Here is a 64,104-nt window from a genome sequence, read left to right on the forward strand (position 1 = left end):
AAAACCACATGGACACAGAGAGAGAAACAAATAGAGCCATAGACAATGAGGCCAAACATCATGCTGCTTCTCACCTTTCTTAAAACTACCCTACCCTGGGTATTTAGGCATCACAAACACAGAATAGTGCAGTGGGCAAACAGGGAGGCTGCCCTGGTCTGACCTCACTAGTAATGGGATGACTTTGATATTCCCTGGGCACACGACACAAGGTACTCAGATTAAAAGCCTTTTATTCACCGTGACCTTTCGCTCAACATCTTTCCTCAGAGAAATCGTCCCTCCTTCTACGGCCATCACAGTGACAGGCCATCCCCACCAAAACAAAAGGCCAAGTGGTAGGGTGACACAAAGTCAATATGGGAGACTTGTTGATGTTTGAACACGTCACAGAATATCCTCTGGGTTTTCTTGTTTCTTTATAAAACTAACAGGGTGAAGAATGCAAACTTAGATGATTGATGTTGATTAATCACCACTGTTCAGAGCCTTGTGCGTTTCCACCAAAAAATATAGATTAATTACATTAATTAATGTCTGCATTGTAAATGTTTTATTTATCACTTTCTTCTACTAAAAATTTAAATTAGTCATTTAATTCTTGGTTGGATGGATATCATGCAACATTATTGTTTTATAATCCAGTGTGCTATTATTGAAACATATACCGAATTAGTTTCCTGCTTTGCTCCAATCATCATTATCACCATCCTTATTATCACCTTCTTCATGTGGGTGTGACAGCTCACCTTCAATATGTCATGACTGTGCATAAACATGGATTTGATGGTTTCTTCAATCACACATTTTGATGTATTTTTGTGTAACTACAACTCTCATGAAATCTCACAGCTTACCTATGACAAACATGTTAGAGAGGTATAGTAGCTTAATGCTGCCACAGAATAACAGTGGATACTTATTAGTGTGCGGAGCTGTGACTAAATAAAGTGCGCCGTCTAGCTTTTTAGAATGAAGAAAGATGTCACTTCGGCGGTGTGGCTCAATAATGCCTTTTTAATAGTTTATTTTAGCCCTGTGGCACAGAGAAGTAAGCTGAATCAGAACACAGAGTACTTCCAGGATTAATTCAGTGTTCAAAAACATATGCCCGCTTTGTTTTAAAATTAATACGAAATGCTTCCATTCAGTTGGTTTAAATCTTAGTGGAGCTTCACAGATTTGGAGCTGTGCTGATTATATCTTGTAGTCTTATGCAAAAAAGAAAGAAAAAGAAAAAGAAAAACGTGCTTGACTGAGTTCATTACACAACCATATAGCGGACAGAGAGTGGGATGTAGCATATTCATGCATATGATGGCTTTTAGGTTTGCCCTTGTGCATAAATAATTGTCAGGAGATACAGAGGGATGGTAAAAAAAAAAAGTATAATACAAAGTATATTATATAAAATATAGACACATTTACTAAGAATTATCACTTGATATCAAGTGACATCAACAGGAGTCAATAGCATACGCTGAATGCTGTATTTCTGTATTGCATTCATGATTACATTACAGCAAAAAAAAAAAACAACATTTGTACCATAACAAGGTCAGCCAGTATCTTTCAATTAAAAAACAAAGAAAAGAAAAGAAAAAATGTATCAATGAAATCACTGCAAGATTACTTGAAAATGTTGACTTTAGTAAGCACATGGCCATTTCACAGATTTTTATCCTCCTGGCTTTTGTTCATTGCATGGAGCCTTCACTGTGAGAGGTCATTTTCATTTTATAAAGTAATCTCCATAACACTGGCATTACAATTTGTTCCAAGCAACATATGGTGAAGGGCCTCTGCAGGACTTAAATGCTAAATATCAGTCTGTAAAAAGAAGGACGGAAATGCACTCGAGCAGTTACACATAAAACTATGTTCTCTTTCACTTCTGTGTAGCACACACATAAACACACACACTTCATCTCTCCTTGGTGTGCAGATATAATCATAATAATTCGATTTGAAACCACATTAACATGTATGTTGTTCCCCAAAATTCATTACGGCTGTGATTTTGGCTCAGGGCACTGTTAGTCATTGTCCAATTGGTCCGTGCCACCCGCTACTAACTTTATCTCTCAGTCCAGCTTTCCATCCACTGTAGCCAAGTCCTCTCTCCCCCCCCCACCCACAAAAACTGTCTTTTTTTTTTTTTTTTTTTTGCACAAGGCCCCCTCATTCATTCTAATTAAGCCAACTGAAACTAAATAGCAGAAGCTTTGTTTACAAGGGGATAGCTGCACTCAGCATTCTGTGCACGGAGGCACTTGTCTTTACAGCCAGCCAGAGGTTTATCTAGAGCTACACTTACTGCTTACACTAATTTACATTTGTGTTTTCCTTTCCACTTATTTCCATATCTGCCACGGTGGGGCTAGGTTGCCTTCACAGAGGAAATTTATCAGTCACATTTAAGCTATAACTAACACAGGCTGCTTCAGCACTACAAAAACATGAGCTTACACTCAGTTTCTTTTAAGAAATTGAATGGTGATGCAATAACATCATCACCATCAAGGAAAACAGCAATGCTGGATGAGGTCAAATAATAATTTTGGTCTTAAAAAAATAAGCAAAACAACATTGTGGGTGAAAGAAAAAGAAAAGCATTTGACAACTTCAAAGAAAACATCCTGAAAATATCCTTGAGGACCTTAAATAGCTGATGAAGGGTAAAATACCCAACACCATGGAAATGCACACCACTTTGATCAAGTAGAAGGATGCTTATGGATTGTGAAAACATAGAATATTTCAGTGTTCAAAATCTTATTTTATCTAATTGTATCTCCGAATTTAATGTGAGAAACCTTAAGAGTTCAATTTTGCCAAAGCTCAATTGCACCTGTCAGTCAAATCTATCTATATACATATATGTCTATCTTTCTATCTATGTATCTATTGATCTATCTATCTTTAGGGCTACATAACCAATTAGGCAAGTGCCTGGTACAGAAACACCAGCATATGAGCTACAAGGATATTAACACACATGCTTTATGATCACAAATTTGCAGACATGTAAGAAACATCAGGGAGCTTCATGTAAGAAGCATGGAAGATGTTTTGCCATACATCCCACTGAACATCTTTAATTAGCATTAATAAGCAACGTTTTGTAAAGCAGAGTCTAACCAATCGTCTCGTTACTGACAGCTACCTATCCAGTTTCACACCTGCATTATAGATCATTTATAATCACCCACTAACTAACATTAATCTCTAACATTGATCTGTTTGGACTGAACATCCAAATTCCACACAGAAAGATCTTTACCACTGCATGCTCGATCAGAACCACTCGTGTCAAGCCATCTGCAAGACTCACTAGACTACACTATGTAATCTGTTCTTGTACCGCTATATATTTAGATGCTTAATTTTTTATATTTTGCCTTTGTGACTTTACCGTTTTATGTGCAAACACTCGTCCATCATTCCCGAGTCAAAACAACTCAGGCGTGTTTGGTTATATCGAGATCCACTAGATATATAAAACAAACCTGTAACTGTGAACTCTGTAACGCTTACCTAGTTCAGCCCATTTGAAAGTGGTAAACAAAATGTTCTGTGATAGACCAGCATTAGCAGAAGCGAGCAACCTGATGAAAATTTTAATCTGTTGTGGCAGTCAGCAGAGAGACAAACTAAAAGAGAAACAAAACCCAATACCTGTAGAGGATTTAGGCAAAACCAATTACACATCAGCTGGATCACCAGGCAAGAGCAGAAAATGTTCAGCACCTAAAATGTTACTGCAAGAGCCTTTTTTGTGAATCATGGAAAACAAAGGTAGAGTCGATAGAAAAGACACCATTCTGTTCTTTATTCCTTTTCAAAGAGCTGTTGCAAAAGGAAAGATTGGTTTCTAGTAAAAGTAACATTACATTAGGCTACAGGTTAACTGTGGCTGAATATACGTAATAATGAAGAAAATACACATATGTTTCAAGACTCAGTGTTCAATCAATAAGTAAACGCAACAGTCCTGGCTTTGCTCTGTCACATGAGGACGTCTGTCAGAGCTACTTTTGCAGCAGTTTAAAATCCATTGCTCCAGGCATTACTTCTGGGTATGTAATTTCAAGAAGAATTCAGCTGGCGACAACCAGGCAATTTTAGATGAGGAGACCACTAAGGGTTTGTCGGGGTAAAAGTTTTCTCCAGCAGAGGGAACTGTTGTGGACCATCCTGTTAAAACTGTTGAACCTTGATGATCTCCAGGGGCAGCACTTTGCAGCTGTTCTTAGCACATCTGAGGATACAACTGTGGAACTTTGAGGACACACTGGTATGGAGAGGCTGTGGGTTACTTCTCCTAGCAGGTCTGAAAAATAACAAGTTGGATGAATGGCTGGATTGACATGACCTACCATCTGCAGACTAGGTTTCCCTTCACCTATCAGGAAAATACATTCACACACTAGCGGCACCTGGACTGAGATGTGCTGTATGTTAGGAAGTAGAACAGTATGTCTTTTAAAATTTAGAGAAATGTATGAGCTTACAGGGTCTGCATCTATATTGGCTTTTATTTTGCACTATTTCAATCCGAGCACTGTTAGAAGAAAATAATAATGCTCACAACATTCACTTTTCTTATATGTCGACCTGTTTGTGTGTAAATGCAACAAATTACAAATGTATGTTACGCTGCTTATTGTTAGAAGCACCTCACCTGTTAAATACTATGTTTTAAGAGAATGTATGCCTTGAAAAAAATCATTTTCTTTTTAATTACAGGAGTAATATGATACTAGCCGGGATATTTGTATTAAATGTCACATTTCCAATAACTGTTTGCATGTAGGTGAGCAAGATGAGCAAAGACTGAAGGAAGGGAATGTGTTGCTGTACACCTCTGAGGTGTTTTATCCAAACATCAGCTCAGAGGTGTCTGCATTTTGAAGGAATACAATTTGCTTCTAGCAGACTGTACTGCCTTTAAGTTAGAGGATTACCCCGGACCAGGCAGTAGATACTCAGTGAGGTGTGGGCAAGTACACGGGCGCCTGCGAGAGAGTGATGTGTGGGTGAGAGATGAGGTGAGAGGCTGAGCCTGTACACAGGCTTGAAAAGTGTAAACAACCTTGTGTGCAGCACAGCGCCTCAGGGTGTGAAAGTTTGACGGAGAGCCGCCTTACTCTGGGCAGCTCCAGTTGCCTCTGTTGTAGCTTCCTGAATTCAACATGGCTATAAGGCTTCATGTCAGCCTTTTACACTGAATTTCTCTTTTGCTTTGTTATTGATTTCATTTAAGTGTTTCTCTGAAAATTTGTTTGGTACTTTGATTCCAGTGAAGGCTCATTGTCTTCTTCTGTTGACAGGCCATGCAATCTGTGCATTCAGAGAAAAATACAAATTGTTGCACCATCTGGTGGTGGCCAGCAGTAGTCCATTCATCAGGGTAATTAAATGGAATGGTATGTTTCCCCGCAGCCACTCATTATGTGGTGTTAAAGGAATATTTAACAGTATAATGACATCTATACTGGGATAGTTTATCTTTTTAATTTCATCATAGTCGATGGTCACCTCTACACAATTGGGTTTATTGAGTACTAAGGTGGTGCTCGGGGACATATGACTGAACAAGACCACGAAATTAGAGTCACCGGTAAACTCCTACTGCACCAGTTTCTCCCATTCTTACTTACTTTTTTGAGTAGTTTGTGAATGTTACATTTTTCAGCTTATTAAATGCTTTATATATTAATAATGTAAATGTAAATGAAGCCCAAAAACATAATGGAGATCCAAACATACATTTACATTACATTACATTACAATATGGATTATTATTCATAATGCCGTATTATATATATTGCATATTTATTATTAATGTTGTTTCCTTCTTTCTTCTGTGTATGAGGTTGATTTTGTTTTCTAATTTAATGATATCATTCCTTTGCGTCCGTTTTCCTCGCAGCAAATACACACTGGCACAGCTCCTATGATTACCTTTCTATTTCCAGTCTTTTCCTTTCTCTCCCTGTGCTTTTACCATCTATTAAATGCACTCTAAGCAGTTCTTACAAAACAGATGGCAGCGGATCAGAGGTAATGTTTTCTGTTTGTCTACTGCTTAGCACATTTGTGTCATTAATATATTTTACTTTTTCTTTTAAATATAAATGTAAAGGTTCTATTAATATACAGAGAATGTGGTCTAAACACGATATACTAGTTAATAATCCTAAAAGTAATGTGCTCCCATACTGTGTGCTAATTTTCTATATTTCAGCTTGCACGGTGATCTTAATTAACTTTTATTTAACAATAGGAAAGGCTAAAAGTTAAGGCTAAAACCAATATATTTAACAACTCCTGTCTGCAGTACATTACTTGTTATACTCATCTGAGCTGACTGAACAAGAAATTGTTTTTCTAATGGTCTATTGCTGAACACTAATGTGTTACCGACTCTGCTGCCCTTGAGAGCCTAGCAACACGCTATGATGTATATCGTTGGGAAGCAACTCCTTGGCAACAATGGCTTTTCTTTCCTTCTACTTCTTGAAATATATCCTCAGAGCCTACAGCTCCATACAAGACTGACATCTGTCTCTTTATTTACATATAAACACACGGAGTGCATGATGTTGTCAAGAGAAAAGAAAAATCTTTCTCTCTTACACATTCACACCTTAATTCTATAGAAAAGAGCTGACAACTGTTTTTACCCCGAGGCTATTGTTGCGAGCTTTATGCATGGATAACACATTTCACCAGGCACTGTTTTGCAGAAAGAACAGGCACGCACACAGACGGATACATCACGAAATGTATCCTGTGCAAGGCCAAATGGTTTCATGGTCACATTTGGAGATGAATGCTGTCCATAAACATGGATTGTGTGCCTTGGCTGCAGTCCTGAAAATACTGATTGAACTTGTGTATTAAAAGGAAGAGTTAGAGCATAAAGAATGACTACAGCAGAAAAACATTTTTTTCATTTATATTCCCCAACAAAAAGGGTTATATATGACTCACAAGGTCATTAGAGTGTGTTTTGAATTCAGTCATTCATGAGTCAAACTTTTTTCTGAGACAGAATAATAAAATCTGTAAAACTGACTACTCGATACTGGTGGTGAAAATGCATTAACCCAGGCATGTCTTACACAACTTTATGAATGTATCTCATTGCACTTTAGAGCTAAACATTGAACTTTTATTTACAGTATGTTACAGCTGCAAATACTTTGTAAGTGACAAACTTAGCTGTACTACTACACTTTTTTTGTTTAGCCATAAAGCTAAATTCTAACAGGGATACTGTTGAACACATACGAAACAAGAAGAGAGTGCAAACCTTAATCTCTGGCCAGTATCTACTTTTAATGGAATACTATTGTATTTTGCATAAATTCATTTTATTTTCTTTGTTTTTAAACGTACTTTATGAAGTTTGGAGTGCAGTAAAAACAAGTGCAAAGTCCAGGTTTTTAATATTTGCCCAGTTGAAATTTTGATATACTTGACAAACTTTTGACTACAATTTTGTTTTTAAATATGGATTCATTTGCTGTCCCTTGACAGTACAGGTGAATAAATTTGGCAATACACATTTTGGGGTCAACTTACAAGAAATGCAGATGTAAAATGTAAAAGTGAGATCAGAGGTCAAATATGACATGACATTTGGGTGCAAATTACAATGTAATATTTAATATTCCCATGTACCAGTATCATTTCCTACGTGTTGCCAGTACAAACAGAGGCAGTAGAATTTCAATCATAGTTTTAAAGATAAAACACATGAAAGTTTGACCTTATTTGACCTTGAACAGCTGACATGTTGAAGAAGATGTCAGCGGTTTAAAGTGGCGTGATATTTAGAATCCCTATATAGCTTTCCCTATATGGCCTAAATATCTTTCATGTCAATACATGCAATGGCAGTAAACATAGTTTTAATAAATAGCTTCATTATTATCACTTCAGATCAATCTATTGACCTTGAACGAAAGATTACATTTCAAATGTACGATGATATCTTACACAGTACTTTCTATATGTTGACAATACACACTAAACTTGTAGCAATCACAGTTATATGGCTTTTTTTTTTATTTCAACCAATAAATCATTAAGTTCACCTTTAAGGCCTTGGTGGATGCATCGTGTTTACAGACACTCACACAAACGCTACCAAAAAGACAACCTCCTTGGTGGATGTATTCATTTCAAGTAATGGAGACGTTTGTAAGTTAAGTGAAAAACTAATATCATACAAGGTTTAACGTTTCTGTAATATGCCAAAACCAAATAGAGTATGTCCATATGGGTTGATAAGTAACCGCAAGTGTGTATCTAATTTATCTATTAGTATAAACTCTCTGCACCATACTCATATGGATTTGCTGTCTAATCAAAAACACAGCAGTCAAGAGAAGCTCTCACTTGACCGCAAGCAAGAGAATGCCAAAGTAGTTGTCACAGAAAAAAAAATCTGTCAAATAAATCTTCATTTTTATGGTGGGCAAATATGGCTAAAAAACACTGTACTCTTTGTTGTTCCTTTGCATTTTTCATTTGTGCTATGAATACATTTGAGACGGTGCGGTAAATCTGGTTCTTTATTCCACATCAACGCTCTACAAAGTGTGCTATATTACTGCTCTCTGATATTGCTTATCCTGGGAGATCTGTCGTGTCCTGGGAGTTTGCTGTTTCCAAGGTCTACCAGCTAGCGTAACATAAAGGCCTAAGAAACACAGCAGAAAACACAGGGAAATTTTTTCAAATGGAGTTTATTAAGGTAATTTTGACAAAACATATTTCTCTGAGACAACACAGAAGTACACGGCATCAGTTGAATACTGTCTCAACAAATGGACTCATTTTAAACAGTAAAAGGCTGCCAACTCCAGAACAAAAATAACACTGCATCTTATACTTGATAAAATAAAAGCAGACGTTTTGACACATTGTTACAATTTCCGACTGTTTGGTAGGAATACAGGTAAGAATCCAATCGCATAAATGTAGCTGTAGTTCCTATTGTAACGACACACCCGCGCACACACACAGAGCACGCATACTGTGTATATGCGCACATATTTCATTAACTGTGTAGAGCATCTGTGGAAGTGAGAGCTTTTGTGAGAGGTAACGAAGGGATCTGCAGGGTTAACACTGAATTAACTGACAACCTGTCTGATTCTACTGTCAGTGCTTAGACAGTTACTGGGGCTGGTTTAACGCAGGTGCAGGATAGTTATTATAGAAAAAAAGTCTCATGCTGCAAACGCTTCCACAAATCTAATGAAAAAAAGTTTGTAATAATAGCTGCGTTTTGACTATTTTTGGTGCGAATGTATCCTGGTAACTGTCAGTGCTGAATATTTAACTGTGATGCTACTGTTTAGTGAGACATCCTGTCTTCAGAATCCAGAATGCACTTCCCCCTCACACCCAGTGAAGATAGTACAATGAATACAACACAATGTCAGGATGTCAAGTTTGCAGAGATATCTTGTGGTTTTGGACAGCACGGGACCCTTAGGGTGAGGGCAAAAGTGTAACAGGGCTAAAACCAATAAACCATATGTACTGTGACGTGCTGTGACACGCACTGTCTGTGATTACAGAATAAAAACCTATATGAGATTCAAAAACAATTGCTATACAGAATCAATGTGCATTTTATACGTGCCATGATTATGAATTGTCCCAGTAAATTAAATACATAAAAGAACAAGTCAGGTTAAAAAATCATTCAATGTAAGATTATCATACAAAACTTACAAAAAAAGGATAAAAATGACATATAGACATTACATACAGGTTTACCTCATTATATTGCACAAATACTCAAGTGACAGCTTGTACTGGCCCTCTTTGTCTACAAAAAATATACAAAGAAAATCAGGCATGCACTGGAAAATGTACATGCAGACACACTGAGTAAGAGAGAAAATGTGGTTCTGCTACATTGCTCACATACAAAGAAAAGACATTTTACAATGTTGGTGGTTTGGAACATTTTTAAGATCATAATTAAAGGTGAACAAATTCTCATAGCAAACCAGAAGGAGAAGGAGGATAAGCATTTCTCATTTGAATTTAAATAATTCCTAGGTCTACACACACACACAGATATATATATATATATATATATATATATATATATATATATATATATATATATATATATATATATATATATATATATATATATATATATATATGGTATATATATATATATATATATGGTATATATATATAAGTATATATATATATATATATATATATATATATATGGTATATATATATATGGTATATATATGGTATATATATATAAGTATATATATATATATATATATATATATATGGTATATATATATATGGTATATATATGGTATATATATATAAGTATATATATATATATATATATATATATATATATATATATATATATATATATATATATATATATATATATATATATATATACTGTGTATCCTCTGAAAAACTAGGCACACTTCATGTTTCAAAGCTTGAAGAACAACCCTTAGCACTATAACATGTAGTAATCTTCTCTTTTCAGCTGCACTGCTGTAGATTTGCTAATGAGCTTGTACTGCTGCATAACATAACCCAACTTCTAAACTAAATAAAATGCTTTGGTAAAAAGAGGAGATCATGCTTGATCTAATGACTGCAAGGTGCACAGGTCCTGTGATTAAAAAACAAGCCCAAATCATAACCCCTCCACCACCATGCTTGACAGTTGTTAGGAGGTATTTCTGCTGATATAATCAGTTTAGTTTTTCCAAAGTCTTGTGGTTTGCTCAGATGTAAGAAAAGCAAACGTTATACCTCCCGCCCAGTTCTTTTTAGTAAAGAGGCTTTCTCGTGACATGCTATTTTAGTTCAGTCTTTTTCTAGTTGTATCGTCATGAATTGTAACATGCTAAGTGAGGCCTGAAGAGTTACAGATGTTTAGTTTTTGTGCGATCTCTCTCACTTTGCTGTGAATTTACTGGAAAACAGTGGCATTTTAAAACAAAGCTGATTGCTGACCAAATCGCCAGAACTACTGCTTTTACAGAGGTGGTCACACTTACTGATGGTCAGTTAATCAAGTGCATTTGACTAGCAGCAATCTGGCTGCTACTTCCGCTCTTAATTCCTGAGTAAACAGTAAGGGTGTACTTTTTATATATACATCATATATATGTGTGTGTGAGAGAGTGTTTGTCATCATAAAGTTTGACATATCACAGTTTTACTACTTGTGTTGATGCAATGTACTGTAAATGCTAAATTACCGGTATTTATTTGCTTACCTACCCCAGAGTTGATGTGCGATGGCAATATTTTAGAGGTAAAAGAGTGGCAATAAAATACTAAACTCATTTACATTTGTACATTCAAATAAAAAAGTGGGTTCACGGATCAACCGTCACTTTACAGTTGTAGACACCCCCCCCCCCCCCCCCCCCCCTTAACATCCTCATCATGCAAATATGCAGCATAAGTCTAACATTAGCCAGGCAGTGGCTGATGCAGCCTATTAAATGTGGAAAGCAGAAGTTAATATTGATAACCACAAACTAATTTCTTGCAAATGACAGCTTCCATATCTTCACACAGGTCATGTGACAAATGAAAAAAAAAATAAAGATTTGAATTTTTATAATAGTATGCATGGAGCTGAATTCAAATTTTGATACATAAACATACATTCAGAATATGGTCGTACAGTACAGTTGCAATTGCAACTGCAGAGTCACAATGGGCTGTGTTCAGAGCTGATTTAAGTAGGCCGTTAAAGTTAAAAAGTTAAAGGTCAAAGGATAAGTGGGGGGAGCTGTTTTCAGGGGCAAATTTACATACACGTAGGCACATTCGAGCACAGCCATCTCATTTAAAGCAAACATTTGCCTTAGACTGGATTCTTTTTTTTTTTTCACATTAAAAAAACAAAACATTTAATGTATTACATTAGCACTTATATTTATTATTTTAAAAAATGATCACCTTTTCATTGAGCCTGTACTTCCCACCTAAAGCAAGGTCATGGCATGGGTAACAATAGCTGTTTTTTTTCTTTAATGCAAAATCTCTGATGCATTCGTGATCCACAGCATCAGTTTAATGACAAAAGCCCTTTCACACCCTGTGCACTCATCTCCAATCAAAAAATAGTGCAGAAAATTACTGCCTACATTTTGAATCAAATGACACTGAATATAAGAAGGTCAGCTGGTCTTCATGTCAAGTATTCAAATGTAAGTACAATATACTGTTAACACTATAAACAGTGCGCTTAATTCTACTGGGTGATGATTACACCACCCTGAAAACACCAAAATGTAATTTAAAAATGTTGTTGTGAAAAAAGTACAGCAAATTGTCAGGCCGTGGTGATAGACGTGGTGATTGATGACTCTCATTAGAACGGATATTGTAGTGTTTTAGAACTAACGCCTAATTACAGCCATACTATTCAGTTCTGAATACAGCCATACGTCTCTACATGTGACACTTTGGACAACTAAAGGTACTGACGTCTTAATGATTCAGTATTAATTGCAACCTGTGAGCCATAAATGATAACTTTGATTGTACTTCTTGAGCAATTAGTAAATATATCTTCCAAAACACATTAGTACAGCAGCTTTGATTCATCTATTAATAGCAGGAAAATGGCACCATAACTTTGTTTCATAGGCTACATATGACCGAAACAGTCATTTTAAGATTCACCTAAAGTGACACAGAATTTATAAAAAAAAGAAAGAAAGAAAGAAAATGAAATTCACTACAGATATCTAAGTTTAAACTTAGGTCTAGACTAAATAATAAGAGGTAGCTGTTAATCATTAACCTTAAACTTTATTTAAGAAAAATAGCCACTGAAATAAGCATTTTGTTGACTTGTCTGAGATCCAAACACGTTGATCTTTTCAGTCCGCAAAATGCTGCTGACTAGACTGACCTAGCAAACAGCCCCTCATATTTTTGTAGCTTGATGTGAGCGCACAACAGCTTTTCATCTGTTTAAAGTATGTCTTTTGACTGGTTTTGTCTCCTGTCTGACTATTATTGTGCTGCCATCACACAAGCACATATTCATTGGAAGGAATGCAGTGAATTTCCTGTTAGCTCTTGTGGGGATATGGTTTGTTTTTCCTGTTGCTGCAAGCCAATTTATTTTTTTTCTTTTGCCCTCTTTAACTTCCTGTCTTAGAGCTTGACTTTACAGAGAAGTAGCAGAGGTGAACGTCAGAAGCCATTGATTAAACTTTGGTTACCATCGCTTAGCCCTCCCCACCGCCAATTACAAGCTCCCAGATCACATCCGTTTCAGAGGTGTTATGCCAAAGATATGTGTTGTGCTTTTTAAAGGAGAATCTAAAGAAGTAGGAATGTAACAAATGCTTTTGAGGCACCGATTTAAAAAAAAAAGAAGAAGAAGAAGAAGCACAAAACCCGTATAGGTAAATTTGAAGGAGGATGGTGGCCCTGCTGGGTGAAAATACCACATTCTCAAGCCATGCTGCTGGTAGGTGTGCTCTGGGTGCTTCCAATGCTAGCATTGGCACTGCTGTTCTCAGAGGGGGATGGGTTGGTAGAAACAGGTTGTCGCTTTGCTCCTGAGCAAGGACATCCTGTGGAAAGGAAAAACAAGCCAATAAGAACCTGCTAAAAATAAAAAAGAATTATTAAAAAATAAGAGTCCTTACCAGGAATATTGACTACAGTTGAATTCATCTCCAGTCCAGTTGGGTACCCTGAATTAAGGAGAATTGGACAATTTCAAATTCAGACATACGTCAATTCAGATCTATTCTGGAGTCCAAACATTCTGTCCTCACTCATCAATTTACCTGTTTTGATTTTGATAAACCACAGCGCTCCAACAAGTAATACCCCAATCAGGAACCCTCCAAAGGCAATACCCAGAACTCCAGACAGGCCGTTAATGCATGGTCGGGCTGAAAAGCAGACATGCAAAAACAATGTATGCAAGCTTAAATTTAAAAAAAAAAAAGAAAGAAAAAGATTTACTACAACTGCTACAACTACAATTACGTTCAATCGAACACGATTTAAAAAAATTTTGGAAACCCAAAATCCTCCTTTTATATTGTAATGCAGCTTGAATATAATATATAATATAATAATAAAATATAATAATTTCTCCAAAGAACCACTGAAAAGTCCTATTTGTTGTGCTCCAGCAGGATTACACTGGACAATCAATCAAAAGCATGTGATATACAACAATTTATATGGTGGCATAAAATACATGTTCTTCTTACAAGCTATGGTGTGTCCTTTTAATAACATTGCATCTTCACATTGTAAAGGTTTGGTAGTACACAGACAGAATTGTTTCCTCTATACCAAATAAAATCAGTCATGCAATAGGTTCATTATATAATGCACACAAGTAGAATATGTAGATTAGATTATCTCTATTACAACACAAACACAGATTCTATCTATTCACTCTAACCAAAACCAAAATCACATAGCCACATAGCAAGTGTTTTCTTTTCAGGAAGACCAATGTACTTGGTATTTTTTATGTAACTGAACTTAACTCTGCACACAGAGATTTTTTGACCACTTTAACTGATTTTCCATCTGAAAATATGTTCTTAATTTGGGTTTGTCCTAAATCTGCACTGTGAATCACGATGACTACAATGTAATCTTCTTAGTTCAATAAAGAATTCACCCCAACTAACCCATGTGTGTCCTTAGAGAGCATCTCTATTATATGTTCTAGTGAGCTGCTGTTCGTACATTTATGTGTGATGCTTAAAAGTTACTATTCCATATCCTCTGTAATAGAAAAAAACTAGTTAAAGTTTATGAACTCCCTGAAATGAGAGGCTAGTTCTGTAAAGTACACAGTTATAATTTACATCTCTATGAAACCATCAAATTTCAAACCCATAATCTGACAGACATTCAATACACTGGACATTTTTCCATGACTTGCCAATAGTTCATGCCTCAACATAAAGTACTATATTAACAATAATAATCGTGCCATCTATATCCAAAACAGCCTCTGTGTTTCAAAATTAAGTGCTACTTAACCTTAATGCACGCCAGAGTCGCTCCACATTGGACTTAATGATAATTGCCATAATTCTTTCCATCCACTCCTGAAGCTGGCAGACTATCTATGCATCTACTAAAACACCTTCTGGAAATCAATAGAGCTTACATACAGTGCTGTTTATCACCTCCCAAAACTACAGCCAATGTTTTGGGTGAGTCAGAATTTTTTTTAAAGAAAATTGAATTTGTCCTGTTCCAATGTAGCCATACGAACTTTGATTAATAACCAACTTTGCAATTTCTAAAGTTTTCTGAGCATGCCATGAGCTGGCTTCCACTGCACAAGAGACTTTTTGGCTAACAAAATATATTAGATAACCTATAACCTTGAACCAGTAGTTATAAAAATAAAATACTTTCCCTCAAAGCAGCTCTGAATGAATATATACCGGGGCACATCAGACGTCCAGCATACTTGGAAAATGAAAATCTTTCTGTACACTACCACAATGGATTTTTAAACTTAAAAAAAAAAATCAATTAAATTTAAATGTGATTGAAGAGAAGATTTTCTGCTTTAATTCAAAGGGGTTTAACAAAAGTATTGCATTGACTGTGTGAATCCATCCATTCTCTTATGCTTATCAGGATTGCACAAGCCTATCCCTGCAACCAGAAGGCGAAAGGCACACAGAAAGACCCCAGCCAGATGGTGAAGTCCAGCTCGGGACATTCTTGTGGTGAGGCAAAAAGTGCTAACCTCGTATTAAAGCCATTCTGTACATTTTTGCTCACTCTCTGGTCTCACCTGGCCTGCTTGTCAGTTAATTGTCCAATGAATTAAAAATGAATGAATTACAATACAGACAGTTTACAATAAGGTGCAAAGTACTGGTTGCACTCAAGGTTAGACTTTGCCAGAAAACATCAAAAAGACCCTGCAGAGTTCTGGGGGGGGAGGGGGGGGGGGATTCGTTGGACAGATGAAGCTAAGATTAACTTGTACAAAACTGATGGGAAGAGAAATTTATGGAGAAGGCGAGAGAGAGAGCTCATGATCTGAACCGCATCTTCTGTCAAAAACTGTGGAGGCCGTGCTATTGCATCTACAGCCGTCAGTGAAACTGGGTCTGCTGATAGCAGTTCTAAATTCTGAATTGTGTCGTGCTGTACTCAGATTCACTCAAGCCCCGCAAAACTGATCAGATGGCACTTCACAGTGCAAATGGATGATGACCTAAAACACAAAGTGAAAGCAAGAGTTTCTCCGAGCAAAGAAACGGAATATTCTTCAACCCAGCAGAGCGTGGTCTTTAGTTATTAAATACCAAACTGAAGGCAGACCGACAAACACGGAGCAACTGAAGGTGGCTGCAGTAAAGCCTAATGGATCATCTCAAGGGTGGAAATATCTTGAGTGTTTGATTTAAAATCCACTGTGGTAGTTTATAGAGGCAAAATGACAAAAAATATCATTACCCACAAATCAACCAGACTGTACATATTGTAACAGCCTAGCAATTTTTTTCTCTAGTTTTAGTGGGCTGGCAAAGCTAGAAATTAACAGCCTTGAGAAAGACATCTTTTCAAAAAGGCTGCACAGCAGATCACTGACAGTTCTTCCCTTCTCTCAAACATCACAGTAAACTCTAACTCTCATTTGAAGATGGGAAAATAAACAGATGTTCTTAAATGTATTAAAATTTCCAATGACAAACAATGTTAAAAACTTATTGCTTAGATCTAAACTTTGATTTGTTCAGTATCCATCTGACTGGCCTGAATTAACTGTCAAATTGTTTACAGAATTTGCACCAAAATCAATATCTGGGAATGTAGTGAAGCTTTTCAAGGCTGCAAATAAACAACCTTGTCCCAAACCATGTGAGCTGTTAGAAGTCCCCACAAGAGCAGAGGCAGTATGTTATGTGTTATCTATCAAGAAAACCACTGCGTAAATACCGGCTTTCCCTCCTTCCCCTCTACTGCTGCCTGTGGAGATTTTCCCACAAGTATCCAGAGCAGTAGGAGGAAACTAATCATCACCTTTCCATGAGTTTCTCACCTGCCTTCTGCTGCCTTCTGCCTCTGGGTTGAACATGCTAAGCACTAATGCACAAAACATAAAACCTCATCAGAACATAACCAGAAAGCAGGAGCTTGCTTTGCAAAAACGTAATCCTACTTAACACAGTATGGTCATTTGACTAATATCTGTGTGAAGCTGAATCGTGTCTGCATAAAGTCGTCATAAGGCCAAGACACATTTAACTCTAAATTAATGCAGAAATTCTCAGTGGGTGTGTGTGTGTTTATGTGTGTCATTTCACATATAATGTGAACCAGAGCACTGACACAGTGACATCTTGTGGGCATTTGGGCTGACTGCATTCCAGGCAGTCAACCCAGTTTGTTGATTTCACAGCGAAGGACATTCCTAAATGAGTGAAAAACATCACAGCAACCTAAGTAGGTTTTCCCTGGAGACGTTTTTTTCTATTATCAATTGGTGTGCTAGTTTGTATAAGTGAGACTTTGACAGCAAAGCTGAATAAACAAGAGGAGGAAGCAGAAGCTTCAGCGCAGGTGGAGAGGAGGAGAGAGACAGCATGCCTGCGCTCAGACTCCCAGTAGCCCTCTGTATGAAAACTACCAAACAGGAAAGATTGCTGAATGGAGTTCATAGTCCTGCCCAGTGAAGGCTTGCAGCAGACTGCAGTCTGCTAGTGCAGCTAGTATACAATAACCCTTGTATGTCTGACACTGGCTAATGAAGTGAACAGACGTACCAAACAAGTGTGTTACTTTCAAGTTAGATCTCTCAATTTACCCTGGTCTCCAAAAAAAATAGACATTTCTTTAAACCATATAAGTCAAAGAAATGCAGAGAGAATCAAGGAAGAGGACAACCAGGACACAGGGAAGCATGGATGAGTAGTTTAGGCAGCTTCCCCTGCAATACTGACATAAAAACCTTTATCTTTCTTCTCTAAAAGGACAGGAAGCATAAAGGCAGCTTAAGGCATGAACAAACAAATTACAAGTTTTACAAAGACACTTCATGTGTCCTTCCATTTAATCAGCTTCTGCTTCCTTGTGTCTTCTTGTTTAGAAATTGATTCATCTGAAATTTCCTAGAAATTAATCATAACGTGTGGTGACGGTACTTTCTTTCAAGAAAGACATCTTTTCTTGTTTGAGTCAACTGTGTTGATTGATCTGACAATAGCACAAAGCTTAGTGCCTATGTTAGGACAGCAGCACAGTCAAACCCCTTGGAAACACAAAGGACTTCACCCCCCTCCCCCGAGGGTCATTATTTTTGATTGTGGCCACAAGGTCAGTCTGCAGACCTTCCTAAAGGACGAGGGCCTGCCCCACAACCCCTTACGTGCCTCACTGCATATCCACTGTTATGACAACAGCCTGTGCAGCATTTGTTTTGCACTGAAAGCAATAATAGGAATGAAAATTATTGCAGCAAGCAACAACACTCTGACCAAGCACCAGACTAGCAATTAAGTCCTGAAGGCATAAAAGGTAATTTAAAAGTTTTGGTATTTCTGCTTAGAGTTTGGAGAGTTTATTCTTAGAGAGTTAAATATAAAACATTCATCTGTCAAAAATTAATTTTAAACTCAAGGGGACATTGGGACTTTTTTTTGCAACTTTATTTTTTATTAATTTAATGAAATAAAAAAAAATAATTCATCCACATGTTGGAGTTTAAACTGAACTCACTTGGGGTTTCTGGGCATGGTTGGGTAAATTCCAAATTCCTGCTGGCTTTTCCTCCATATGCACATTGCTAGGGAAGAAGCAGAAACACAGCTCACCCAAAAGTGTCCATAGGTTTGTCATACAGGCAGATTTTCTGAATTCAGAGCGACTGAGTTAAACACATTAAAACTGTAAAGTGTTGTGTTGATGTGAAACATTAAAAGTGGTTGATAAATCCTTACCTCAGTATAACAAAAGCTGACATCACATTCCATGTCCCATGTGGTGGATGAAAGCTCCTGAAGCTGCTCTATGGAGAAGGCGAATCGAGCTCTGTTAGGACAAGAATTTGAGGGGCAGTCCACTGGAAAGAAGGGCAAGTTTTTCTCTGCAAGGCACGAGCCTTTGGATCGCAAAATACATTTGGTCACCTTCCAAGTCAAGACTAGACTCCCTAAAGTGTTTCCAGAAATCTGCAGAGAACAGAAAAGAATTCAAAACAAAGATGATAAGTTCAATGTGCATTAGAGGATGAAGGACAATCTGATATGTTAAACAGTAAGCCTTTTTGTTGCATCGTAAAATATTTATATTTAGATAGAAAAAAATCCTATTTAATTCAGTTTGCGGACTGCAGTTAACTAAAAGCAGTAACTGTGTGATGGGTGTCATCCCTGTAATAATTAAAAAAAGACCACAAAGACAAAAACATTGCCTATCACTTATTTAAGCAGTGAATAAATGCAGTTAAAAAGGTAAAGAGAGTTTTACCTCTGCAAAAATTCTCTTGTCGGTCTGGATTTTGGTGTTAAAGTCTATGGGCGTCTGATAGTCTGCAGAGGTGTATAGCATTATCACCATGGGGATTTGAGTGGGGGAATTTGTCGCAACAGGATTGCCTGGTGCCGGAACGCTTGGTGCAACTGAGCGAGAAATTAAATTAAAATAGGTCAACAAATTTTTTTTGCATGAAACAACTGTATCACTGTTGATGTTCTTGGATTCTTTCTGAAAAACAAGAGTAGCTCTGTTACTGAGAACTTAAATGACCATTCAAATTACAGCATAGTAAAAAAAAAAAAAATATATATATATATATATATATATATATATATATATATATACACACCAAATGCAAGAATGTTAATATTTAATTTGTTATTGCTGTCATTATCCTACTGATACAGTACAGTCTCTGGGTTTGGTAACATGTATTTTTTGGGGAGGTTATTGTATTTTGCAATACTCAGTCTATTCTATTTTTGCTAAAGCTTCCAACATAAAACAAGAAGAATGCTTTCATTTTATTGTCTTACCTGTTGGGCTCTCGTTTTTCTTTAGAACCAGTGAAATCCTCGATTCTTTTAATTTCAATTCAGTATAGCTGGCAAAAGTAGGGACTTTAAAATGGTACAAAGCCATCCTTTGCACATCTGATGCAGTATCACTAGTCAGTGTCAACGCAGGGGGTATTTTGTGCGAGGCTGAGGCATGATTCAGCGTTATTTCATTGTTAGACTGAAGAAAATGAGGACAGGTTAAGATAAATCAGTAACAATGTAGAGGTAGACATGATAACTTAAATACCTGAAGTCTTTTTGATCTTAATAAATAATATCTCACACATGGTGCATGCCATAAATACTTCTTGAAGTTTGAGACTTTAATATGTATGCTTACAGCAAACGAAGTGTGTTGTGGATTGATGAAGGTCCACATGGTGCCCTGAGGACCCCTCATGAACACGCGGGTCTGCTTCTTTGCACGCACGTGCAGGGATACATTGCTGCAATAAAAAATGAAATGTCACAAGAAAGATTTTGCCAGTAAATATAGCTAAAAAAAAGCATTTTATATTAAGGTTTACCGAATGCTGGAATTCTCTGCGATGTTTATAATATGAAGCTCAGTTTCAGGACTTGAGGCCTGCTGCTGTGGGAAGCAAAATGTGATTGGATTTGATTGAATCTTCATGAAATGCTTCTCCAGGAGATCTTCAATTTCAAGTGTACAGATTGGAGAGCCTGGCTTGGTTCCTGTAAAACCATAAAACAATTACTTTCTATCATCGGTCGTCCAATGGTTCAAGAAAGACACTGATGAGCTAATCTCTAACCAAGGACTAACCTGCTTTGGGAGGAACATTAACACCTATCATTTACTGCTGTTAAACATACTCCAGCAGCAGTTTTGAAGATACACACAGGTGGTTCAAAGGTGTAACTTGCTACAGTGCTCCAAAAGTTTTAGAACACTATGGCTGAATTGTGGGTTGAAATACGTTTCACGTTTCCCACAGCTCCTGACACCGCATCATCACACTAATGGGCAAGCGGTGTGTGCCAAGAATACTTAATGTGTGTTTGGAACCAAAACACATGGGGAAAAATGGCTCATTCTATAGGACAGGGTTGCTTTTCCCCACACTTTTATTAAATGCTACAAATTATTGCAATCTGTGACCAAGTCAAATTCAAGCTGGCTGCCATTGCTCCATTTGCACAGAGGATTGGAGCAGTCTTCTTCTAATTACTTAAAATCTTGTCTGTAGCTCTTCTAACTATAATTCAAAAGTAGCTTCATTATCATTGCTTAACACTTGTCTTCTGCAAAAGCAATAGCATGACATGAATTTGAAATCACATTTCAAATTTGACATTGACGAATCCCGAAGGACATGCACACATTTTCTACTCTTGCTACTCGGCGAGCCCGCGTCTCAGCAACATATTGTTGTGTGTCATTGCACAGACTTTTCAAACACCTACAACAAGGCCTACGCAAATGCACCTAACACCCCAATGCAGGCAAGGCCAAATGATACAACAAAATAGAAATGTAAAATGTTCCACTGCTTGAGTAATTATCATGCCCTTGTGAAGCATGACTCAGTTACAACATTAGCTAAAACTAAGCAGGCTGAAAACATCCTTTTGCTTACAATTTAAATACGGCATTTTCAATGAGAGAAAGCACTGCTTGAAAGGGAAGCTGAGCTCCCTCGTACTGTAACACATTACATGTTGGAAATCACAGAGAAGGACATTGAATCATGAAGACAGATTCAAACATAAATCCTTAAAAATACTCAAAATTATAATAGGAATGGAGCACAAGCAGCTGTCGCTATTTCAGCCCCACCACTGTTCACTTCTTTTTAAATCCATCTAAGAGCTCTGTGTTGGCTCAGACTGCCTTAAGGAGGCTTTGCTAGGAAATAATTGTGCTTGCACTGAGCATCCTGCTGCTACTGCTGATGGCAGTAACATCCCATAATATTCCTAATGTCCAGCTTTTAGTCATCCGTGAATGTTCACTTTGAATCTGTGTTGTTTTGTGCTTCCATCTTCAGCATCAATGGTCACTTCTCAATTGCTTCTCTTTCCAAATGTTCTGCCATATGTAATGACATCTTGTCAGCACTAAAAAAATATGTTGATTAGTCCTCAACACTTTAGCCAAGCTCAAGATTTTCTCAGACTACTTAAGATTTTAACATGTTGTGCTTGTTGCATACAGCTTTATAGAAAAAAAAACAAAATAAAATGTTTTTAAAAAATCTGTCGCAGCTGTTTGTTTTGCTTTTAATTCCTCTGGCTTGTCCACCTACAAATGTGTATGAAAAGCATTGGAAATCAGTGCACAGATGACATTCAGTAATAGAAAACTTGCCTATGAAAATGTTCGACTCAAAACAGCTTTTTGGTGCACACATTGCTTTTTGCAGTTATTTCATCAGAAAGTGTTTTTATGCATACTTCAGATAAAAGAAGGTTAGTGATGAATGCTCTCTATAGAGCACCAGAAACAGCACCGCATCCAGCCTTGATTACTATAATGCAGACTCTCTCCTGAGTTATGTAAGCTGGAGCTGCATGATGTGCTGACTGTAATTACTTTGTTCTCTTCAGCATCCAAACATGCTGTTTTACACCAAACACAGATGCAGATAGCATATCCTAAATACAAAAAACCCACACAGTTTCAAAGTTCATTCAAAACACAATTTTAGAGACAGATAAGAAACCTTTTTGCTGTTCTTCTGTGATCTGATGTATATATATATATATATATATATATATATATGGGAGAGAGAGAGAGATCTTTATTTCATAATGTGTGTATGGCACATTTCCATGCCTTACAAGTAAATGGATGGTTTAGAAGATGATTGTAATAAAAATTAACCCAAAATCACCTTTACACAAATGTCTCTCACCTTGTGTTCCTGTTGATGTGATATGATCCACATTACTAAGAGTAGTGAATGAAGTCACACCCCCAAACGTCTCTGTTGCCCATTTGATCAGCTCCTCCTCTTCGGAGGGTAAACCTTGTATCAAATGGAAATTTCTCTGAAAACTTGGTTCCTTGGCATTGTGTAGTGTAATTGTGGAGTTTTGGTTTGTCTGGAGAGAAAAGGCAAAAAACAAATTCATTACCTTCATTTAATGCAATTTTCAGAAAGCACAGAGCAAAATCAGGTCCTAAAAGGCATGTCCACTACCCGTTGCTATGATTACACAGAACTGTATGAGTCAGCTTTGCCTGTATTTTTATTTACCTCTTGTCTGCTTAGAATTAGTTAGATCAAACATATTTGGCCATCAATCTCATTATACTTTTTCTTACCCTCCACACCCAACTTTCCCCCTATTCTCCTAGCAGGGCCCTGTTAAAAAGAAATGTTTATTATGGTTAAGTGTCCACGAGGCCAGTTGCACAACCCTGTTGGAGCCAAGGTCTTTCCTTTGCTTCCTGTGTGGGGCCAGGAAATGGGACCTTTTTTAGCTTTGTGCGTCACCACGGTCGGCTGGAATCTGGCTCCATACAAGGTATAAATATATACATCCATCCCAACGACTAGACACTGCTGTTTCCTCGTCTGGGCCAATGGGAAATAATGGAGTTTATATTATGTTTTGCATGAATAAGAAAGTAGGGGAAGGCTTTAGGAATAGGGATTGCTAAGATTGTTAAGAGTAGGCTTTCATAACCTTGATATGTAAAAATGTGCTCAATAAATAACAATTAAAAAAAGAAACCATGGGCTCCAGGTTTATTTTGGGCTCAATCTTTAATGAATTTCTATCTAGGCTGAATTGTTCTTCTCTACTTGAGAGCTCCAAGAGCTGAAGAAGAAAAAAAGCACTGCACCTCTTCAGTGCATTCAGTGCCACACAATGAATGGAGAACAGCTAATTTTGAAGAAATAGGTTATAATCAGATTTTTTTGCATCCAAGTCTGTGATTGGCTGGCTTTGTGGCACAAATATAACGGTGCACAGAAAGAGTTGAACGCGCACGGGCAGAAATTTCGAGAGCGCAAGCAGCACATTGCAAGCAAGCGCTAATGCAAAAACTGAGCGACAGGGGCTGCTATTGTGTGTGTGTGTGGATAATAGCAAACACTGAAATACATTTTTGCACGCAGCAATGAATTTTGTTCACTCAAATTTAGCTTTTCTTTGCTCGAAATAAATTTCTCCTCAAAATGCAACACTTGCACCTGCAAACTTTTTTTTACGTGCGCTCAAATTGTTTTTACTTGCGCTCAGAATAGTGGCACAAAAATAACGCCATACACATGATTCACATTATACCGTGATATGGATTTTAGGCCATATCGCCCAGCCCTAATTGAAATAACATTTTCTTTTATTTGGCCAGTGATGTCATTGGATTGGTATAACCTATTTCTTCAAAATTAGCTGTTCTCCATTCATTGTGTGGCACTGAATGCACTGAAGAGGTGCAGTGCTTTTTTTCTTCTTTAGCTCTTGGAGCACTCAAGTAGAGAAGAACAACTCAGCCTAGATAGAAATTCATTAAAGATTGAGCCCAAAATAAACCTGGAGCCCATGGTTTCTTTTTTTAATTGTTATTTATTGAGCACATTTTTACATATCAAGGTTATAAAACTTTTTTTTACATGCGCTCAGAATAGTGGCACAAAAATAACGCCATACATGTGCAGTAACGATATATACCACGATATATTATTTTCTTCTGTATAACGTATTTTACACAATATAAGGCACACTTAAAATCCTTTAATTTTCTCAAAAATCGACAGTCCCTTATCTATGAATTCTGGTTGTGCTTATTGACCTCGAACCAATTTTACGTAGCACACAGCGCGCAGTAATCTGTCAAAAAATGTTTTAGTACGACTTTGGTAAGCTATGAAGGCGCACTGCTTGATGGATTGTTGGAGCATTACGGCTAATGTAGTCAGGAGCCTCGCGGAGTAATCTGGGTCTAAAACGTCAGCTTCAGGTCCCAAAGTCAAACGAACACTATGGCATCACTGAGAGTTAAAAACTGTCTAAATTCTTTCATCTTTAATAAAATGATCAGCGTTGCTGCTTTACCAGGTGTAACAATTAAGTTTAACATCCAGGGATCCATGAAAACAGAATTTATTAAATTCAACAGAGTTAAAAGTTAGCAGGAAGTTAGCTCACTAGTTTCTACCTAAACATGGTATAGCATGTTCTGACTGAGAGATTTCTGACAAAATTTTAATGTACAGCTCTGCTATCGCTTCCAACATAAATGAAGACAGCAGTGACTTTTGTAGGGTTACTGAAGTTGGACTAGGTGGTATATAATGATGTCCTACGTGATCGCTAGTGACACAGCTATATTAGCATAACATTAGCACAGTGAAGCTGAACGACGAACTTTTTTCCACTCGATAAAAGTTAAGGTGAGGGTTTCTGGTGGTTAGGGACAAATGCAATTGCATGGAAGGGTGTTGTAAACGGACCAAACTTCAGTCAGGAGAACAACTGAGATAATCCATCCACAATACGAGGTTAGTCATTAATATACTGCAACAACATGGTAATAGAGCATCTGTGAGAGAATTCGGCATTAATGAATTAATGGTACAGATGTGGAGGAAGCGCAGTTTTTGGCTTTCCCCATATTCCAAAAGTGCTTAATCTCTTTGCTATTACTGTGGCACGGCATAATTTGCAGATGATGTTGTTTGCAGCCGCTGCAATGTTTTCGACCAAAACAGGCACAGCTTGATGACACCATCAATATGCGCTATCGCGGTAGAGCGGTGTAGTCAAAATCTCTACCTTTGGCCAAATTTATATCATTTCTACCGTATACCGTTTATACCGCCCACCCCTAATTTCAATTTCAGATTAACTTTTTGCCTTGCTCTGAATATTTCAGCTAGCTGTATCTGAAGTTTTACATTGAAGTTTTAAATGAACACTCTAAAATTAACAGCTCTTATGCGTTTTGGGCGGTCATCAGTGTTTCTTTAACTGTTCAGCTCATTACTACAACTACCATGCCAATTGGTCCTTCAACTAGAGGTGAACACATTCAACAGATGTTTGGCATAACATAGCATCTGACCAAAATAAGCTTTTGCGTCACAAGGAAAGGGGGGGGGGTGGTTGGTGAAAGCCGAGGAAGCCTGAGGGAGTCATCAGTCTTTCTACATAAATATTTGATTGACGTGCGATCAAAAATAGCGTGAAGGGAAACGACAGAAATAAAAGGAGGCAAGTTAGTCACGACAGACAGGGAAGGCCTCAAAGGCAGGATGGAAAGAAAAAAGGAAATAACAATGGCAATCATTTTAATGACCACAGCGGAATTTAACTCACATTAGTATCAGTAATATCAGTTTGTTATTGCGAATTCTTCCAGTAATGATCAAGGAACCTTCCTTTTGAAATAAATGAGCCTTTCTGTTTGCTGAGGATTACAGGAATTTCTTCTTCTACTACCCATCAGTTACTCCATGCAATAATTGTATAGTGTCATGTCAGAAGCTGGGCATTCCTCCATAAAATGTTATCAGTTTGTATAAGTATTTTAATTATGTTAAGTTTGTTACAAATTGTTTGAAATCTGGTGGAGAGAGAAAAAAAGAAGCTTTTTCAACTAACAAGCTGTCACGTAAGATCGTTAAAAAATGCTGCAAGACGTTACAGATAAAACGCTGCTGTCGCCACATGTTTTCGGGTCAGCTATGGGAGGTCAACAAGAGCTGTGACACTGAGCCAAGCTGTCAAGCTGGTGACGTACTTTCTCAGATGCTGACCAGATGCTGATTCTCTTACAATGCAATCTGCAGTAAAGCGCTATTATCCCCCAGTGATATGGCTCATCCCACAAAAACATCCTGCAGTCACAGGCAATGTTGTCTAGGCTCTCGACAGGACATGATACAGGATGTGCTATCACACTGCTGTCAGCATATCAGTAATTGGTGACATTCCTCCAAACATTTCATTGTTTTTCAAGCGTATCATGGCTTCTTAAATCCGACAAATACAAAACACTAACTTCACGAAAAGGACAGTGCGATTTAGCTTTTTTCTTTCTTCCTTTTTTTTGTTTGTTTTTAAAATCCAATGTTAATTGTTCTCAAGACAAAAACAGTGACACAATCCAGGCGAAAAAATGTTTTAAACTAGATTGGCAAAGTTTGTGGAAAGAAATAAAGACGATTAAATGTTCAGTGTAATTCTATCTCCCGAGGATGTTTCAAATCTAAATTCAGTTTACTCTAAGGTAGGAAAAACACCTCCATCCTTCCTTTGGGAGCACAAAGTGTTACAATCATTGTGTAGTTGTACAGTGCTGCACTGTGACTTTAAAAACCAAATACTTTCTATAGCCCTCAACAGCATCAGATGCCTAATGGTTTTAATATTGATTTAATCACAGTTATTACAATTTCTCATGAGGATAAGGGTCCTTATGTACAGATACTGCAACATTTTTCATTTAGCAATGAGGAGCTTCATCAATAACATATTTAGAAATAATAGCCTAGTTAGAGGCAATCTCATTTATTTGCCCATCTCAGTGCTATTTAAATCCTGGTTTATGTTTTTAATTACCACTGTAGCATTTTGCCCTGACATTATCACTTAAGCACACAATGGAATAAAAGTTTCAAGTTCTTCCTGGGTTCAGTCCACAAACATAATCTAAGAACAGTGTATAAAAGTCAGAATCTCCGGTTTCATTGGAACATTAATTTTATGGCCAGTGCCATCAGCATCAGCCTTCCTCGATACTCTCTAAAACTTCTCTTACGATTTTATAGTGTGGAGGGTAAAAGACACAAAATACAAAACTGCTTGCTCTTTTGTAACATTTCACTACAGAGGGGCCACTGGGGAATCAACACTGCAAAATCAACATAGTTTACTGTCTCTCCAAACAGACTCACAGAGCTGCACAGCTGTGTCAGCTTGACTGTGTGTGAAAACAGCTGGCGATAGACAAGCACATCTGGAGACATGTGAAAATCATGCATTACGGATAAAACTAACTACTTGTAGTGGCATCCCCACAACCTGATCTTTTTTTATGATTAGTTAGTGACTCTTTAACAACCTTATGTTACAGCTGAGGCAGTATGTGTAATCAGGGTTAAATAAAAGTGGGCCAAAGGTGGCATTTTATTTCCAGGTTCAGTCCCAAATGTGCATTCAAAAGAAAAGCAAAAAACTGCATGTGCGCACGGTAGTACAGAAAAACAAAGATGCATTACTTACATACAAGTGAACCTCGCTGTTGAGATAGCATAAACCATAAGCTGTTTCTGCAGATGTGAGGATAAGGTGCATTGGCTTTGCATCAGTCAAGTTAATTTGAAATATGACATTTTCCTGAAAGGAAAAAAAACACAAATTATTACAAGAATAAAAATAGAAAATCACACAATGCAGCTGTTATATCTACTCATATAAGTTCAGACTGAAGTTTTAAACGCAGCGTCTATTTTTACAGTGGAAAGTCTGCTTTACATATGAAAGCTAACAACTTTCTAGTTTGCAGGTTCAGAAAGTGTTGCAGGCAAATGATGTCTGAAGGTGGTATACATCTCCAGGTGGAAGATTGGGACTGATACGAAAGACAAAGCAATCAAGTGTTATAAATATTCAGTCCCAATGTTTAGTCATATGGGAACTACTGCACTGTCTATTAGAAGTTTTCTGGAAAGCCTTCCACGTTGTGTATGTGCCACGTAATACAGAAATAAAATCAAAACATTAAAATGTTTGAGAAGCACTTCAAGCAATGCTTCTGGCTCGCATTGTATAATTTTTGATTGTGTTATCATAAAGCAGAATGAAAAAAGAAAGGAAAACAGAATACATAGCAGCTATGCTACATCATTTTTGGGGGGATGAATTAATGTAGACAATGAAAAATATCCTGTAATGAAATGACAAGAATTAACCTTTAGCACAGGCAAAATTGAAACGTAGCATTTTCCTGAAATTCAAACATTATTACACTGGCTTAAGATGAAAAACATCACAAATGCGATTTAAGCATTTTCTAACCTGTGACATGAAGAATGAAAAGTTCTGAAACTTCAGAGAGCAAATAAAAAGACCAACATTATTATGGTCATTTTGCACTGAATCACAATTCAACACTGCTCAAACTTTGAAGGTCTTGGGTAGAGCTGCTCACCAATTTGCAACCTTCCCTATCTGTCATTAAATTAATAGGCCTCAAGTTGACAGAGGAGGGAGATATTTTACTTGCAGCACACAAAAATAGTTCCAACCCCAATTTAATACCGCACAACTTTGATTTAATTTCCATGCTGGAGGAAATCTCAGCAGGGGGGACGTGACTATTCCTTATTTTCGCAACCATGAGATGTCAACACGTGGATCGCTCCAGACACACGTGCAACCACTCATTTGAAGAGAGTCAAAAACAGGCAAGAAGAAAACAGTCTTCAAATGCCTGCTTTTGAGCTGACGCTGATATTTATGAGGTAATGTAGCTTGGTTCTATTATTACATTTCTATGCAATGCAAGGGAGGAGACATAAAAAACATGTAAAGCTATAAAATTAATTATTTACCAGATGTGCAATTAGATGCATTTGTGTAATGTATACTCTGTGTCTTGGTTGCATTAAAACTATCCCTAAAGGTGTAGTCAGAATTACTTATGTACAGTCTTATTATTAATTTATCTACTTCGTTTCATTCACAACCTGCTGCCTTAACAATGGCTAACCTTGGTGGTTGTTATGAGGCATATTACATATAAAACACCATTAACATAATTCAACACATAATGTAATATCCAATTAACTATATTTTAACCACAGTAACATAATGGTGATGTGATTTGCTAATCACCACCCCAGTCACACTATGAATCAGCCTTAATTACTATGCTTCGCATATGCGTTTGGCAAAGCTGGTGCTGCAGAGATTTATGAATGTAAGTGGTGGTGAGTAAACCTTTGGAATGTGGAATAATAAGTCTGGGTTTAAAGACTTTTTATTTTTTCGACAGACTTAATTCCAATGAATCCCAGGTCTTTTTACTTCCGCAAGAGACCCAAGATAATTAGGTTTAGAAAAGTGAAAGAGTCATGGATTTGTAATCAGCTCAATTTTATGACTCAGTGCATTAGAAATGAACAACAGCTTTAAAAAAGAAGAAGAAGAAGGGGGGAAAAACTTGGAAGTATTGCTCCAATGTGAGGCTTTTATGGGAGGTTAACATTCACAACTTTTTCTTGACACCAAATGCTTTATTCTGTTATATTGTGTGTATTTGAAGGCAGATTGTTTTCAGACAGAACCTGTTAGTGAGACAATGAGCTTGCTGGGGAAACAGTAAGACGCCCTCATATCAAATTCATTTACTTGATACCTGATGTTGCCAGAGTGTGATCCAAGAGAATTGTGATGAGCTCAGGTTGAAGCTATGGAAATTTTCAGGCGCATACAGAGCAGAGCAAATTAAGTCTAAGGAGACCATGGACAAATTGCCTATAAACCAAACACAGATGAATTTCAAAGACAGCCTTGCACGCTGAGTGCTATGGACAGAAGGATCACTGATATACACACACAGTGAGACACAAGCTTTAACCGGTGTCTAGCAGAGGTGGGACCAAGTCATTGTTTTGCAAGTCTCAAGTAAGTCTCAAGTCTTTATCCTCAAGTCTCAAGTCAAGTCTCAAGTAATGTCAGGCAAGTCAGAGTCGAGTCTCAAGTCACTGGTGTAAAAGTCCGAGTCAAGTCACAAGTCTGAAACTTTGAATTTCAAGTCCTTTCGAGTCTTTAAAAAAAAAAACAACGAAAAAATAATGTTGCAGTTATGCTAAATGTAAATATTAGACCATGTAATTTTAAATCTGTGTTTTTCTCAACACATACAAAATAGTGAACTTAGAAAATATACACAAATTGTGAAATTGCACCTCTTTAAAATGCAGCTCAATTAAACTTAGCTCCAAGAATAATTTTCACCGACAGTTCTGAGATAAGCTGCATGTTATTCTTGGATGCGGTTGTAGGACCAGCTTTAAAATCGCATGACAAAAATATCATACACATTAAAAAAAACTGCATCACCAACGTAGCCTGGACAACATTTGCTAGTTAGATGAAGTCAGCTATCTCATTGTAGCATATTTATATGCATATTTATAATCATACGGTTCTTGGAGTGAGTGCATACACTCATGAAGTTTAGTAACTTCAGGTCACTGCAACAAGCCCAGGTACAGTTTACCGACGGATGGGTGCAGGACCTTGAAATGCACCGTGTAGAACGAAAGACCATCGTACGTATCATAAGTTTACCAGTCTCACAAATTGTCGTCATAAATACACATTCATTAACCGTTTATTAATAGGACCTTTGAGCTCAACGGTAATTAATTAGCAGTGGAAATAATTTCTGGTACCCATCACAGAAATGTAGCAGTGACAATAATATTGTATGCTGTAATCGTACTGGGCAATTAGTGATACAAAAAACCTGTTTTATCCTGTGAATAAAAGTATATGTTTTTGTCAATGTACCATAATAACAGAAGCGAAACGCAATATTGTGTCAGGACAATTCACTATTTATGCACAATAAATAAAGGAGCATAGCGCGACAATTTCTGTTCAGCGCCAGACTTGCTTGTAACCTATATCACCAATTATGTTATGAAAATGACGTATTAACTACTAAAAAACACTGACCTTCGTGTAAATGCTTGGAGCAGACTAACCTGTGAGCTGGAGTGTTCTAGGACGTTATATTTGGTCTTAGAATGGCTGCAATCCAGTCGCGTCTTTGTTACTTCGGAAACATGGCTCGAACAATTTCTCTTCAACGACATAATCCGATAACAACCGATCTCTTTACCCGTCGGCTTCCCGTGGCTGTCATGCGACCGGCTATTGCAGTTAATAATACAACAGCTTCTTGCCATTTTTGTGTTTCTTTTTATCGCTGTGTAACTGATTTTAATTGAAAGCCTGCGTGCGCTAGTACCGCTTGCCACGAGTTCCCAGAATCCTTTGCGGTTCTACCCGTGAATGACGTCACATTTTCAATCTCTATATAATATGCATGTTAAATTTTATATTTGGGATAAAATATCAAGTCTTTTCAAGTAAACCGGTTCAAGTCCAATTCAAGTCCCAAGTCATTGGTGTAAAAGTCCAAGTCAAGTCACAAGTCTTAGAACATTTTTTCAAGTCAAGTCTAAAGTCATAAAATTAATGACTCGAGTCTGACTCGAGTCCAAGTCATGTGACTCGAGTCCACACCTCTGGTGTCTAGTACATGCAGGCTTGTGCTTAATGACTTCTGCATCTTATAAATGGTTTCAGTCCCCAGTTTGAAAGGAAAAATGTCTAAAAGGGGTGACTGCAGTCCCAGGTGAAGATACAGTGGAATTTATCTGAATAGATCAGTGGTTAGTAGAGATGGACCGATCCGATATTACGTATCGGTATCGGTCCGATACTGACCTAAATTACTGGATCGGATATCGGAGAAAAATAAAAAATGTAATCCGATCCATTAAATATCACGAAAGCACCTCACAAAACTTGCAACATGCCGTAACTCACCTCAGAACGTTAGCACGTCGGAGCAGTATGCATCACGTGATAGAGCGGCTGTGGCATGCGGGACCTGTCAGTGGTCTGGATAGCATTTGGAGCTTCGCTAGCAACCCGGCATTTCATCTCCGACAAAGTTATCCCGAGAGAAGTAAAGCAAGTGTGTAAGTCCATCTCTGAATGTTTGTAAAGCATTCCTGCGTTAAGCTTAACAAGCGACTGCCTCTCCTGCTGCTACTTCAATGGTGAAACTGCTTAACGATCAGCTGATCGGCTTTTCTGTCGCGAGTCCGTGTCTCTAGTTTGCTTTTGGCCCACTTTGCACCAGAAAGAGGAAACCAGCGGCTGAACAACAGCAGCACGTTTAAGCTTGATCAGCTGTTGTTAGAATGTATTTAATATTAGTTTCTACTAGAGGATCTTTTTCTACGTAGCTGACGCTGGTAACTGTGCAGGGGCGGATCTAGCAAAGTTTAGCCAGGGGGGCCGATAGGGCATTAACAGGGAAAAGGGGGCACAAAGACATACTTTTCTTTCTTATTCTCATTTAAAATGTCTAGCTTTTAATAAATAATTATCTGACACCCAAACTTTTAATTTGATGTAAAATGAATAGAAGTCAATTACTGTATATAGTAACTATTAAGTCTAATATATATACCCTAGTAAGCTATAGTACTTTTTCCTTTGGGAAGGTACCATCTGTGCAGTCTGCAATTTTGTTGAAGAAAGATGTTGAATCTATTTAATATTTCTTGAAAAATAATTGATTTCTGTGCATTTTTTTTCACACTGCATCAAATTAAGGTTGATTACGTCGATTAAGCATCATGAGGTGGAGCGTGAGGGGTGGTTCCCTATTTTTTATTTATTTATTTTTGTTGTTGCTGGGAGTTGGAACCCTATTAGTTAGGTTGCTTAATATTTATGCTAAGTACTCTTTAAAATACCAGAATAGGGAGGATGGTGTAGGTTTAAGTTTATTAGATTGATCAGTATTGCTGAACTATGAAATATTTTTTTTTGCATACAGGTATAACAGAATAGCTTTAGTGTAGTTGTTGTTTTAAACTTGAGTATGAACTTATACAAAATGCAGCAAGATATTTAAAAAACAGTTTTGTTGATTAAAAAACACTATATCGGATTCATATCGGTATCGGCAGATATCCAAATTTATGATATCGGTATCGGTATCGGACATAAAAAAGTGGTATCGTGCCATCTCTAGTGGTTAGGACTACTTATAAAAGAAACATGTTCGCTACAGGCAGAGGGTTTGGCATGAAAATAATAACTTACCACAAGAACCTGGAACACAGTGTCTAAAGCTGTTAGATATCCAAGTACTCAAATGCTGCTCTGCCCATCATAATAGCATCACACTCACTTTGAATGTAAAGATAGACCCAGTTCTACAAGTTGGGGAATTTAAAATTCCTGTGATAGCCCACAGGAAACTCAGATATCAGTGAATAAGACAGGGGCTATAAGATCAAATCACAGGCCGAAAAAAAATCCTGCAAAGGGTGTTGAAAAATAATTGGCTAACATATTAGCATACCGTATAATGCTAGTTGTCTGCAACAGTGCAGAAGGTGGCCATAAAATATGAGCTACTGCTGTATATGATTTCCATGTGTCAGTCTCTATAAATGCATAACATGTGCAATACTGTGTGAATGTGGCAAGGTGAGCCACAGGAAATCACATTTTTGATTCCATCTTCTGTGCACGGTATATATTATTAAATTTTTAAAAAAAGAAAAAGAATACAGCTAGATTGCCCTGAAGACAGACTAACCTTGGAGAGGTCTGAGGTTCTTTTGTAACATTTAGTTTGTGCCTCACTTGTTGTGTTGCATGTGCGTAGAGCAAATGAATGAACGGCATTTCCTCCTGACTTCATTGTGCTTCATACAGAGATAACTCTCGGCGGTGTTTTCCTTAAATACCCCTTTCTAATGAGCTTTCTGTCTAACTTCCCTTCATCCTTTTGTGACTGTCTTTCTTTCCTTTTGAACTCTGACCCTGATCACTCACCTTTGCTGCTTTTGTTCCTGTGCTTTCAAGATACAATTGTTTTCCTTTTCAGGTTTTTTTTCTTTTCTTCAGAGCATTTTTTGAAGGGCCTTTGCTGATGCAGTTTCCAGTTATTCTTTTGACTCTCTCCCTTGGCTTGAATTGGCTCTCTTGGTCTCGTCTCGGCCTTGTGCCAAGAGCCTGACTATCCAAGCCTCTGTGTGACATCAATGAGTCCTGTACAAGCGGCTCCTCCCAGTGAATTCTCTCTGACTGTGTACCCCCTTGATGCTCCCTCTATAATTCTCTGTGGGGTCAAACTGTGACAGTCAACTGTTCCTGGCAGGTTGTAAATCAGTATGAAAATAAAGGAATGGGGAAGAAGGTGATAAGACAATTTGGAGGACAAAGAAAAGAGGATCCAAGAGCAAACCTCCCTTTTGACTGGACAGTCTGGCATAAGATGAATATGTTCCCCTTTCTTTTTGTTTACAAGAACAGTTTTTTTTATATAAACAGACAGCCAAAAGCGGATAAGGGGTATGTGTTAAGAGGTCACATGTCCACTTTTTTCTGGCTTTTTGATATGATAAAACGTCCACTCGTGGTCCCATCAAGAGACCAGGATATGCCAATTATGCACAGTGTTGAGTGGATCACACAGATCGCAGACCAAATTCCTTTTGTGAACTCTCACCAGTCTCAAACAGAGTTCACCTTTTTTTAAAATCAGAGAGCTTGCGCCATTCTTTCCACAAACTACACTTAGAACTTTTCGCAATTAACTTTTCTTCCTCTCCCACAGAACATAATGTGCCTAATTTTACTCTTCGGGCCTAATAAAAAGACCGAGAACCATTTCCTTTCTAATATGCTTTAAATCTGTTTTGTCATCAAACTGCATTTTCTTCTGATTTACAGTCCATTAAATGAGACTAAAGACCTGACGACATTTGCAGCAGTAACTGTGTCTTTGAGACAAAGACAATGATGTGCTTGCACAATGTTAGCAGCATTACTCGAAGCAAAGAAAGGCACAAAACCATATGTGAGGTAACCAAGCTTCATTCTTAAGGACGCTTGTGTTAATGATTCTTTGTATATCATAACATTTTCCAGTGGAAATCAAATTGAATCAGTTTAGCTTGCTGGTAAACGTTTCTGCTAAAGGATGACAGGATTCTCAATGGCTTTCCTGGGAGAGGTTAAAGGAAAGGACCTTGAGGCTTTTATTAATTCTGGAGCTGATGGATGGGCAGGCAGGGATTGTATTTCACCATCCTGTGACAATGTCTTAGCGAGGCTGCACACATCTGCTTTTCCATTCTCATAATCTCTGCCAGATGACGGCGAAAAACCAATACAGTGAAAAATAAAACGGGATGATCAATAAATAGCATTTGCTTAACAGAAGTTGTGCAAAAATACTACATAGTCTAAGTGAAAACAAACAGCAGAAGCAAGCAAACAAACAAAGGACACTGATAAAGAAATGACTAATGCGAGCTGACCGACAATGTTGGACAGTGAAAAATGGAGTCTGGCCGAACAATAACAACATATAGATTAGAACTTTTCTAGAATTACTTTTCACTGACATTCCCTGAAGCAAAAAGTTTGAAAATCAAAACATCCCAATACCCTATCAGCAATTACTGCATATGTTTGTTTAGCTGGAAAATGAATTCTTTAAACACAGACCAAAATTGAACAATGTGGCTTTTAAAAGGGGTTGAAAAAAGCTGCGTTTCTGTCACATCTGGCATCTGTTAATGGTTAGCTAGTTATCAGGCTGATAAAGTTGGGAAAGGAGTGTGTTTATGTTTTGTAATCTGGGAAGATGTTTAAAAGCTTATTTATTCAGAGTCAGGGAAAGTCTGCGCACAATGATGACCAAATACGGTAAAATGTGCATTTTTTTAAAAACATACCAGATACACTATTATCTTTAGCCTTAAGTGTCTCTCATAAAATGCCAGGTTCCACACATTGATCCCCCATAGGACTTTTTTAGCCTACAGTTTTGTTTTCATGCCTGACACACATCAGCAGTAAGATCCCAGATCACATGACAGATTTTCCAACCTACAAAAGCTGTTCCTTATCAAGACTTTACATAAGACAGGTAGCAGTGCATCTTTGCTAACTCAAGGTGTATAGGATAAAGGTCTAATCATCTCTTAGTTTACTCAGAAATGGATCACTGTATTTCAAACTGTGGAAATAAACGTTTGCCTGTTTGTTTTTCGACTACAAGCGGACTTTGTGGATTATGTTCAACTGCACTAAGACACGCGTACGGCCCGACTACCAGCTAGTGCTTCCGCGGTAATACAAGGTCTTTACATCTCTGCGTTACAACGACATTATGAGTTGTCACAGAAGGAAAGCCGCAGGTTTGACAACTAAACAATAACATCCATCCATTTTAAGGCAAGGCACTGTGAACACGTATGCACATTACCCAAGTTCTAAAGGAGCTCAGCCATCATTAATTCATACAATTACACCTGTTCTTTTTCTAATTTGAATACTAAAATATATCCTTTCCCATCCAGCTGAAAATGTGCCTTTAAAAGGAATAAAACTCTTTTGAAGCTGCACTTATTTACCTCACCACAGCATAATGTCTGATACAGTAAAGCACACAGACTGTTTTACATTTTTTTTAAAAAGGAATACTTTAACATATTTCCTTCATAATTAAGTCATTATGTATTTTCTTTTTATTCACAGGTCATTAATTTACATAAAGAAGAGGAGTGTTTAATGGTCTATGCAGTGCTTTTAACACTGTTATTCATTAATTTGAACACATTAAACTGAATAAAATCATATCTGTCAAACTATATCAAGTGTGTAAATTATATGCTCCATCCTATGCCAGTTTTATTTCTTGCGAAATTAATGACCTCACTCTGTGTGGGACGGTGTCAAACGATATGTTCGAACACTGAGGTGTTTTTTTGGATGCTTCACTTGGTTAGAAGAACATGCTCAAATGTAGCATTGATATTTTTAGAAATGAATAAGGAACATTCATCGTTCGCGCTGGTCTCTGAAAGCCCCCGTCACAACATCGAAAAGCCCAAAAAGTTATAGACAAGAAGTAAAAACTGCATAATTACTGTGACATAATCAGTAAAGTGCTGAACTCTGAGAATTAATTTTTGTCAAGGTACTGAGAAATAACTGCACTGCCATCATTATAAGCTTTGTAAATCTTGCTGAAGCCTATTGATTAGAAACTAAAGGTCAACTGCTAACAATGAGGGCTTCGTCCCTAAAACAAGCTCTGCCGTTACACAATCTTCCATTTACTTCAAGGCCAAAAATTGCAACAAGCTGTCTGATATTTTGCCAGTTACACCAAGGTTTAGAGATGGCGCAAGAAAGGGAAAGGAGGGTGTTTGCTGGTGCTTTTGATGAGTGTAGTTCTGCATATTGTGGAGATTGGTTGAACTGGTGATTACTCACATACTGTATAAAAGGGGTTTTGATTTTGTGCAAGTTTTAGTTGAAGTATTTATTTTGAATTTTGGACTGTTGATTGCAAAAGTTCTTGTGGTGTTTTGTTTCTATCTACGATTGAATTTAGCTGTTAGCTCTAATACAGCTGAAATCATACGTCATAGAAAATATCATGCAAAAAAAAATGATATATTTAAAGTTAAATGTGCATAATCACAGTGCATGCTTCTTTTTACTGGGTATGGTCAGTTTTTAAAACTGACTCAGCTTTAATACTGTCCCACATTGCATAACATCTGATAACTCTATAAATAAGTAAATGAGCATCATTAAACTCAGTGTAATGATAGTTCAGTGGAATGAAACATTTCATTTTAGGAATGCTGTGAACTGTGAGGTGAACATAGGTGCAGAGCTTTCTCCTTTTCAGCATGACAGCACCTGACATACTGTTCCATCAGCTAAGAAGTATGATGAATGAGCAGACGATAACGTATCCCTGTCGCACAGGGGAATTTGGGATTAAATGACAACTAAACCGTGCTTGACAGATGGCAGCAGTTTAATTGTGAAACATTTGAACTTTCTACATTGTGATGTTTACCTAAAGTTTTATTTGAATTTTACCACTACTTTTCAGGTTATTACTTCTTTCCATAAAAATAATAAAGTTCAGACGAGCTCGGTGTACAACACTCTCAGTCAAACTGGATTTTTTTTAACTTGATGACAATTTTTACAGATTATTATATCTAACTTAGATAGACTCAAATAACTTTGACATGCTTACCGGGTTATTAAAGTTCAGTTTAAAGATGTGGACCTCTGCCTTGTCCTCTCCGACAAAACTGGTCCAACAGCCAATCTCATTCACGATCCACGGACTGCCTTTCTCACCTTTTGAAGTCACCGGGGTGCATGTCTGACTTGTGGCTGAAAAAAATGAAGTAAGAATAGTTAAATATGAACAGCAGCATGTTTTTAAGTTGCAGTAAATAATTTATTGCTTACAACCAGAGATGGGCAGCAACGCGTTACTTGTAACTATTGCAAAAACGGTAATTAGATTACCGTTACTTCCCGTAGGACCGCTGCGTTACTAAAACCGTGATTTTTTGCGAGAATGTCTCATGACAGTGACATAAGCAAGTGCGACGTTTGTGACAACAGCTGTGTGCAGATCAACAATGGATCATATATCGAGGGGAGAGAGTATGAGTGTGCAGCGTTTAAAGCGTGGAAGTACTGACCTTCCCATATGGAAAAGATATATATAAATCTTATAAAGTTTGTATCTGTCTTGTGTGAAACTTGTATGAAAAGCATATAAGAGTGAAAACAGATATAAGATCCCTTGAAAAATTATATAATGAAACTTGTATGTTTTGGATACTTACTAAAACAATGTATGAAAGTAATGAGAAAGTGGCCACTTTCATGAGTAAATCATGTAAGCCTTATATGATTTACTCATGAAAGTGGCCACTTTCATGAGTAATCACATATAAGTTTTTACTATTTCTTTTCCATATGGGTTACTTTAAGTTTGATTCCATAAAAAGTGACAAAAACATTAGCGTCCATTGTGCGTGGGAAGAAAACTTCTTGTTACAGCGGAAAAAAAAAACCCTAAACTTCCAAGCAAGCACCGAGTGCGCTACGACATAACGGGAAATTCACAGAGAAACTCGCGGATTCTTCAACTGACCGCGGCACACGTGCACCAGGGTAAACCTCCGCCTACCCCACTCCTGCTTTACAGGTCAAAATAGAGCAAAAGGACCGCTAGTCTTTGATTTTATTTATTTTCTGCTGTGTTTTACTTGCATCTATTTGAAAGAGTGAGTGTAAACACAAAAAAAAATTTGCTTGATGCATGAAGTTAAAAGATTAAAACTAATAAAAACCAGTTTTAAAAAGAGATTTTTCCATTTGATTACATTTTGTATGATGGATTATGTAGAAAAAGTAGAATTGGGCTGAAAGATCTATCGCTTTATCACCTATTCAGGTTGTAAATCGTGTTTTTAAAAAGTAACTAAGTAACTAAGTAATTAATTACTTTTGAAAATAAGTAATCAGTAAAGTAACGGGATTACTTTTTGGGGGAAGTAATCAGTAATTAGTTACTGATTACTTTTTTCAAGTAACTTGACCAACACTGCTCACAACCTTAATATGAAACTCCCTGTATTCTCTAGTCTCATATCTTATTGCAAGAATTTGAATCCATCTGTAACAATCCTGTCATATTTTGACATAACAGGAGAAAAGCCAAAAGAAAACCTTCATGTGTGAAAGCCAAAACGCTATTATTTAAAAGAAAGATAAACCCAGCAATGTTACAGATTTCTTGTCAGAACAGGGCTAAATTTGTTATTAATCATTTTGAAAGCTTTCCCCTGGTCGCAGAGAATGGATGTTAAATGTGTGGGTAGGACTACATTGTTTAAAAACAGATCCGCTGGTTCACGTTTATCAGACGTGTCAGGACACGGGGCTGCAGTCATTCATCACCGTGCTCACTTTGCTCCCTGCTAGAAGACTGCTGTTTAACCTGAGGATCCAAGTCTTGGGAGGCTGAATTAATCCAGCCAAGGGTGTATGATCACTGGTGAGGGTGGGTATAAATGCCTGGTATTTGACCTGGACTGTGTATGCGTGTCTGTGTGCCAGAGATCTATTGTGCTAGACTAGAATGAATATGTGTGCACGCATGCTTATTCTAACCTGTATAAAGTTGCCAGGGACAAAATATTCTCCAACAAACTTCCTCTTTCCTCAAGAAAAAAGGTCAGAGGCTTTTTCCAGCTCAATTAGAGATCGCTTTCCTTGCCCATCGCTCACCGTTCGCTGACTATAGATGACAGAGTTTAAGTGGGTTATTCTAGAAGTTTTCTGGCACTAGTCACAGCCACATCATGGCTGACACAGTCACTAGTTTGGATTTACTCCTTACAGAGTCTTCCTTAGCCCACCTGCACATGGAATGAGCTTTCATTAAATCAGTCAGAACTGATCTACACTCAAAAATAAGATAAGCATATCCATTGTGTGATGAATATACGCAACATATGCCGAAACATCCACTATTCATGCCTCAATCACCCTCAAAGCAGCTGGCACCGAAGCACATAAGTAAGCGAGCATGGTATCATGACAGAAGCGACGAATTTACTAAGCAAATGCTGCATAACACTGCGCTCCACTGGCTTTTATGATGCATTTGGTCTGTTTACCTAGCAGGCCACAATTCATCACAGAGGAGATCTGGAGTGAGGCAAGCGAGACAGAGACAGGAGAATAGGGTGGAAGGGGTTAATGGATACATTACGAGGATTGGAAAGCTAACCGGATGTGCCTTATTTAGAAGTGGCACTAATCAGCGGCCTTGTTTGAGGCAATGTCATCACTGCTGGTGGGCGAGAGTGGCCAGAGATTGTGATAAAAATGGGACAGAAATGGATGAATGCAACAAACAACGGCAAGATAGTGGGAGCAAGAGCATGTTACATAATCAGCTCTTTGTCTCCTTCAATGGGCTGGTTTTTTGTGTTTTTTCTTTTTTTTTGGGGGGGGGGGGGGGGGGGGGTATTCAATTGGTAAATTCACATGTTTTTTTTCTCCTCACATTACCTGTGACCTAAGATATCCCTGATGAAAATAGGCTGCTTTTAATTTAAACTCAGTTACATCATTGTTATCGCATCACTTTTGTGCACTGTGGAGGTGATGCATCTTTTTATGTTCCACGTGGTGTTTTTTTCCCTCTTAGATTGTGGAACAAGTCGTCTTATTATTCCATGAAGTTAGGAACATATTTGGCACAAATTGAGGGACTTGGAAGGCCTGTATCATTTGTAAATCGTCATCTTCGCTGTTCCTCAGTCTGCTCAGCATCAAACTAAAAGTTTTCCTGAAAATCCAGATGGGGAACCATCCATACTTTGCGTTCTCTTTTTTTCCCCTCTGCCTCTCACCCCAGAGGTCAAGGCTGGCTTCCTGTTATTCTGCTCTTCTGTGTTAATGTTTGTTGCTCAATAACCACAACCCTAAAGTTATTTCTCTCTTGTTCTGCTGTCATAGAGTCAACGGCCCATGACTGTTGCCCAAGAGCTCTGGGTATAAATCACACTGACCACACAAGAATGTGCGTGTATGTTTGCGTGCTTGTGCATGCTTGTGTCACCAGCCTCCTTTTTTTACGAGTCACCATCGGATATGAAGAACATTCATTTTGCCCTCTTGCCCCCGGAAATGCCAATGGCCTCGCTAAGCGGTCTGCTGGTAAATGAGGTATAGAAGAACTATTTCATTCGCTGTCCTCTTTATCTACTTATATCAGTCGCCTCCATTTTCCATTCCATGAGAAGACGTGTTTATGGATGCTGCTGATTTTCTATTTAGATGTTAGGTATCAGGGGTAGATATAAATAGAAAACATAATTGAAGACAGAAAATACCCCCGATTCATGAAATAAGATTTGATCTTAAAGCCTTCTTTAATCTTTATTCCTTTCCTTTTCAGTAGTTGTATATGTCATGTCTGTTATTTTATAGACCTAAACAGGCTACTTAGAAATCCATCTCTTATGAAAACAGACGTGAAGACAGTTTTATTCAACGGGAGACCGATGAAACCCAATCGTAGCAAACCGATCGAAAGCTTATAAAATAAAACCAAGTCTGTAGTCAAAATCAATAATTGTCAATTTGCTGTTTGTAAAAGAGACTTTGGACAAGGTTCATATTTGCGGATTAAGCCGATATCTGTGACTGATGAAAACCATACTGCATGACACACTTGTCTGAGGGGGGGGTCCATCTGGTCCCTTTGCGTGTCCAGGTTCTATCTGCTCTTGCTTTCTTAACCTTCAGGGCATTCTACCAGAGGATGGGAGACGGACTCAGAAAATGACAGACATCCGTTTTCCACATGTTCAATTGTGCATGGGACCATTAATCCAGCATCAACACTGTGCCCATTTTAGGAAATCTGAGGATCAGCTTGACATCAACTATGTTCTGCTTCATAGCTCTACTTTATTTATTTATTTGTTAGCAATTATGCATACAAATATTGAACTCAATGAGTAGAGTGCAGTCTATCAGATTTGAAGTACTGTGTGAAAGTCCTGACCCACCCCTCATTTACTTAACACCCATCTATGAATTGTTCAAACTTCAAAAAGGGACAATCTTGAGGGATGAACCAGCGTTGTGGTCACACATAACAGACAACTTATCAAAGAACCAACTTTAAATTGTATTTTTAGGCCCTTTGTTAGTATCAGCGTGTTGCAAAAACACTTCTTTAGTTACAAAAATTGACAGAGACAACACAACTTTACACAGGACCTGCATCTGGGCCCTTAGTTGATCCATTTACTGTTCACTGGAGCCTCATCAGAAATGGTGTCAGTGGAAGGCTGACTGTCAAGCAGCCATTCTTAAAGAAGTGAAATGGTCAGAAAAGGCTGATGAATGCCAAATTACACAAGAACTGGACTGAAAATCAGTGGCAACAGTTCTTATAGAGTGATGAATTGATATTTTAAAATTCTGGTTCAAATCATCATCCATATGTATGGAGGAGGTCAGGAAAGAGGTACAACAGTGAGTGTCTCTGAAACACAGTGAAGGTGCTGTCATTGTTTGGCGCTTCATTCTGCCAGTGGTGTTGGGCATCTTGTTAAAACTGACTGAATTACAAACACAGAAAAATGACGCTAGATTGACCATGCAATGCCAGCTGGAAACCACACGACTGACAATGTATGCATTTTTCATCATGGCCTGAAAAACATACTAGCAATGCAGCAAAATGATACCTGAATAGAACAGCACACAATGGAACAGTATCAGTCGTGCACTGATCTCCCCAGAGCCCTGACCTCAACATTATTTAAGCAGTGTGGGATCATCTTGACGGAGAACAGAATAAAAGGCAGCCAACATTCAAAGAAGACCTCTGAGTGTCCTTCAAGAAGCCTGCAGAAGTACCCCTGAAGACAGAAGAAATGGCAATAAAGCTTGACTTTATTCAGTTCAGATTTTCTTGAAAAATAAAAGCTGTCTTAGAAAATATAGATTTCCAAGCTTATTAGGATTGTACTAACTATGTTTTTGCCTTATATACTGTATTCCCATTTAAGTCTGCACAAGTTTCAATACATTGCTGCACCTATTTCCCATGTTCCTGTAAAAATATAAAGTAATGATGTGTGGCTCAAGACCTTTGCACAGCGCTGTAGCTACTAGCTAATCCCTAAGCAGGTAACAATATCAAATGCACATGTTTTGACAAAACCCACCTTCTCATCTCACCACAAACACATACACACCATAAAACACATATACAAATAGTTCCCTATTCCATCCCCAGGCTACCCCTGCAGTGTAAAACACTGCATAGATATCAAGACGAGATAATACAGGGATAAAAATATCTGATTAATGTGAACAACACTGGTACTCAAGTGCTCATTCAATAAATGGCCATACTTTATTATGCTTAGCTCAGCAAGCTACATTTTATTTTGTCACGCTTGTTTTACACTTAGTTTCAGTTAGCAGTGAGGTCAGGTCGGGTTCTTTATGTAAAAATGTTATCATGCTAATGCTAGCATTTTACGAAAGTATCACCTGACTGAGTCAGAAAGTAAGCCTCGCAAAACAGAACACAGATTTGTCTGGTCTAGACCTCAGGATGAGAAATGTGTGACATCTTATTTTTTTATGTATTAATTACATTATGCTAATTTTAATATTTTTAGACTGCAGCTTGACTGACCAGCAACACCCCACTAAACACATTATCCACGTGTGCACCAAAGTGTTCTTCCACATTGTTTCCAGATTTAAATTAAAACACTTTGGAAAAATGTAATTAATACGAGATGCCAACCTGAACCTCTCAAATGAAGTATCACTGTCCAGGAGGGAGCCACATAATTATGAAGAGTGCAGTGTAGCTGAACTGAGGCCAGAGGCTGTGCTTGGAGACTTGGAGGTGATTTATCATTATTAAGATCAAAGGTACCCTACACATTGCTGATATCCTAACTTGATCTGTGTTCAAACTCAAATCTGTTCCTTTTACATTTGTGTAAAATTTGTTGTAACACGTTCATGGGAAGCAAATCTTCTCTACAAAAATTTAAAACATATACTGTCTAGTCAACACACAATATGCTACCAGCGTCAAGTAAGTGTTTGTGAATCCACAAAAGAACAAGCTGAGTGTTCCCAAGGTTATCAAGTTATTACAAATGCTAGGAAATAGTATAATACGGGCACCTGTGCACTGGCGCTAGCATTTGATAGGCTGAATGGGGATATGTGGAATTCTGTGCTTTCGGTACTACCAGTACTATAACGTAACACCTCTCTATAATGTATTTGACCTTTTTTTTATAAGAATATGTTAGGTAATCATTACTTATGTGCACACAGTGCATTTCAGTATAACTCTCTTGCTCACATCACAAATCCTAGAAATTATTCACTATGGCTCCAGACTGTCTATAACTGCCAGGAGAAGCACATATATGCAAAAAGTAAAGTTCACTTTTCAGTCAGCTTCTCATTTTGAATATATTCTAGGGTGTCAGCATGTCATTGGTCAGCAAAAATAAAAAGGACTAAAGCTGACTCCGGTAATGGGAGCAATAACATTAAAGAAGACTAGAAGCCTGTGAACAGCAAATACAACATCTCTTTTATGGGAAAGCACCCTTGATGTAATGAACCCCAGAGAAATCGTGCTTGGTATATTCAAACAGTTTTGGTTTTGCAGAGACTGATGTTGCACATAGTCAGCACACACAAATAATTATTTAGTTGCATTATTCGCCACAAACATGCGCGATTTGGGTAGTTTCACGTGATGTTTTAAGGCGTTCTTAAAGATCTCAAAAGCCCAGGACTGTTTGTGCGTTTCGTTAACTTGAAGCAACCCCACCGTGCAGAATGCTGACAGCCACCAGCGAGTCCTTGAATTTAAAAAGTTCCATCACACCCTAACTAAATGCTGATTTTGATTCAAAGCACTGAGTACTTGCTGTTCAATAACTTGCTGCCTTTTCATTCACCTCAGGAAAGCAAGCAGGCAGGCTTGATTTCATGCCCGATCTTTCACGCACACCCTCATTGTGAGTCTCTGTGGAAAAATGGAGCTACTTGCCTGGAGTGTATGCAAAACGAAGGCTTGCAAAACTTGCAGTAGGATGGTTTAAAAGCGAGAAAGAAAGAGAAAGAGAGGAAGGAGAGAGGAAAGGGAGAAAAAAAACAGGAGGGGGAAACCCTGACAGCAAACAACATCAAGACCAGCTGTCTCCCATGGTCCCTTGGGGTCAAGTAAACTGTTTGTGTCCAGGGTCGGGCGACAGAGTCGTGACGGGGAATGTGGAGGGAGGGTCAGCAGTCCTACCCTAGTTAGTCAGAGAGGGAAAGGGGAGCTTCAAGGCTAGCTCAAGTTTCTCTCTTGATTCCACACACACACACACACACACACACACACACACACACACACACACACCTATTGTCCTGGCGCTTCCGCGACTGCAGATTGAGGCCTGACCATCCACAGGAAGGTAAACAAGCTCTTATCAGTGCTCTGCAGGGGCCTGCACTGTCCCCTGGCCTCTCACCCCTGCATACTACACAGTACACACTCCGTGCAACACACAAGCTTCCTGACCATCTCACCTCCCTCTTCTAAGTCTGATATTTTATCCAAAAAAGAAAAAAAAATGCTGATTAGTCTTGTTAGCTGGATAGCAAGTCCTCGAAGTCCTGCTTCCACTATTTGCTGGGGCAGGAATTACGGATGTGATAGCGGGTCTGGAGACAGCCTGTCTTCACACTAGCTCTGTTTACACCTCTGGGAGCCATTCGTCCATCGTCTCATCATTGTCGTAAACCAGTGGCGATGTTCACCACACACACACACGCAACCTTATACCCTGTCTGTTGCTAATATTTAGCCACTACTGCTGATTAGCTCAGTGACACACGTAAAAAGCATAATTTTTATGTCGATGCTCGCATTTTCTCTCGGTAATGTATTATACTGCAGATGGTTAACGGGTAAAGTGTTTCTTTTCTATCCACTTGTTTCCTTAGATTTCTCTCCTCTACACCAAAAGAGCACTGGCAAAACACAATTAATCATCTAAGTGTTAATTGGTGGATAGACAGACTAATTTAGCAAGTTTCATGCTAACTGCGTGCAACCAAAACAGGCTGAAGCGTTGAGAGATTCATTGCACAGTAGCTGCTCCTAATCATTCAAGATTGATGTAGCTTTGCACAACATATGCTTCGTGTAGAACCAATAGAGATTAGCCTGTTTTTCTTGACTGAGTTTTGCCAGTAAATATTAATACTTTCCAACATGAAGACTGCATATTAATGAAGGCTCTGATATTTTCTTAAGATATTCTAAGTGAGGGAGGGTCAAGGGTACGATTCATGATCTATGGATTGAGAGCCACCATAGTGCACTATACGGGACCGGAGAGGCTCTCAAACTGGAAGTGATATTCTGCAAACACAAAATGAATAGTGTCTTTTTATTTCCATGAAGAGATATTTAAATATATGTGGTCACACAAACGACTTCAGTGGGCCTCAAAGGGTTTTGAATCATCTCAAAAAGAGATCTATGAGACAGCTTCAAGTTTTGTGATTTCATTTCACTGTTTAACTAATGGAAGTGTCTGGACTCCGGCACTTGTTATTTGACAAGTGTAACTTTATTCCCTGCAGCAGGAAAAAGATTATTAAGTACCCCAAGTTTGACTGTTGGATTTGTTGTAGTAACACTGTATGAGCAGATTAAAATAATCTGTCAGATGTCTCAAAGCTTTCTCTTCGAGTCACATATTCTGCTTTCTGACATATCACAGAAATACAAGCAAATGAAATATCGAGCGTCCAAATCCAGCGAGGGCTCTCTCATCACATCAAACACACACACGCTAGGAAAAAACACACGCACAGCCAGACATCACAGAGAAATTTCAGCTCTTTAAATACAGATTGACTGGTTTGGCACCTGAATCAACAGGAAAACTACCCACCCAGTGCTTGAATCAAGAGGCCCTGCCATTTTAAAGCACTCGACTGCACATTGTGCACCATTAGAAATCAGTATATCGTGTACTGAGAAAGCCCATATTTCCTGTTTAGGAAAGCACCGTGTACAAGTAAATTGTACGCTAACATCTAAAATACATGTGAGCTAAAGATTCCACAGTTTATGTTTGCTGAAAGTTAATTCAAACCAAAAGGTTTCCGAGCAACAGCTCTATACTCGCGCTGTAACGTGACACAAAATATTTGAAAGCTTTTCAACTGAGCATATTTTTGTCAAGCTGTTCTGTCAAGAAATTTTGAACTCTGACCTGCAAAAGCATTAATTAAAGATACCCGTCTAAGATTTTGCTAAGCAAGGACAGACCACATAACCCTACTGTGATTTGGCACCTCTGACTTGAAGTCATAGGGTGAGTCAGATGACCCGCCAGTAGTTCATCCACTAAATCAAGTAATACTATGCAGGTGCATTTCCTGCATTTGTGCAGACCAAGGGTGACTGTGGCAGACAGACCACAAGATAAGAATACATAACACCATGCCTTATCTTCACAGACAGCAGGCATGTTGACATGGGTACAAGTGGTCGCCATGCTGACTGGGCATTTATCTCGCCCAGCACTAATGAGGCATTCAGTGCTCATACAGCTCCATAATGAAAAACATTGGACCAGAGGGCATGAGACCTTGCAGTCACATAATAATGATGTTCAGGACACGGCTAAGTGCCGGTATCTTAAATTTATATGATGATGCTGCACTCAGGTTTCAGTAGTGAAGGAAACTTGCAGAGCCATTAAGAAGAAGATGGTTTCATTTATATAATATAAGGGCGAGATACAGCACAGCTGCAGCATGAACCGTGTTTCACATTTTTGGTTTGTTTGTGTTTTGAAACAGTGTGCAGTTTTTTCTTGTCCAGTGATACATTTAGCCCTGATATGAATTTCAAATAACATCATTCAAATTTTTGACAACTGATTTTTGTTATTAGAGGTCAGCACATGGGTGCAGTGGTTTGGCCATGGATCTAAATAGTTGTCTTTATGTGTTAGCCTTGCAACAGGCTGGCAACCTGTCCAGGATGTACCCTGCCTCTCACTCTATGATAGCTGGTGCAGGCTCCAGGCCCCGCCCCTGCTGCAACCATAAATTGGATCAACAGAAAAAGGCGGATGGATTTTCATTAGGTTTTTGTATAATTTCTGTCAATAAAAATTGAAGACCTTATTGATTTCTTTTTTATCTAATTTCTCAATTTTTCATTTTTATATCTCCTAAGGATCTTTGTGTAAGGTTACCATGGCTACAAGAGTCATTCTCATCTGTGGCGAGGTTAATGCAGGAGGCTGAGATTCCATGTCCATCTCCTCTGCAGTGTTCCAAAAATACTTTTCTCAGTAAACATTATCATTTACAAATTCTGTTTAAGCAGAGCCGCTCTTCTCTGTCCATCCTGCTCATCCTGCTGTAGCATTATTGCCGCAGCTACTTGTTCTCTTTAATGATGAGCTGCTGCTATTCAGAAGATCAATGATTCACTTCTTTACTTTAAAAAAAAGCTCTTTCTGGCTTTGCCTGGTAAAGAGAGCCAAATCTTTTGAAAGCACAGACAAAACCTCTCTGAAATTAACATTAACACTGCATCACCTGTGTTTCATAAACTGTGTCAGATTAAACCTGGGACAGGAAACATGTTTTGGGCATCATTTGATGAAAAAAAAAATCCATAATAACCTTGGGGGCAACATATTGTAATTCAGGTGGTCTGAGATGGAAGTAAAAAAGCTTTAGCCAATCACAGCTGTGTTCAGTCCATATTAGAGGTCTCATCTATAAAAGAGCGCTAAAGATCAATACTACAAGTACATCAGCACGAAAGCCAATAATGGCCGCACACAAAAAAAGTGAGATTTATAAAACACGTGAACACACACCTGGATCGCATGTTCCTTTTATAAATCCGATCCCACCTGGAAATGTGTCCGTGTTTGTATCCTGCCTTCTAAATACCCATATTCAACCATACACTGGGAAACACTGAGCAGAATTTAAACCGAGACCTCATATAGCTTTTATCTTTTATCGACAGAAACACTAATAAAAGAGATTTTTTTTTTTGGGGGGGGGGGGGGGTCAGTGGATATGTTTGCTAATGAAAAGTTGCACTATTTAATTCCAAAGACTCCAAACCGTAAAGTGTTCTTTGGTTCATCGTGAATACTTTAATTACGTTTTTATTTGTTAAATCGTTTTTTTTTTAAGAAAAAAAAAACTCTAAAACATATCTTTATAGTTTTAATCTCAACATACTGAGTTTATCCAGCTTCCTCACACGCAGCCTTTTCGCTTTGATCATGAAAAAAATTACTTGTCAATATTTTTCATCCTGCTTTTTCTTTGATGAAATTAACACTAGTTTTCTCAAAGACAAAGTAAGAATGGGGAGATAACACAAAAAACTGTGGACTCCCTTGTTGAGATCGCACAGATACCATCGCGTGTACGCCACACTGCACGCCAAAGCCGTCCAGTCAAGTGCCGGGACATGGTGTTAGTGAGGCTTCCCCACAATGCTTTCTGTATTCAAACAGAGGAAAAGCGAGGCAGTCAGAAATGGATTGTTATTTGGGAGGGGCATAACACTGAAGGAGATTGAAATCAGTCTCAGGCAGCGACAAGCGGTCGCGTCTCCCTGCCACCCAGTCTGACTGCAGGCAGAGCTGGCTCACTGCAGTAAAACAGGGGAAGTTGACTGTTTTGACTCTCAAAGCCATTTTTAACATGACGTGTTTTTTTCTTTTTTGTTTTTTTTCTACTTCAGCATGCTTTCTGAGAAGTCTCAGTCATCTCTTTCAATTTCTTATAATCTTTTTAAGTCCCTGACATCCCCTTTCTGTAAACGAACACATTCCTCTTTTGGTTTCAGAAGTTTTCTTCCCTCGTCTTTCTCTTTGATGTCATTATTTTGTGTAATTAATAGTTTTGCATTTTCACTTATCACTACTTGAAATTCCCCTCCTCTATATCTCTTAATGTTTATCCGTTTTGCATTTTTCTTATCTTTCTTTTTTTTAATCCACTATTTACTTCTCCCCCCAAAATCTTTCTTCTGAACCACTTATCTTCTCTTTGACAGTCACATAAATTTGATCCCCACTCCCTCACTGTCTCCATGAATCAGCCTTTATGAATTCTGTTATCTCTGTTTGTGTTTCTGTCTGTCCGCCTGTCTCTCTCTTTCCCTCTTTAAGATTAATTTTCAGACAGCTTGTCGTCCTTCTCCAGTGGTTCGCTAATCACTTTTGTACTTTTCCTTTAGCCCGTGGCGGGAGGCTCGGGGGTAAGCAAAAGTGCAGCAGGAGGTCTGGCAGTTAACATCACGATGTCTGTCTCCCACTGGGAAAGCTGTTGCAGCAGGGGGCATATTCAACACGATTTTCCTGCCAGGAAATGCCGGACTCACAGTGGATAAAAATCACTAAATACAAAGACTTCAGTCAGACGCAAAGATAACTGTTTATGCGTCCAACTGCCACGGTCGGCTTAAGTGGTAACGCTTATTGTGCTCGGTCTGGAAATAATAATCTGAAAATTGTCTTCAAAGGAGGTGGCATGCAGCTACCTCCCATATAATAAGCGGCTAGCCAGACGCAATCTGCAGCGACGCTTGGATAGCAAAACTACATACATGCTAAAATGTCTAGATCTAAAAGGCCAGCAGGGGCACTCCGCTGATTGTATACACAAAGATCCGTTCATTTGTAACAGCCTGAAAGCTAGTTGCATAATGTCCTCTGTATCCTGGAGGGGCTTTTTTCAAGTCAGGCAAATTAACCCCGATGACATCATGAGGGTTATCGCAGTTTGTGCTTAGAAAGTTAAGATTAATGAGAGAGTTATAAGAGAAAGTGGGGGCGTTTACGAAAGTAGACTTCTTAACAAGACAGGGAGGCACCAGTTGTGGTGCCAGGGAAACAAAGGCGTCTTCGGTCTTCAGTGTTTCAACTCTCCGTCACACTATTTTTGAACAGTGAGCCAGTGCAAATTTAACGTGACACAACATAAGCACTGGCTTACATCAGTAAAAGTCATCCTACTTACACATCCACACGGAGAAGGTGGCGCGTTACCTTCACATAATGCCTCAAAACAATGCAATTGCAAGAAAACCTGACACAGTAGCTGCACTTCACACTCGAAAGAGTCAAAAACTACACAAAAAAAGAGTCAAAAGGAAAACCTAAAGAGAGTTAGACAACTGAGGGGAAACTGCATGTTTATTAGACGTATCACAGTGTCTATATGAGCTTGACACAAGCAAATGCCACAGTTAAAACGGATTCAGACACATCGCGGCTTCAGAGGCGCTCAGAGATAAACCTGTAGCTTGGACCATGTAAGACCTTCAAAACAAACAGCAACATTTTGAACACAATTGACCTCACAGGGAGACAGTGTAGTGAAACTAAGACCAGCGTGATATTGTCTGTTTCACTGGAGCCTGACAGAAGCTCGTCCAGAGAATATGGATGAGCTGCAAACAAGAAAGAGAGAGGCCTGACTGATCCCAACACAGAGAGAATTTTAATAATCATGCAGTAACATGAAAGAACGGATGATCGTTTCACTGGAAGACATAGGCAGAGGGTGACTTTACAGATAATCCAGAGCTAAAGAAAACACGGCCTCCGAACCAAATTTATCCGTGTTTGTCAAATTGCAGGGTAAGTACAAAAGTCATGTCTGGGTTTTTAAGAAAGGAAGCCAGCAAGTCAGCGTAAGAGCTAAGGAACTGGAGTCTGGTGGGCTTAACAAGATGACTGCAGTTTTACTGATTTACCCAAGGACTGCTGCGAGGCATCCACCTTATTATCATCTATAGAGTCTCTAAATTTGGCCGGATTAGTTAGATAGTGTCATTTTAATGAAAGACACTGTCTGTACTATTGTAATAGGAAGAATATTTCAGTCCTTTGGTCTCAGACAACCCAACAGTGAATTGATAAGCGTGCAGGAACATTAAGGAAAAAGCCCTAGCCTCCAAGTTTTTTTTACTGCTAACGCTTTAACGCTAATAATCTGTCCAAAGGTAAATGAACACATGACAGAAGACCAAGGGAAGCTCCAAGGAGCAATTAAGTTTCCAATTTCAGGAAATTAGGTGCACACGTTAAGTATATGACTCTTAGAATTAAGGGTACAAACATAATCCTCTGGGTTTTACTGGGTCATTTTGCAAGATTGTGCATCTGTAGTAGCTCAGAGTGCGTAATATACCAATAAGATCTATACATGAAGTATAAGGCTTGCTTTAACTTTGAGCTTAACAACTGTTTGAAATTCAAACCCTGCTTTAAACGTCACACGAGGATTTCATGAGTCTGATTTCAAGGAGCTGACAGGGGGTCAAACATATGGAAAGCTTAAATAAAGCTAAAGCAAGACTGACCTGAAGCAAAACACAATATGCCATTTCTTGCAGTTGGGTAAGGGCTTCATGGGATTTGTGGCAGGCTGCGGGCTATTTTTGATTTACTTTTTTCTGTTTACCTCTTCTTCTCAGTTGCCTTCACATCGTGTCTTCTCCAACAGTGACTTGAAGTTTACTTGGATTCGATTAAACACGCAGACATCGAATCACAGTGGATGTTTCCAAATGTGTACGGAATATATACTCATATATCTATTTATGTATCTATCACCTGTCTGGAAATATGATTTTACGCCGCTGGGTACAGCATGTCACACCTGAGGATTGTGCTTGATTTACTTAAGAACGCATTATTAATCCCAGAAGACTATATAAGAGAAAATGGTTAAATAATATGACAGTACTGGGCTACATAATAAAGAAATAAACTTAAAGCAGAAACGATGTACAGAGAATCAGAGTGCTTTGTCGCCTGAAAATAGTGGCACAGCTCCCTCTGGGTCTTCTTCTAAAGCTGCTGCAGCAGATGCAAAGAAAAGGAGGGAAAAAAAGGAAAATTTGCAGAGCCTCATTCAAGAAAGAAAAAAATAATAGCAAATACAGAACTATGTGTCACAGAGGCAATTAGGACTGAGCAAAACAGCTCCTCACAGACTACACCAGCAGACAGCGAGACTGATCCCCTGCGGTGGATGCTACATAAGGTCAGCTCTCCATAGGTCTGCCAGTTGGCCAAAAAATACCTCTGTATTTCTGCCACCAGCACCCCTGCTGAGAGGGTGTTTATCACTTGTGGCAATATTGTGATTTGTCATACAGCAGGTCAGCACTGAAGCCAAATTCAGTGAATAGGCTTGTTTTTCTGGCGCATAACTTTAACAGTGATGTATGCTTGCCTCGGCTACTTTGCTTTATTTAAAGAGCAAGCTGAAAATGTCACTTTATTTTTTCTACTGTATGTTTATGGGGCTGGAGTGTGGAAAAGGTTATTTGGCACTTAAGTGTTTTGTTAGGTTTTCGTTTTTGTTTTTTTGTTTTTTGCATATGTAAAGTATATGGCACTGAAAAATGCAAGCACCATTTAACTGACAGTTAATTTTAAAGCTTTATTAAATAACACCAGGGCGTGTTATGCGTTCTTTTATGACATTTCGAGTGAGGAAATGTGTGTTTTACATTTACAGTCAGCTATTAAATTGAGGCTCGTAGCTTTTAACACTTGACAATTCAGAACAACCAGACTGGGATAAAAGGTTTCCCTAAAGCTAATAATAAAAGACTGATAATTTCTTGTTTTTAAAAGTGAAACATTTTCATATTCAGATTAGCATATCTCTTATTTGGAGGGGGGAGATGACTGTAACAAAAAAATGTGCACTTTAATCCATTTTTACCTGCTAATGTTTTAACATGAAATATATAACATTTTTTTTACCTTATTAAAAAAACACCTAAACTGTGGCCACCTCAAATGCCATGCTGCTGTGGGGAAGTGTGACGCAAACACCCTGAAGCATCACTGGAGGTAAGAGAGCGAAGCTGGATTAAGGCCTATGGAGATAGGGGGGGTTTCTGATCCTTTTGCTACCTCGCAGGGATTACAGGTTTGAATTCGATATGAGCAGCCACATGCAGCCAAGGCAGGGAATGGCAGAGCGGACAACAGAGGAAGATCACATAAAATCTATGTAGCATCCGCATGCCGTCTTGTTACCTGAATCTGGACAATCTTTAAAGAAAATATTTTTTAGCACTAAAAAAAAAAATGAAAAACTAGACAAACAAATGCTTTGGCTGACTTGGAACAACACTTGCTCCCTTGTTACCAGTATAATTCTTCATTTGATTTGTAAAATTCAACCATAATTCAAGAGTTTTGTTCTTTTTTGCATGTAATTTTTTCATCTTCAGACTGATTTCCATCTAAAAAAAAATACATTATTGTCAGAGCACGAGACAGGAGACGATCTTGAACTTTAGGCCAGAAACAGTCCCTGGAGGTTTTTTCTAAAGCTAGTGTCTGCTGACTAGGATGATAATGTTTTCCTTTTTCCCAATTTAATAAAATCAAGCTGCAGAAAGAAAGAAAAAAAGAAAGAACGGAAACTAACTTCAGATCTGAACTGCTAAAATGCTCAATAACAGCAGGCAGACTTACCAAAGGCTGTAGTAGCGATGATGCACAGAAAAAGGGCAAACCGTGTCACGCAATCCTCCATCTCTGCTGCTGAAGTTTAAGGTGTTGGGAGAAAGCTGAATCTCAGTCTCTGGCGTGTGAAGACACTCGGGCGGAGGTTGAAGCGTGCTTGTCTGGTGGCAGAGCAGCAAAAGACTGTGACAGAGGAAGAGCAGAACAATTCCAGTCTTAAAAAGGTGGAAAGGTCAGAAAGTAAGAAGCTGGGGAAATGGTGAGGAGAGGAGGAGACGTGATGGCTGATAAGGCTCTGACTAACTGCCAATTTCCAGCATGTCCCTCTGAGAGTCAGCGTGCGATGTCAAACCAAGTCTCCACATGTGTGTAATGGACAGCTTATGCCACGAGTTTGGTCTCTGCTCTTGAGCAACCACGATTATGGTGATTATTATTTATTATTAACATGATTATTGTAATGCTATTATTGGTGGAGACAGCTGCTTACATTTCTTCCTCATCGCATCATGTTTCTGCCCGTCTTCCTGGCACACAATGAGGGTCTGAACCTAGAGGTTATCTGGTGGTCACTATGCTTCTGGCCGACGGTTTCAGGAAGCACCACGGCACCGTTTTCTTTAAATAATACCACAATGCCAGCATCAGATAAGAAGGAGACTGCTCCTGTTATATGATTCATATAGAGTAAAAGGAAGAGCCTGTGTAAACTGTTTATGGAGTTCCAAATGGAAAACAAAATGTCTCGTTAATTCGTTATTTCCCGCAACATCTTGCCGTAAGAGAGAAAACGACTTACCCATGGACTAACGTGCTTTTTGAAATCCACAGATGTGCATATTAGTAAAGTAATAAGCGCGGATTTTATCAGGCACTGCGTTAATACAGAAAGTAGTTTGACTTTAACACACGCACGCCTCCCATTTCTGCCTCCCATAATTCCGTGTTTTCGCAATTCTAACATTTGGCATCTTCACAGCGTTATTTGACCAAAACATGCGCATTAAATTGTTTTTAAACGGACATGAAGCTGGATTTCTTTAGAATCTAGACACAGACATTTCCCAACAAACTTTCAGGAAATGAATCACAGATCACAGAGAGTTACAAAGATGAAGTAGAGAAAGTTATAAACAGCAAAACTTACTTTTTATGTAGGTGTCTATCTCGAACAAAGTAGGTTTATAATCCACGGGTGGGGATGTGGTGCTTTGAGCAATGTAACGATGCCTGGACTTTCCAAACTTTTTTGTGCTGTCTGGGCGGAGCGAATTTACTTCAGCAGCCCTCCCAGTCTAATAAGCACTCCCACCGTCATACTATTGTCATTCCGTGGAGTTTTTGAGTAATAAGACTTTACTATTGAAACCAACTGTGACAACGCACGGGGCGAAATTATTGTATTTAAAACGTATCTAGTGCTGGGCATGCTTAGATAAGAAAGGAAAACATGCCTTATACATGTGTTGATGAATGATGATCATATTGTTGAAAGAAAAGAAAAACTCCTATGACACATAGTAGCTGTACTTTCCAAAATGGGCTTGGACTTTCAGGAGAAGGATGAATAACATAGGCCATGTTTTATAGCAAAGGATATGAACCTTCTGGAATCAGCTCCACAAGCCTTAGCTGTTTTATCTGGCACAAACAACGATCATCTACACTCACCTGCCAGTTAAAGCAAACATCTAGTCTAACAAACACATGGCAACAACCCAGCCCAGTTAAGTGTGCCCAGTGTGGTCAAGTTAACCCGCTGGAGTTCCAAGTGAGTGTCAGACTGGGGAAGAAAGAGGATTTAAGAGACTGTGAATATGGCAATACCTGTCTGAGAACTTTAGATGTACAACCATCTCAGCTTTACAGAAAAATGTCTGATGAAGAGAAAATATCTAGTTGCCTGGACAAAAATCCCTTGTTTTTGCCAGAGGTCAGAGGAGAGAAGCTAGCCTTCGTCGAGCTGATAGGAAGGCAATAACACCTTAAATAAGCACTCACTACAACTAAAGTGTGTAGAAGATTGTCTCTTAGTCAACACAGTACGTTAAACCTTGAAGCGGATGGGCAACAGCAAGAGAAGAACATGATTCCAAGGCTCATATGGGCCCAACAAAACAGAACTGTGTAGAAGAAAGTCATTGCCTGGTCCGATGAAAAACAAAATCTAATACAGCATTTTTGGATTACTGTGGGAGATTCACATTATGGATGTGCAGCCATTAAATCTGCCGCAACTCTGTGATGTTGTCATGTAAATATAGAGCAAAATCTCAGAGTAATCATTCCAACACTTTGCAGAATCATTAGCACGGAGAATTAAGACAGTTCTTAATGTAAAAGTGGGCCCAGCCCAATATTAGCAAACTGTACCTAATGGAGTGTCTGGTGAGTGTATATTAGAAGCATCCACTCATTCTGGTCACCAGTGCGTTGTTAGACCTTTTCTTAATATATTAGGTTTGTTGTGATGAAAAGCAAGATTGATCAGGCTCAGCGGTGTCATGAAAACCAGTGCAACAAAAGCATTTACCGTAATTACAAAACTGCTGCTGCGAGCAAATTTACTGAGCTGTGACTTAAGCAGAATACTAGTGCCTGCAGTCAGTGGTGAAACAGATTAAAGCAGTATTCCCAGAGATACGGCTAGATGTCTTTCTGTTCCACACTTGTCCAAATCAGAATCAGAATACTTTATTAATCCCGAAGGAAATGTGATGTGTTTGGAGAAGACCAAATGGCACATATGCCACACAACAGAGCACAGGTGTTACCAAATATATATCAACAAGAAGGTGTTTCAACAATTACTGTCACATTTGGTTTCTCATCTTTCAGTGAGACAAGAAGGTCCAGATGTCCGCTCATCTTATGCACATATATACAAAGTCCAAGCTGCCCAGAGCTGACGGCACACTAAATTGTTGCTCATTTTGAGTTATGCACGTTCATTTCTATTTCCAGTCACACGCCTATTCATGTACAGTATTGTCCCCAGACCGACACAGAATTGTGTAATATGGAAGTAAGTTTTTGTATGCCTCGGGGAAGCATAATCGGTGTCATTACAGTGCTATTATGGAAATTACACACCTATTATCAGGTAAAGGTCAGTGCTGTGTTTAATGGTCTATACTTAGGAAACCGATGCATAATTTAAAGATATTAGCAGGTCCATTTTAGTTAAAATTATTTACCAGGTGTCACTAAAGGTGCTTTTCCTATGTACACCATTTTCTACTAATATCCCCACAATGCAGTAAATGCCAATAATTACCATATCGCACAAAGGTCATGCATTTTATGACTCCCGTTTGTGGTGGTGATGGTGTAAAGTAGCACTATAGATTATTTAAAGTGTATTAAGATGGGATTGTTTTGGACTAGGATCCAAGAAGTCAGACACTAAGTTTGACAGCTATATAGTAAGCAAGGTCAGTGTCACCTGCAAGCAGTTACAACAAGACAGTTGTCAAGTTTCAGTATACAGAATACATTTTCACCAATGAGGGGGAAAATGCAATCTGTTGTCAGTTGAGTGCCTTTTATATCTAACAGTTAGGAGCAAATTCACAAGTGAAGTGCTACAGGGGAGGATGGCACAAGGAGACAGAAGTAAAAGACCAAAACATTTTAAAAAGGAGAGAAACCATATTCACAATTTAACAGAAAAATGGTATTTATGTATTAATTTGAAGTTCATCACTGGGCCACACCAGCTTCCCTCTGCTCCCTTCAGCAAAGCAGAGACTTAAGTGATACTTATAATCTCATTTAAATCATGATTTATTCACTAAATTTGTTCCCACACCACATTTTGTCACATTTTACATTAACTAATATGCAATTTTTTTTCATGGCTGGCTTTTCAATGCCAGCAAAGTGGATATGAGACATCATTAAAGTTATTCTTACATTCATAACCTGCAAATACGAAGATTGAGCAATGCAGAATTGAGACTAAAAAATACGGCTCAAAAACTCAAGGAAACATTTAAAAAATGTTCATTTTTTTTAATTGTACATACATAAATTAATTACTTATTTAACATTTCAAAAATATTTTGTTATTTGCAATTATGTGTAGGAACACCTTGTAATTTTTTTTTAATAAAAACAAAATAGTGTGACATTTTTACGAGCTGCTTACTTTAAAAACCAAAACTGGGGGGAAAAAAAGTTTGATTTTTCTTTGAACTGTGTTTATATTTGGCTACATCAGCCTCACAAAGAAAGAGTGAGAGTTCTGAAGAGTAGACACAACATCCTTTTTGCACTGAACAGACTCGGAGGAGTCATCATCGTATCAAATCAACAATGCAACAAAAGCGTTCACAGTAATCACAAAAGTCCAGTAGCAAACACTTGCACAAGTGTTTTGTGGCTTTCTTTCATTTTCTCTCTCCCTAATGATTTACATGTGCAATATAGGAATGTAAAAGAAATACTTAACTGCCTAAGTCACTCTGAACTTACCTCCGTGTACACAGTTTAGTGGACACGTTTAATGAAGGCAGCACATGTCTCTAAGTCTGGTTAGTATTTTGTGTATGGACTCTGTAAAATGACCACATTCCTTCAGGCGGAATGAACAAAGAAGTGCACATGGGATGTGACACGAAACAGAGACGACTGCGTGCTACTTGTGTCCATTGATGCTCAAACAACTGCAGTGCTCTCGTACTGAGGCGTATATCACACTTTGCATTTGCTTCAGGTATTTAAGTCCCTCTGAAGCTAAAGGACAGTAGCCCTCTGCTTCAATGGCATTCCTTTTTTATTGGAGCCAGCCCCCAACTCTCCACCCCCACCCATGCGTCCTTTTTCAATAACAGGAAACAATCGGCCGTCGTCTTTCATCACAAGTTGACGTTGGTTCCCGCACGGTGCCACTGGGTCTCTGTGGTGGTGCCAGCCAGCCCGTGCTATGCAGTCCACAGAAAAGTAGAAGGAGAATGAGGACTATGAGCCAGCTTACTTATTTCCTTATCGTACTCCGAGGGGGGATCTGACACATGGCCTTCCACTGGTAATTTCACAGACTGATACCAGATGAACAGAAGTCTGTCCGTTTTACAAAGCAATTGAACCTACACCCACAATCCCCTATGCTGTTTAATTGGCAAGACCTTCATTATAGAAAAGTCCCATTTGCAAAATCATATCTCACCTTTAAAAGTAATCCAAGGCTTTTGTTAGAGTGCGTTTATCTTTGAGTTAAATGAGAGGCCCTGGTAACAGTCTGTGACAGTCTGAAAGCAGGCAGGTCATTTTCTAAGCAAGTTGACCTCCCCTCCTCCTCCTCCTCCTCCAAACCCCCCCCCCCCCCCCCCCCCCCCCCAAAAAAAAAACAAAAAAAACCAACCTCTGTATACATAAGTTACTGGTAGCTGGAATGGCTCCCATGAGATCATGAGATACCCGATGTCTGGAATAAACAAAGCCCAACAAGCCTTTCCTTAGAATTTCTAGCTGATGTTAGATTCTGCTGTGCAAATAAGTGAACGCAGTTATACATCATGTGCACCTTTTTTTCAGATCGTCCTTTCTGCCTTGGCTGAAATCTCACACATGGACTGTTTCATTTGAAACTTGCCTTTTAACCAGGTTTTAAAGCAAATAAATTTGTGCATGCAAGGCCATTCACTTACTGTTTAAAAAACCTCCACAGGGGGGCACTGAAGAAAAAAAATCAAATCCTACATAGGCTATGAAGAAATAAGTGCTCAGATCTTCCCTGCTTGTTGTTCGTTGTGCAGGTGTTGGACTTGGAACATTGCATAAAATCTATTAGTGAAAAAAGAGTGTAAAGATGTGCAAATCATTTTTGACTTAGTAGTGAATTAGACTTCCAAGCAATGGAAGGTGAGGGAGGAAAAATGTTGTTGAGTTCAAAAAGGAGTGAAGAACTAAGTAAAACTACAAAGAAGGTATTTGGTGTATCCTCTGGATGGAAGAAAGAAGGCAATGACACATGGTGGTGGAAAGAGGGAGTACAGGCAAGTATTTGAAGGAAGAGGCTGGCAAAGAAAAAGGGGAAGAAGTAGTAAAGGAGTACTTAAAGTCTAGTTGTATATTAAAGAGAGAGGTGGCAAAGCCTTATAGGACTTGCATCAATTGGCTAGGCAGAGAGTGTGTGCTGGAAAGGATGTGCAGCAAGTTAGGGCAATTAAGGACAGAGACGCAAATGTACTAATGTGTGAAGAGAGCGTGATGAGAAGGTGGATGGAGTCATTTAAGGAGCTAAAGAATGAAAAGAAAAGGGAGAGAAGAGGACAGAAGGAGGACAGTGAAACTTTAGATGAAAATGGTAAATGTTAAATGGCCTGTATTTGTATAGCGCTTTACTTAGTCCCTAAGGACCCCAAAGCGCTTTACACTACATTCAGTCATCCACCCATTCACACACACATTCACACACTGGTGATGGAAAGCTACATTGTAGCCACAGCTGCCCTGGGGCGCACTGACAGAGGCGAGATGACCCCTAAAAGGAAGCCAAAACAAGACTAAATCAATTAAACATCTACTGATCAAACTTGCAAATGTATCATCTGTAATATGTTACTTTGAATTTTATATTAACAACACTCCCTATGCCGCTTTGATAAAGCTGCGATATGGAAAACACTGGAAAACCTGTCTTTCACTCATAATTACAGAAAGAGTTTACCACTCAGTGACAGGCTATGTGAGCAAATACTTGAACAATTTAAAAATGATGCTTTTCAACATATAAATGCAAAGAATTTGGGGGTTATTTTCTATTCATACTGCATAGTAGGTGATGTATCTTCATACTGTAAATAACACATATCATTAAATAATCCAGAGAATCTAAAGCAGCCTTTAACTGCAAGGGGCAACACCAGAAAAAGAAAATGCACATCACAACACTAAAAAGCACTGACAGTGAACATTCATCATCAGTTCAGCAAATGCAGCTCATGCAATAAAAAAAAAATATACAAAAATGCCACAACTTTCATTGAGCCCGAGCTCATTAAAGATAGTCTCAGTCAAAGTGAAGAACTGTCTCTTGGTCCAACCAATCCAAGTAATGTACACCAAGCCTGTGGTTTGAGGAGGCAAGAGAATTTCCAGCTTGTTAAGAGCTGAACCTACACCCACATTAAATATATATGTGTGTGTGTGTGTGTGTGTGTGTGTGTGTGTGTGTGTGTGTGTGTGTGTGTGTGTGTGTGTGTGTGTGTGTGTGTTTAAAATAAATATGAAGTCATGTCAGCTTGGATGTCACCGGGATTAACAAGGTCCAGATGTTGAGGAATCAGGATGCCCTGATGAGAAGTGGGCTACTGGAACAAGAAGGCATCAGTGGGCAAGAGATGAAATTTTTATATATGAATGTTTTTGAAGAATCATGTGCAGAGAATGCCAAACTATAATCTGCACACTCATCAGAATTCTTCCATAGCAAAAGAGTCTAGGTGCAAATGTGGCCTGTCTGCAATGCAGGCCTGCTACCTTTTTAAAATATTTGCCACAATAGCAAATGAAAAATGTAATGAATGGTCTCTTCTTTTATACATTAATTTTTTACACAACATCACACGGTGTTGTGTAAAAAAAAAAAGTCTGGAGCCAATCTTTATTTTGTTATATTCTTGCTTTCAAAGAGCTAGATATATAATTCTTGAAGTGTAACAACAAGATGATTCCCCAAATCCTATTAACTTAAGATTTGGCATATCTGCTGTGCAGTAGTCCTTAAAAAATCTTAAGGACACTGATGATCGACATCCAAAAGTCATGCCCTTAAAGGCCTGGGCCTTTAGCTGATCCATCTACTGTTTACCAAAGCCTCAAATCATCATCCATAAATTAAAGGTCAGGAGAGAGATACGGTGAGTGTCAACAACCCTCTGCAGAATGCGGTGGAGGCTTTATCGTGGGTTTCTGGTTGCATTCCAGCCAGTAGTTTAGTTGATCTTGTTAAAATTGATGGAAATATGAACGCATAAAAGTGCCATCAGAGTTTGAGCCCCTGTGTAATACAATCTGATTGTCAAAAATTTCAATTTTCATCATACCAATGATAGCAAACACTCAGAAACAGCTCAGACTTTAACATTATTGAAGCAGTGTGGGATCAACAAAAGTAAGCCAACATCCAAAGAAGAGCTTTGAATGCCCTTCAAGAAGCCCAGACTACTTAAATAAACCAAAAGCACCAAATAACAGAGCAAGAAATAAAGGGGGACTCAAAACATTTGCTCTGTATTGTATATATTTTTTAGTAAATCAGAATAGGTTAGCTTGGTTGCAGA

General features: G+C 38.4%; 1 protein-coding gene across 2 annotated transcripts; it reads right to left on the bottom strand.

Annotated features, from left to right (window-relative positions):
- Positions 1-11,461: 11,461 nt before the first annotated feature.
- On the bottom strand, positions 11,462-57,068 carry eng (endoglin). 2 transcript variants are annotated; one of them, XM_086300874.1, is made up of 14 exons: positions 56,964-57,068; positions 55,826-55,977; positions 38,923-39,065; positions 28,305-28,418; positions 22,979-23,168; positions 20,627-20,795; positions 20,440-20,545; positions 20,076-20,277; positions 19,531-19,682; positions 19,002-19,232; positions 18,781-18,847; positions 13,851-13,958; positions 13,707-13,754; positions 11,462-13,631 (listed from the first exon to the last, which is right to left on the bottom strand). In XM_086300874.1, exons 2-14 carry the CDS (start codon positions 55,884-55,886, stop codon positions 13,510-13,512), a joined length of 1,713 nt encoding a protein of 570 aa, XP_086157000.1. In that variant the 5' UTR covers positions 55,887-55,977; positions 56,964-57,068; the 3' UTR covers positions 11,462-13,509. The 2 variants fall into 2 exon arrangements, with proteins under 2 accessions (XP_086157000.1, XP_086156999.1); XM_086300873.1 differs by having other exon boundaries at positions 55,826-55,999; positions 56,964-57,067.
- Positions 57,069-64,104: the final 7,036 nt, after the last annotated feature.

This window comes from Aulonocara sp. 'chitande type north' Nkhata Bay, linkage group LG7 (assembly GCF_057382095.1).
Source record: "Aulonocara sp. 'chitande type north' Nkhata Bay isolate Kocher_YH1m ecotype deep benthic linkage group LG7, A_spYH_male_GT1.1, whole genome shotgun sequence".
NCBI classification, from domain to species: domain Eukaryota; kingdom Metazoa; phylum Chordata; class Actinopteri; order Cichliformes; family Cichlidae; genus Aulonocara; species Aulonocara sp. 'chitande type north' Nkhata Bay.

What these genes read in the sequence shown, in the direction of transcription:
- eng (XM_086300874.1), bottom strand. Translation starts at nt 55,886, where the DNA reads ATGGAGGATTGCGTGACACGGTTTGCCCTTTTTCTGTGCATCATCGCT. An exon ending in CATCGCTACTACAGCCTTTG is followed by an intron (nt 39,066 to 55,825) that starts GTAAGTCTGCCT and finishes CATTTTTTTCAG; the next exon opens with CCACAAGTCAGACATGCACC. An exon ending in GAAAAACGAGAGCCCAACAG is followed by an intron (nt 19,683 to 20,075) that starts GTAAGACAATAA and finishes TTTCTCGCTCAG; the next exon opens with TTGCACCAAGCGTTCCGGCA.